Source organism: Quercus suber, unplaced genomic scaffold, assembly GCF_002906115.3.
Source record: "Quercus suber isolate HL8 unplaced genomic scaffold, Cork oak 2.0 scaffold_205, whole genome shotgun sequence".
NCBI lineage: Eukaryota > Viridiplantae > Streptophyta > Magnoliopsida > Fagales > Fagaceae > Quercus > Quercus suber.
This window is the reverse complement of record NW_027069663.1, coordinates 280,329-351,710: the sequence shown is the minus strand read 5'-3', so window position 1 is coordinate 351,710 and position 71,382 is coordinate 280,329. Positions and strand designations below refer to the sequence as shown.

Here is a 71,382-nt window from a genome sequence, read left to right as displayed (position 1 = left end):
CTGAAACTGTAAAGGAAGCATGGACCATCCTCCAGAAAACCTATGAGGGTACAAAGGCTGTCAAGAATTCAAAACTTCAAAAACTCACTACAAGCTTTGAAGAAATAAAGATGGAGGAGGATGAGTCATTCGATGAGTTCTATGCCAAGCTCAAGGACATAGTGAACTCAGCCTTCAATCTTGGGGTAACCATTCCTGAACCTAAGATTGTGAGGAAGGTGCTCAGATCTCCACCCGAGAGATTTCATGCCAAGATTACAGTGATAGAAGAATCAAAGGATATTGATAAGATTCCTTTGACTGAACTGGTTGGAAACTTGCAGACCTACAAACTAGGACTTTCTAGGATTGGCAAGTCGGGTAAAGGCAAGAGCATGGCCTTGAAGGCAAAGAGCAGTGACACAGATGATTCTTCCAATGATGAAGATTCCAAGATGAAGTCCTACATTACAAGGCAGTTCAAGAAATTTCTGAAGAATGCCAATGGGAGAAATTTCGACAAGGACCGCAGACAATCCAGTTCTTCTTAGTCTAAGGGTCAACACAAAGAGAAGAAGGATGCAAAGGATGGCGGTCAGTACACTGTTCCCACAGAACCTAAGTGCTTTGGGTGTCATGGCTTCAATCACATGAAGCAAGAATGCCCCATATATCTCATGAGCATTGGGAAGAGTAAAGCACTTGTTTCTACCTTAAGTGACACTGAGCCTGAGGATGATTCCGGCGATGAAGATAATGGAATCTTGAATGCCTTCACTGCCACAGTCAATCCTACTGAAGGGATTGTTGAAGACGTGGAAGAAGAAGAAGAAGAATTGGTGGATTCTAAGTGTGAGAAGATGGATGATCAAGATGATATCCATTCAGCCTATGAGAAACTGTACAAGCTATCTGAGAAGTATGAAAAACTGTATAGGCTGGTCACCAAGAAGCTCAATGATATGGAACTTGATCGTAAAGAGTTATCCACAAAGTTTGATGAGGCAAATTAGACTATTAGAGCGTTGAGGTTTGAGAACAATTTATTGGCTGAAAAGAACAAGAAGCTTAAAGCGAAGCTGTTTCAAGTCAGAGCTCAATTGGAAAGGACTTTAAGTACAAAGCTTGATGAGATGCTTAACATTCAAAAATCTACTTCGGATCGAACAGGTTTAGGGTATGGTCTTTCTTCCTTTCATATTGCTTTTACTAGTGCTACTGTATTTGTTTCTCCTGCTAATAATGCTGAAATTGAGAAAACTAATGATAAAACTAAATTAGTTAGTGTGAACTAGACGTGGGTAAATCTATCTTAGGAGCACCCCTAAGCAGAATAAGAAAGATGTCAAAAACCCTAAGGCTAAGAAGGCTAACTCTCAAAAGACTAAACAGAAAAAGCAACATCTCTGTCATCATTATGAAGCTGCCGGTCATACACGACCAAATTGCTATAAGTGGTTAGCCACTCAACAGAGCAACAGCATGATAGTATTTGGAAGCCAAAATCAGCTCCAATCCTCTCTTGCTCCTCTTGGAGATCTTCTGAAAACCCTCATATTCCTTTCGAACTTGAACGGTTTCAATTCTTCCCCCTCACCGCCAGTTCAAGGGTTCAATCAAAGGAAATGTTCTTCCAGGGTGTGGAAGAAAAATGACTCTAAGTGATTTTATCACTTTCTTCTTCTTTTTTCTTGTTTTTGTTTGTTGCATTACTTATGCGTTTTGCTTTTATTCTGAGTCAGTCTAGTTTTATTCTTTGCTTTGATTAACATGTTTTTGTTTGTTTGTTTTCTGTTTTGTTTGTTTTGTTTTTAAAATAAAAATAAATTAAAAAATTAGAAAAATACAAAAACAGTGTGTGTTTTGTGTACTTTGGTACTTGTGTACCTTGGATGGCCATTGAAACAAAATTTCTAAACTTTGTATCTTGTGTAGCTTAGATGAGCATCTTTATGCACAACTAAGAAAGTAAGCTTTGTGGCTCTTGTTTGTGATGAGTAAGATTAAGTCATCTCTTGAACTTAACACTCGTACCACTCTTTTTGACGGGTAGGACTAGAAAATCCTAAAAGAAAGGCATAAATAACCATCTCACCACTGTTGCCTGCCAATCATAATATGACAACTGTATGCTTCGGCACAGTAAAAGTGCAGTGTCAAAGACATTCGTACGCTTCGGCATAGCAAAAGTGCAATGTCTATGCTTAATATGTTGGATATTTCTTTTCTCTCTTTTATATGCTCATGCATGATATGCTAAATAAAAGAAAATATGCAAAGAAAATCAAAAAACAAAAAGATCAAAAATGTTTTAAATATGATTGCAAGCGTGTTTTTTAGGAGATGTGGGAGTTATAGGATGTACCTCGAAAGTGATAATCTCCATCAAACAGTTATGATTGTGTGTGAGTTCAAGTAATTTTCTCATAACTCAAATTATCATAACATGTACACATTTATGCAATCTTGCAATGTTTTTCATACACAACACGCAATATTCTTTATTACTCTTGATACACGTGCAGGTACAATGTGATTTGGTCATCACAAAGTTTTACATGTGCTAATGTATGCTCACTAAACTGTCTTGACTTGTTTTTAAAATATAAAATTGGTTAGACTTATTGTGTGTGTGTGTGTGTGTGTGTGTGTGTTTCTAAGGATCCATGTGCTTAAAATTTTTGTTGAGAGATAATTTTGAGAGCTTTATATGTTGATTGGATCATTGATTGAGTTGTATGTCTGATTGCATTTATGTCTGATTGCACTCATGTCTATGTTTTTCTCTTCTTGAAAAACTGTTTTTAAAAGCAAGCTCGACACCTCCTAGATACCTAGCTATCTGTCAAGCTTCTTAAGCTTTTTCCTTATCGCATTCTCGATACCTCCTTGACACCTGGTGGATCGATCGATAAAGTTTCTGTCTCCTCGATACCTTCTCGACACCAAGTGGATCGATCGAGCTTCTGTTCTTGGTTTGTGGTTTATTCCTTGACACCTCTTCGACACCTGCATCTGTCGACGACCATTTCCTCAACACCTTTCTCGATAGCTGGCTCGACACCTCTCGATACCTCATCTGTCGAGATTTACTGAGGATGCTATATATACCCTTTGCGTGATCCGGTTCTCATTTTCTCGATCTGTCCGCGCCTGTTCACCTCCCAAACTCCTTTTTCTTACTCAAAACCTTCAACCCGCATGATTTTCGGACCTTCCTTGCTTCAAATCACTTGGTATGATCTCTTTTCCCTTCATTCTTCATGCATTTCATGATTTTGAAACTTAGGTTTTGAGGTTTTTGAAAAATTTTGGGGTTTTTCAAAATTGATGAGTTTTTCTTGAAATTTTGGATTAGGTTTTCTTTTAAAGGTGTTCAAAATCTCATGCATTGCATCACATTTGCATTATAATGGTATTTTCATGCATTTAGATGTGTGTAATATGTTTGTGTGCTGGTAGGTTTGGATTGGGCTGAGCCCATGATGAAATTTCTTTTGCATGTCACATGTTCATGCATTCCCCATGCATACGTACTCTCTATTCAATATATTTGATATATTTGAATTACTTTGGGACTTTTCTGATTGTCTCTTTCTCTCTCTCTTTCATTCTGTTTACGTTAGTAGTGTCTATGGCAGCTAAGCGTAAATCTATTCCAGCTAGAACCTTCTTTGTTCTGGAGCTTCCTCCTCTTCTAATTCTGCTCTTCTTAATCTTCGGTTTCGTGATGATGATGCCCACAAGGCATTCTTAGAGAACTTCTCTAAACGGGGTGTTCATTCGAAACGCCAAGTCATTTTGGCAGGCTTCGCTGACACTGACCTTCCCTTTGTCATTCACAGTAGGGGATGGGAGTCACTGTGTGACATCCCGATCACATGTCCTCTCACGCTCATTCAGGAGTTTTACTCCAACATGCACAGGATTGATCGTTCAGTACCTCTTTTCTTTACTCGCGTTTGAGGTACGCGCATCCTTGTCACACTGCTGTTTGTTGCGGATGTGCTTCGAGTCCCTAGGATAGAGTTTCCTGACTATCCTTCTTGTGAGTGTCTACGGACTGTGTCCAAGGATGAGCTCATATCTGCTTTCTGTGAGCACCCTTCAGAGTAGGGTGAGCGTTAGTTTACATCATGTCGGCTTTTTGCTAAAGATCTTAGATTCTTAAACATGGTGATGACTTTTGTACTTCATCCGCTTTCTCACTACAACTCCATCATAGAGCCTCGTGCTCGATTTTTGTTATCCCTTCTTGAGTATCTTACCATAGATTTTCCTTCTCATTTCATTTTATCTCTTATAGATGTTCATTTGGATGCAGCAACCCATGATAAGCTCATCTTTCCTTCTGCTATCGCGAGAATTCTACACCATTTTTCCATCCCTTTTCCTGTGTCCGACCATTTCACTTTCATGTGTGCCATAAATGCCACTACCATAAAACATATTAAGGCTCAGTTTAGGTCGCGACAACCGGATTCCACTTCTCCATCCCATTCAACTCCATTCTGTTCTGCTCCATCTACATCCGCTCCTTTTTCCTTCATGAGCGATGTGTCCCTTGGAGACATCATGGCGTAGCTGCAACGCATGGATGCTCGCCTTGATACACTCTCCACTGAGTTGTATCAGGTGAATGTTCGTGTTGGTCGTATTGCACGATGACAGGCGACCATGGGTGGTTTTGCTCTTAAGGCTACTCCTTCACCACCTCCTCCAGCAGTTTCTGATTCTGATGATGATGATGGTGATGACGATGACGCTTCAGATGATGATGGAGATGCTAGCTCTACTGATGAGATGTCTACTTGACACTCTACCCTTTGTCACTCATGACAGAAAGGGGGAGTAATTTTGGGATATGAGAGTAGTCATCTTAGGGGAAGAGTTAGTATAGGACATTTTTGTTAGGGGGAGTGTTAATACTTGAGGGATGTAGTGAGGATATGATGCATCTTTTTCTTTTCTACTTTTTAGATACATTGTTATTGTATATTAGGTCTTGTGACCAGTTTTTACATACATTGTACTTATTTTCTCTATATGTGGATATATGTTTCTTTCACCTATCTCTACATTTGTTGTTTCTTCTCTATCTTTATACACATGTTTCTTATACTTGTATGCAATCTATTATTTTGGTTTCACACAGGATGCTTTGATGTGTTTTGTTTAAAGTGTTTCAGAAATACAGGTTGTCAAAGTCTACTTGCCATAAACTCTTTTCTTACAAAGTTTTTCAAGGATTTGTGTTAGGATAGATTTTATTATATTCAACAAGTGAATATGAGTTTAGTGATTTATGACTTCTCTCATATCTCATTTGTTTGTTGTAGTTTTGTCACGGATTGCCAAAGGGGGAGATTGTTTGGACGTATGTGTTTCACTTGTTAAAAAACATGTCATTCTTTTATGTAATTGGTTAATCCTTTGACAAAACGCACTTTACTTGTAATTGGATAGATCTAGGATGTGTTGAAATACTTCAAGAAACTATGTTTCAAGATCAAGTGTGGAAGCCTTCAAGTCTGTCCAAGAAAAAAAGCTGAAAGTCCAAGATTACTAAAGCTTGACAGCTAATATGTGTCGAGGTTTAGAAAGCTGTTCCAGCCCGTAAGCTCGACACCTGCTCAACAGCTTCTCAACAGCTTCTATCTGTCGAGGTTTATAAAAATCAAAATTCTGATCTGATTTCTTGGAATCCGTAAATGTGTCTTTGGGCCTTCTTTTCTCCTAACCCTAGACATATAAAATGATTGTTTTAAGGGCCGTCAAATAGTACACAAGTTGCACAAGCATTGAGAAAACTTTGTTGAAGCAAATTGTGACCAGAGACGAAGTTCTTGCCCTAGTTCATATCTTCTGAAGAAGTTGCTGTGTATGCGCACCTTTGGGTTTTGTGACCAAGCATCTTCTTGATCTTCATCGTATAGGATGAACTGAAGAACTTTGCAGCCAACCTCTCGTTCAGTTGGTGTTGAAGTCGCGTACTGAAATCCGTGCATTGATTAGTCACGTACTTGGGAGCTGTGTATCAAAAGGGGGAACTGTCACTATAAAACAAATCCAATTGGGTATTGGGATAAGGGTTCAACTATAGGTTGGTAAGGAACTTGGGATTCCTTTACTTGTAACTGCTTGTTGTGATAATAGTGGAGTTTCGAGAGTGGTGACTTGAAAATCACCCGATGGGGTTTTTGCCATCAGGCTTTTCCCTATTCTTAAACAAATCACCGTTTCATTTATTTTCCATTGCATTATTAGTTTATTGGTGATTTATTTGTACTACCATACGTTTGCATGATAAATTTATTAATTAATAACTTGGTTAATTAATTAATTAATTTAATCACAAGGGGTCAATATGTTTTTGGTCTATCACATCTCATCACGATAGGTCCGAGACTAGATGGAAAGACTTTGCACATTAAGGCCTCGTCCTTAGAATGGACAGTCATTCTCTAGTTGAAATGGCTCGCATACTCAACAGAATCTGTTCGTACATTATAAATGGTGAATGTTGGCTGATAAAAACACCGGGGAAGTCTTGCCCCCTCAATCTTACACATGAAGGGAGACATGGAGATTTGGTTTAAGGCTCTGCTCATAACATCGTTCCCTACACCCCTATGTGGCAAGCTTCTAAATCGCCGCTTGTTATGGTGCTCCTCTTCATAGGAGAAGGATTCACTGGGCAGAGTTCGAGACCTCCGCCTGTAACTAGTGTCTCTTCCGTCATCAGAAGAAAGGTCACTGTCAGAGGAAGCTCACCTTCTTTTTGCATGGCATAATTCCCTCTTCAACTGGTCAATCTCTAACTGCATGCCCCTGTTGCTCTTTACATGGGAGATATGGCTTCCACCTTGAGGCTGACTCCTCTCAGTGTGTGTGGTGTGTATACTTCCTTCACGGTCACCTCTCCATTCGAGGTTAAGGAAAGGATCACCATGTTGGGATTCCCTCGACTCTGCTTGTTGTGGACTTGGTTCTACCATAACTAACCGTTGCCTTCACTATAACACAAGCTCCTTCCCACAGACAACACCAATTTTAGGGTTACAATTTGTAGCCCAAATCCAAAAGATATGGAAAGTAGGCCCAATGAGCCCAGTACAATAAATTTGTAAAGAGTGGGTGAAAGAACTAGGCCTTTTGTGAATTTGACAGCGGATAGTAAGGATTTAAAAGATGAACAAATAAGAAAGGCACGCAAAAACTGGATAAAATGCTAGGCCGAGGAGACTGATTATGAAACGAGCCAATAGAATTTAGTCCTAATATAGTTTTTTAGTGCTATAGATATTCTTTTCCGCTTTTTTCGATCCTCCTTTTATGGGACGTCTTTTACATTATATAGTTCCTTTCAAACCTTCCTGATCATACACTTGTTAATCATCTAAGCCTTCACTTGAGTGCATATCCCATCAGACATCTTCTTTGGCTCTCTGTGAATGGTGATAATTGAGACTGCACTATTAAGGGGTCCTCTCTACATAAATGCGGCTAGAAAAGTTACTACAGTGCATTTAATGCGGTGGTAGCAGCTTTTCTTTTAGATATTTCTAAGCCATTATCACCTTTGTACGTGCCTGAGGTTCATCCTTATTATTGGAACTCCCTGGAAGGTCACCTAAATTGCCTAAATACAGGTTTAACCGATATTCATCGTATTCGAGAAGAAGTTGCTCCTCAGACTATATTCCTCCATTCTTTCCTTATGTGATTCTCAACTTTGTGGCCTCTCCCAATCATTTACTCCTCCTCGGACATGTCCACATCCTCGAATAATGCCCAAGGCCCAATATATAAATTTGGACTCTTATTCCCACATATATATATATATATATATATAATTTTATAAAAATTTGGGCCTTTAACCAGGCCTTTTTTCTTAAGGGGAATTTTTTTTTTTTTTTTTGGTGAGGCCTTAGGCAAGTTAGGCCTAGGCCTTGGGCCGCCCTGGTTGTAATTAAAATATTTGGAATCCATTGCAACAAAAGTTTTTGTTACACAAAACTATTACCTCAAATTTTATTACAACACCCCATATCAACAATTGCAATAACTCTAATGTTATTGCAACAATTTTTTTCGTTGCAACAAACATTTTTTCTTGTAGTATTAGTTTAAGGCTCTCTGCTATATATAAAGGTATATATTAAATTTTAAGCAGCACATGAACACACACAACATTTTTCTGTGTCTACATTGTTGTTGTTTGTATTAACCGAGTATATATAATCAGCTTGTTTTACTAATAATTTAAGACTTCAAATTCTGAAAGTTGGTAGTTAATCAAAACTTTTAATATGAAATCTTTACTTTTTTTTTTCATCAGCAACAATATTATGGGAGTTCAATAACATTCAGATCAAGGGAAGAAGTGCTTAAAAATGCAAGCAACTCAGCCCAAGCTCTAGCAGATTATGCTGAAATCATCACACATGTAAAGGAAACACTGAATGCCAACAATTCTCTAGTAATCTGAATGCCAACAATTCTCTAGTAATTGTTATGGTTGGTGTAATAAAATTTTTGAGTGGTATGTATTCGGTTTCTACTGATAAATATTACTTACAATTTATTTTTCATTTATTGAAAATGAACATTGGATAGAAACTTACTAATGAGTAATGGCTCTTATTAAACTTTGCAAATATATTAATTATTAAAAAAAGTTACAAATGTATTTATATGGACTATTTTGTGTTGTATAATCTTGAGAGTTACAAATCATGTAAGGGTTTTATTTTGTTACTTGCACTTACAACTATATTTACTTAAAGGGTTTATTGTAAATAATAATAATAAAAAATAAAAAATAAAAAACCAAAAACAAAAAATTTGCAAAAAGCCTAATAACTTAGTTGGCAACCCCTAGTTTTTCCAATAAAGCATTGCGGGTTTCAAATAAAACTTTTTTTTAATACAAAGACACCATTTTAATGTTAAAAATTAAAAATTTAAAAAAATTAAAAAATTAAAAATTAAAAAAAAAAACACTAACTATACCTAGGGGTGTCAATGTTCGACCCAACCAGCAAACATGACACAAACCCGACACGAGTTTTTGCATGTTAGGGTTATGCTTTAATGGATTTGGGTTATAAATAGGTCGACCTAAAAGTGAGACGATAACAAACGTATCATAAGCAGCTCAACCCGCATAACTCGCAATAGACATGTTTGACTAGCTAATTTATTTGTGTCAATCCAAAATGACTGACTTAACACAACATATTTAATTCATATAACAAATAAATATTCATTTTATTTTAAAATTGTCAAATACCTTTTACATCCAGCATATATTTTAAATTTAAAAATAAAAGTGAATAATTACAAAAACTTACAAGGGATATAATTGGAAATTGAAACTTTACAAATCCTAGATCTCTAAACCTTACAAACCGTAAATCTCTAAACCTTCTTATAAATATCTAATTTTATTTTTTTATTTTAGCCATACTACTCACTCTACTATCTTATAGTCTCATGCCCAATTCTCAAACTCAAAGTTTCAAACCGGTTATTACTCTCTCTCTCTCTCTCTTTGGATGATGATCATAGTCATACTCAAGATTAGTCTACTATTTGCTCCAATTCTTTCAATATTGATACTTAGCATTTGGCAAGTTCCAAGATATTATATTTTTGTTGAACTATATTATTTTTGTTAAACTATTTTATTTTGAATTTGGGTTGAAGTGTTTGCACTTCTTTTGGAGTATAAAGAACTTATTTCTAGATAAATGTTATATTTTTGTTGAACTATATTATTTTGAATGCGGGTTGAAGACTTGAAGTGTATGCATTGCTTTTGGGATGTAAAAAAAACTTATTTTTAGATGGATGTTATATTAAATATTATGCAGGTTGAAATGGGTTGTATTACATTCGTGTCAAACCAACACGACTCGTTTATTAAGCGTGTTAAACAGGTTAGTGTTAGGATTAGTACCCTTAAATCCTATTGTATGATGCTATGTATGATATTAAGTGTGACATTATGTATGACATTATGTATAACTTAATATCGTGTTAAATAAAGTTGTTTTATTATTATCTGAAATAATTGTAACATGAATATTCGGACATTATCACATAGTCCATGAGATGCTTAGTATATGATTTATGTGATTTAGTCACAGAAGATATAAGTCACAAGTTCTTTGTAAACTTAGAACTATAGGTCGTAGTCGGTGATGAAATTAGGCATTTCATCTGCGAAGACTATAACGTATCAACTACGATAATTTGTCTTGATCATGGAAGTAGAGACTTCTAGTTGATGTGTTAATATATTTTAAGAATTAAAACATATTGAATTGGACCGCTGTGAGATTTATTATTCTCCTAAGAACTGTCAAATGAATAATAAATCTCACGACTTATATTTGCATGAACTCTTAATCCTAAGAGAATAATGACTTGATCATGAAATGTAGGTTGCTTTGATATATCATGAGTAAGATCTAAAGTAACGGTCAAAACCTCAGTATGTTGGGCAGCCACATTTAGTGTTGATGGAACATATATTCTCACGATGTAATTCATATTCTCTTAACGGAATATAAAATATTCCCTTGAGATAAGTTTAATGAGTTTGTTATTCAGAGAGTTAAGCCTAACCACTTTGGTAAGAAATTACTAAAGTGTATATTTATGAAATTGAATTTCATAAATATATGATAAATAACTTAAAAGGATTAAACCGAGTACTCAAGGATTAAGATGTAGTAATCTACAAAGTGGCAGTCCACATTTATGATTTTGTATTACTATGAATATTTTATGAAGGGGTTTGCATATACAATAAAGTATTGGGATATAATTTATAGATAAGGCCTAAAGTGCAACTATGTTTATATAGTGGTATTAAATATAGTTAATAGTAACTTTGGACTTGTCAAAAGTTGATAGAAAAGCTCAAGGCCCATTGGAGCTACTGTCTTATTGGTCCCTTTTGGTTCCATTCCAAGCCACACATTTAAGCCCAATTGGAAAGGCCCGAAAGGCTAGCCCAATTAGATAATTAGTTAGATACAAAAGGAAAAACGTACAGAATTTTTAGAGAGTGAAAAACATCATTGTAAAATGGTGTGTATGTGAGTATAAGTCACTCTTTAATTCTCCTTTTGTAACTGATTGAGAGTCCACACTTCTTGGGCGTTAGTGGAATTGAAGTGAAGATTAAAAGTATTCCCAAGTGCTTCAATCTTTGTTTTGAAATTCACCGCTTCAAGATACGCTCTCTTATACTCGAATTCTAAAATTTACGTAGTACATGTTATAGATTGAGAATGAAGTAGATCCGTTAATTTTTCACTGCGTACATGCTTATTTCCATCGGTTAGGTTAGGTCAACCCGCCTTATTAATAAGTCGGGTTAGGGTTAAAGGATCATGACACAATTATTAAATAGATCAGGTTAGGATTGAGCCATTTAGTCAAATACCCCTACCACGACACGACACAAACCCAACACGCTAACCTGAATTGATACCCCTAACTATACCCACTGAAAAGGCCAGCATTTTTCTTCTTTAAAAAAATAAATAAATAATTTAAAAAAAAAAAAAAAAAAACCAACATTTTAGTGTACAAAACTAACAAATGCTTATTCATTTCACTTATGTTTATTTTACACTAATAATAGAGGCAAAACTTACCATCCCAAGTTCTCAGTGGTTCCACCTTCTATGGTTTATGGGGACTATAAAACAAGAAAGTAAAACAACCACCACACAAGGAACAAAATTCAAGATAAGCATCCACACTAGGGTAGTTGATGCATTAGGTGAAAACTAAATTGAGATATTTTATATATCTAAACATGACTTTTAAAAAAATATATTAATTAAACTCTATTCTCTTGTTTTAAATGCAAAATTTCTAATTAACCATGTAGATTTTTTTTTTTTTTTTTTAAGAAAGCCTGTGACAGGGAAAAAAATGACAAAACTTTTCACACATGTGGCAGGTTGATCGTGGTAAAATAAAAATGTAATAATAGTGATGGACCTAAATGAGAACTAGTAGAAGTTTGTCATAGTAAAAGTTTCTCAACTCAACTATTGTGAAATTGTTTGTGTACTGCTTTCTTTCTTTCTTTTTTTTAGAAGTGCAACAGGCATAACATTTTCACAACAAAATTCTAGGTGTTAAGTTGTTAATAGCTCTAATTTAAACGCACCACTAAAATTACTTTTTTACCCACCAATTACAATTAGTTATAACCTGACACTTAGGATTTGTCGTGAAAAATATTGTAGATGTAGCACTTTTCTCTCTCTATATTTCTTTTTTTCATTTTGATAAAAATATATATAATTTTATTTATTGGCTAATATTTGGGTTTAATTAATACTAGTATAATGAAAGAAATAATCTTATTGGTTAAAATTTGGAGTTTTTTTTTTTATAACTTTGGGGCTTTAGATGATCATCTCATTCACCTAAACCATCAAGCTAACCGTGATTCACAGTTGGCAAGGAAGCCCCTTCACAACCCAAACCATGAAATGATGCTAAACCACACCTTGTAGGTTGTCGCCCTTGATCTCTAGCCATGGTAACTCTTTTAGCACTTTATATTGAGTGAAGCATTCATTCATATGATCATTGATAAATAATACACATTACCAAAGATGAGTTAACTTTTATGTAATAATAACAAATAACACGACAAACCACTAAGTGTGGCCCAGTGGCTTGTCCACCACTAGGTAAGGCTCTAGGGTTAGACTGGGTTTGCTCCCCAATTAGAGTCCTAGCAGCTGCAACACCTTGTAACCAGCAACAGGCTCCCACCGCAAGTGGGGAATACTCAAGGTGTGTGTAAGCTGGTCCGGACACCCCGTGGGAAACCAAAAATAAAAATAAAACTAATAACACAACAACAAGATTTTGATTTCCCAAGGCTAACAGAAAGTCTACCTGGCAAATAATCCCAATTATTTTAGTCCCCTTTTTGAATTAGTAAACACTAATCACCATCCGAACGACTATCTTTTGAAATCCTTCCATTGTCATCAGCTACAGTGGTTTCCTACATGCAACCAAAAAATAAAGTTTTTAATTGCTTTGTGCAAGCTTTAAGACTTTTTATTTTTTGGTTAAGTGTCATAATTTTTCATTCATCCTATTCGTTTATCCAATAATATTATTCATTGAATCCTAACTATATCAATAATTTGTAAATGCATAACATTATTGGAAAAAAGTGTAAATCAACATCAGATGACTTCCATTGTTATGCACTTGGCACTTCTCTCTCTTTACCCACATCTAAAACAATCTGAAGACATTTAACTTCTATTTTCTTTGATTTTATTTCAATTCCATGGTTTTATTTCACTTATCAAAAAAAAAAAAAAAAACACACATCACGGTTCCTAAAAATGATTTCTGGAATTGGTAATTTTTGTGTGTCTCCTACCTTGTTGTGAACTCAAGATTTGGACATAATTTGAGAAAATGTTGACTAATTTTATTATAATGGATTTCTTTGGAACCGATGTGCTTTTCCTTTTAAGTTGAAAAGGTTTTCCATGTAAATCTTTTTCATTTTTCTTTTTTGGTGTGGTTTATTTGCTTTGGGATTGAATTGTGTTCTTGGATTGAAAATTTTGGTGATTTTTTTTTTGTTCAGAAAAAAAAAAAAGAGATTGATTGAAATTATATGTTGGATGATTTTTTTCTTAATTCACATTAGACTAGATTGTGATCCAACAGAAATTTATAAGAAAAGAATTGAAACCAAAAGGCATCCAAGTGAAACTAGTACACACATTTAATATAGTTTGTTTTTTTTTTTTTTTTGAGAATTAGTTTAATACAGTTAAGGGACCTTGATTTTAAAAATTGATATTTTTTTTTTATAAAGATTTAATATATAGCGTACACTTCTGATGATTGTGTACTCTATTATCAGACCAAGAGATAAGAATTGAACTCTAAATTTCTTATTTCAAATTTTACCAGTTGAGCTAACTAGAACTCGCTTGATACAATTTAAACCTATATAAGGTGAAATTTAAAGAATGATATATGCATTGTAAAAAAAGAAAAAAAAAAGTATGATAAATGTATAGGATCAACGTTCTAGTTTAGCTTCATTTTATTTTTATTTTTCACCAAGAGATGCTGGCCCAAAAAGAAAGCAATATATATTAGACCAACCCATTATATAAAACATAGACCCAGTTTGTCAACACCTAACTAAGCCCACATCTCAGCTCCACAGTCACCCATATCTGAGAAGTGAGAACCAGCTTTCAGAGAAAGTCCGTACAATTCTTCTTCTTCCTAATCCTAGGGTTCTTCAGAGAGAGAAGCTTAGGCACTAATCAGATTGAAAAGATGCAGAGTTTGAAGCGATTGACACACCAAGCTTCTTCTTCGACCCGAGCTACTCTATTGGGTGCCCAGCTTTCAAGCCACCAAGACAAGCTCTTTCTTCATCCTACTCGTCAGCATTTAGCTCAAAGGTCTTCCATTCGCTTCCTCGACATTTACCAGGTACTTTTCATTTTCTTTTTTCATCTGGGTCTGTTTGGTTTCCGAGAAAACGTATAGGAATATGAGCAAAAATCAACCTTTTCTTTGTCTTTTATTTTCTTCTTGTTAACTAAGACATGTAGTCCAAATGTACTGTTTTGGGTTATTTGAAGTGGGATTTCTTCCATTTCGTTTTTGCTTTTGGTATAATTCGATTTTGTTGAGGTATATATGCTTATCAAATTTTACTGCATTTCTTATTGGTGCAATATGTATTGGATAAGCTAAATTTTGTTTTTGTTATTTGAAAACCTATTTGATTGCAGCTGGGAAACAAAACAGCAATCGAGAAAGAGCGTGCTCGACTGTGAGTCTTGTTTTTTTTTTTTTTTAGACTCTTTTATGGAGCATATTTTGAAATTCCATGGGTATTTATTGATGTGAGTTAGGGCAGTGCAGATGAGATGAACCGGGGATACTTTGCCGATATTTCAGAACTTAATCAACATGGTGGTAAGGTATTGGTGCAATTAAATACTGCCATATCTTCTACTGGGCTAATGTAAATTTTTGTTTTGGTGGAAAGGAATTTTTTGCATTGGTTTCCATGTGGTATATTAAGTGTATTGATACTGAGTTAGAATGGTTGAGATTTAGTTTACATCAATTTTGACAAAACTATAAAAACCACTTTCTGTATTGTAAAGGTAGGATTTTATTAAAAATAGTGTGCTGAGATGGTTAAATAGAGCTTACTTTTAACTTTTAGTTGTGATTTCTGTTACTTCAAACAAGCTGATGAGTTATAATCTTCTTGGAAATCTTACAACCTGTGCATCATATAGGAGTATAGGACTAGATGATAAAACAATTTGCAAGTGAATCATGTTCTTTATTTTATTCTTTAATGTGTAGGAATCGTTTTTTTCTTTTCTTTTTTTCTTTTTTGTGCAGATTGCAATGGCAAATAAAATTATAATTCCTGCAATGGCAGCTGTAAAGTTTCCTGCGTTAGAAGTGAACTACTCTGATGGTACAACAGTGAAGTTGCCAAAAACTTCCAATGGAGATATTGTTGATGTGGACAAATCAGCTATCCCTAAGGCATCTTTGCTATGTCTTTCATTCCGAGCAAACTCTCAGGTATTGAACAATAGTTATGCTTATTTGGATTGCTTATTCACTTAATATCTTGTACTGTACCCTGTATGTGCAATAAAGCATGTAATATGTGAAGTGATCTATGAACTACTTAACATGGTTTCATACACGATATTCATTTTTGGAAGTGAGGTCTAACTGATGTCCAGGAGCTGTTTGTGAGCTGGAATAAGGCAATTAAAATGGTAAAATACAATTCAAGAAAAGAATAATGAGTGGAGAGAGAGAGAGTGAAATCTTGGTAAGCAATTCATTCTTTTTTTTTCTTTTTTCTTTTTTTTTTGGGGGGGGGGGGGGGGGGGGAGGAGAAGAAAACTTGATGCACTTAGTAAAATCAAAAATGAAATCTATCATACTGGTTCAATTATCTCCCTCACTTGATTACATAACGTAATTCCCTTAATTAAGTTGTCTGAATATCAACAAATGTTAATATTTTCCCTCTTCTTTTTTTCTTTTAAGAAAGCCAAAGCTGAGACTTTCGTGGATCCTATATCTTTGAAAAATTAACTTGGTTGGTTGTTTGGGAATTTATTCTTTTCTTCTCTAATAAAAATTTATTACTTATCCAATACACACACACATATTATATATCAGTTGGTTGGCATCTTTTATTTCTTTATCTTGCTGTTGCTGGTACAATATGGTGTTATTTTTCCTTGACAGGCAATGATTGATTCTTGGAGTGGGCCTTTTATTGATGCTTTTAGTAATTCAAAAGACGTTCAGCTATATGAGGTACTGCAAATTTGTTATATATGATTGGTTCAATTTTTAAATTCTGGACCTAGATCAGTATGTGAAGAATTATACAAATATAGCTCAGATGATTTGTCTAACATATGTTCGTGAAGTTGCATAGCTGTGTACATAGAGTTTCAATGACTGAGCAGAGACTTGTTCTCTCTTTAACTTTACAATTTATGGCACTGTGCTAAACTGTATAAGTTGCCTATCCTCCTTCACCATCTGGTCAAGCATATTGAAAACTGAAGCCCATCTGATGACTACCATGTTTCGTGATAGATTGTTAGACTAGGCCTCTTCCAAATTTCCAGTATGCAACCATTAACAAATTCTTATGTTGGTTTTCTTTCCTGTATAAAACACCGGTAGCAAGGGTTTTAAGCAGCAATGTGATTCTAAAATGGTTTAAACAACCAAAACCAAACGCCATTACAGAGGGTTAAGTTTTCTGTCACGCAGACATTCAGAATCAGAAACCCTTTCTTTAAAGACATCTTATCACATAAACTATTATAATGCAACAGATATTATCTTTTTCTTGGAAAATATTATTAGAAAGTCATGGAGCAAAATCAAATATTTTTGGTAATTTGTGCTTCAATAGTTATCAAGAGCTCTAGCTCAAATTTTCTTCCTTCCCTTGCAAGAGCAAGGTTGATGATGAGGTCTTTGGTTCAGACCTCACTAGGTGTGTGCCTTACATTCCAGTTAAAAATTGTGTTTATGCTTCATGGTTAGCTCATTCCAGATACAATGCCAAGGTGCATTATTAAGGATTTAAAATGTGTCCAAGTTACATTTTTTTCATTAGTAAACATTCAGATGATACTAAGGTGCATGTGTCTATTATCTTTTCAGTGCGCCTTAATAATTTATTGCTAATAATTATCTTTCAATTATTACAATTTAAATTATCAATAACATATTTAGGTTGTTCCAGGTATCATTTATAGACTCTTGGTTCTTACGTTTGAACCCTATTAAGCAGCTGCTTCTTCGGATAATGAAAAAATCTAATGGAGGGAAGGATGCTCTTCAGAAGCAGATTGTGTATTCATTCGGTGACCATTATTACTTCAGAAAAGAACTAAAAGTTCTGAACCTTCTCACTGGGTACAAATTTTCCATTGCCTAAATTATTTCATGGAAAACCAGATAAAGTTGGTGTAAAAACCTTTTATTGGCATTTTCAGGTATATTTTTCTACTTGACAAATTTGGTAGAATAAGATGGCAAGGCTTTGGATTGGCAACGCAAGAGGAGTTGTCATCCCTTCTTTCTTGCGCATCGCTTCTTTTGGAAGAGAAATGAGGTAGCCAAAGCATTTTCTAAGCTTGTTTTACTTTATCTTAAACTGCATGGCTAATGATATTATAATAAGAAAAAATAGAATTGCACTAGTATTGTTGGGCCTCAACTTAAGTATGTCAGATATACCATAGTATTATGATGATTATATTTTGATGCAAATTTCCTCTTCTTCTTTTTCATAAAAAGTTAGGTGGTTTGTCATTTCCTCCTGTTTTCATTTTCCTTATCATTATGCATTGTTATTTCTATTTCTGTTTTTTTTTTTTTTTTTTTTTGTGGGAGTTTATTAGGGTACCCTTTCTTTTGCAGAATGAAAATTTTGACTCCCTTCCTTATTGGTCTGAAATCACCCTTGGTTATTTGCAGTGATGTTGGCTTGTGAAAAGGAGTGGGAAGAAAGAGTTGTCATGGTGGCATTTGTAATAAGCCTCTTGGCCCAATGGATCTGGGGATTCAGATCTGTAAGGGGCCTCTGTTTTGTAGCTGTGAGACCTGCAAATTAGCTTTTGAAAAAGCAACTGATGTAGAATAACTTTCATCTTTATGAAATTTGAGGGGAAAAACATCTACAAAATTTACGATGAGCAGGAATGATATAGTTCTTTATTCTTGGTCTTCTAAACTTTATTTCTTTTATTCCACCAGTGTCTTTCATTTTATGTAAAGTTGCATTTAAAATTTTCTATTACAGAACATATGTTACCACGTTGAAGTCTTCCCGTTGCATAATGGAAAAGAGCTTCTTGTGGTGGTGACACTCTTGCTCCGGACTCCAGGCTCCAGCAGTATGAATAGATGGAGTGCAAAATTTATTTAATAGTGCAAACTTAAAAGTTTCTGTCTGGCAAGGATGCTTTGATGAGATCTACAAGAGAGAGAGAGAGATTCTCTTCTAAAAGAATATGTATTTTCAAAGATGCTTTTGAGTCCAAACTCTAGAGATAGAGAATATGTTCTGAGATATGTAATGTCATAATATGTGTCTTTCCTTTTTGCCACATCCGTTGTACAAATATGGGTGTTAACGGAAACAGATTAATGAAAATTCGCCTATGTTGTGGATGAAGAGTCACAATGAGTAGTATTAGTTGGGGGATTGTTACAGGGAGGGATTTATTTTTTCTTACAATGATTCACTGAGAACTTCTTTAAGCATCAATTAGCTTTAGCATGATTTGGTCATAGCAAACACTGCATTATGAGAAGGTGCGCGATAAAGATCAATTTGCTGAGAGCTCCTGACTGTTCCTTAAAGCTGCATCAAGCAAAATCCATATGTATAATTCTAGGAAACACGCAAGGGCTAGTAGGGCATATTGCCAAATATTTCCCTAGAACAAATTCTAGGAAACTGAACTGTTTTAGCTAATAAGTGGATAGATATGTGAGCATTATAAGCATGATGAAAACAAATTGCATTGGAAAATTTTCACCTTTATTGACTTGCATGATTGAAGTAACATTAGCATTAGTTATGTTGTTAAATTCTGCATTATATTATTCATGATTTTTCCTTATGCTGGAACAACACTATCAATGAAATGCTTGAAGATGCCTCAAACAATGAGCCCATATAAAGGCTACATCAGCAAGCACACACCATTTAAGATTGTTGTTTAACATGATGAGTCTGCATCGTAAGAAGAATTTCTTGTATAAGTTTGCCTATAGTGGCGTTTTGTAACTCGATTTATATAAAATTGAGTTATAAGTAAAAAAAATTGCCTATAACTTGATTTAATGAAAGTCGAGTTACAAAATGTCACTATATGCCCTAAAAACGTCACTATAGACTCCTTAAAAACGCTGCTATAGGGCCTAACTTGATTTTGAGAAAATCGATTTTCAAAAAAATGTCATTTCCCTAATTAATTTGAAAAATATGGCAAAATGCTGCTCGGTTTGCCCAAAAGGGGCATTTAGCAATTTTGTCCAAGAAAGATTCCAAGCAAATATAAGCAAAATGTATGAAGACCATTAATAAAACTAAACAACGTAACCTATCAAAAAAGAAAACATAATGCTGCAATGGAATTTTCTTTCTTTTTCGAAAGAGTTTTAGTGACTTATTATTACATTGATATCATAATCAATTATCATGTTTTTCTTTATAGGTGTATTAGAGTTATCATTGAAGCAATAACAAAGATTGGTTTGTTTCCAGTGAAAGATGTCACAAGTCACATATCCCCCATCACAATAAAAACCTATCCAACCACAAATCTTACATTGAAAAGTATTTCTGAGTCTTGATCAAAGAGGTTCATCACTAGGAGTCTTAGAAGCTGAATAAATTTGGACTCCTACAACTTCTAAAGCTTGCATTCTCGAATTTGCTACCCAATGGGACCATGAATTTTCCTTGTTGAAACTAGCTTAAACTTTGGGCAATAGACACCAAGGCATCTCCTTGGGCAACTAATCCAGTATGAAACATCAACAATCCTCCAAAACCTCAAGCATGTCTCATAAAATTAGAGCCAATTCCTTCTAGGCTAAAGATGCATTATAATACCTCACTTGCCCCTCTTAAACCTTCATTACCTAAAGGGCCGAAAAGAACTAGTCAAATTGTTTCATAATTTTTTCATAAACCATGCTAAAAAGCCCAATGAGTAAGCATATGAAACAAGTAAAACCCATTAGGATTAACTTTTTATACCTTTACCAATGACTAAATGTGATACAACTCATACAAGAGCAACTAAATCACCCGTGTATGTGTGTTCCAATTATCTTAATTAATAAAATGTCTGATGGTAGAATAAGAGATCTGGAATTCAATCCTTGTCTACATCAAAAATCAATCAGTATCTTGATTTGATGATAAAGAGTTATCATTAAAAGCAAATATTAAATGTTAAAACTTTCTCAAAAAAAATAAAAAGATCACCCGTGTACAATTTGACGGGGGGGAAAAAAATCTTATGCATTTGTTCAATAAGACCTCATTCACTAACACACCAAAAAAAAAATAATAATAATAATAATTCCCAATTGTGCCACATGGTCCACATCTATAATTATATATACAACAAAAAGGTATATTATTCATAAACTGAAAAATAATTCACTCCATTTTTTCTAATTCATTAGAACCACGAAATTCAGTATCTTTCACTAAACGAATTTAGGCAAAAATAAAAATAAACATCGTAACATTTTCAACATGTTAAAATGTTGCATACTTCACCACTATTGATTTTGAATACACTAATGCTCTGTTTGGCTGCACAAAAAAATTCTTGACTCGATCTTGTTTCTTTCTTTTTCTCACTTTTTTTGTTCTCTGTGAGCTGCGGGTAAGCTCAAAATAGCTCAATTAAATATAAACACCAGAATTATGAATGTGTTTTTTCCTATATCACGTCCTCTATTTTTCACCGCAACCAAAGTTTGGTTACCAATCAGACTTCAATGAAGTGATTAAAACAAAACGAAGCCTAGCATGTGAAAGAAATAAGGCTATTAAGTAAGAAAGGCAGGTAACCTAACTTTCTTTCACAAAAATGACAAAAGGGATACTTACTGCCAATAACAGGTGCAGAAAAAGCAAACTACGTCGTTTCCTTTTGGATACTCACTGAGTCACACACATAAAGAGACCCCTAGCATGGGTAAGATTTTTTTCAATTTTTACTCGTCTAAATTTACCTATTTTTTAAAGATCTTGTTAATGTGTATCCTAAGAACACATTAACAAATTCATTTTTAAAAAAAATTTATTAAAAATTAAAAAAATATCAAAACTTTTTCAATTTTAGATAAATTTTTTTTAAAAATTGATTTGCTATTGTGTCCCTTATGCCACAATAGTAAAATCCATTTTTTAAACCCACTATTTTGTAAAATAAAGTTGAACAAAAAAGTAATCACGTATCGCATTAACTTGTCTTATCAAAATTATTACAAAATTTGTGCCTATATATTTTATTATTACAATTAATTACCTAACCGAACTATTTACACCAAGTACTATCAACTAAAAGTCCAAAACTGTAGAGAGAGACAAAATAGAATCCGACTAATTTTTTTTTTTTGGCAATAAATAGAGTGATTGTTTATTATTTTTTCTATCTCTCACAAAATTGATAAAAAAGTTTTTCTTTTGGAAAATTTTGAAAAACACTCCAAGAAGTATCTCTCTTTCAATCAAATCAAAGACGCCCCCGTTACTTTGACAGATTGATTTGACAAATCAATTTCAACAAGGAGCCAGAATTGACTCATTACTCAAACCACCGGGACAGGCGAAAGCACTTTAAAGTAAAACTCTATGACCATAACAAAAGCCACAATTTTTGCCACTCGATTAAAGTGATGATTTTTTTTTTGAGAAACATTAAAGTGATGATTTTGTGACTCTGTCTGGATTTTAACTGGTTTCGGTTTGAATAAAATATTTAGAGTCTAATTTTTATTTACATTAAAAATTAATAAATATTTTTATTTAATAATAAAGAATTATTATTAAAAGTGAACATCGAATATTAAAATTTTTTGTAAAAAAAAAAAAAAAAAAAGATAAATCATAACAAAGTTATGAGTTCTTCTAGCGGAATAGTATTTCTAATCAAAAGTTGGCACTACAAAGTTTATTGCTAAATATAACTAATTAAAGAAACAACTTATCAGCCATTATTTTTTTTTAAAGATGTAAAATTTTATGACACTTAAATTTATTGTTTGTTTTGGGGCATTCATGGAAGACTTGATTGCCTTTAAATTTTATAGAGATAATTATATGTTACTCACATGTGATTCAAGTTATATTTTATATGCATGAATTATCTTCTTATAAAAATAAAAATAAGAATAAAAAGTTAGATATATGTACTTTACTACCTGTGATTTGAAAATATCATTTTTTTCTCTACTTAAAATTAACTCTTTCGAACTCCGTAGTCCATTTCTAGAGAATGTTAGGGATTTTTTTTTTTTTAGTTTGTCACACATTTAATATAAAAATTACAAATATATATATATATATATATTTTATATATATATATATATTTAAATAAACAATATGCAAATAAATTACCAAAAATTACAAGTAGTCGAATGTGGACATCTAATTAGTAGTAATCACCTTTTAACTTTAAAAATAAGGATAAAAAATGTATTTGTTGGATTTTTGTTTGTTGGTTTTGGTCTCCCTGCCACCGCAACAAATTGGGAAAAAAAGTGATAAAAGCTTATTGTGTCGGTACTTGTAGGATTGTTTTTTTATGAAAGCAAAACCAGTTTATCAAAAAAAAAAAAAAAAAAAATGAAAGCAAAGCCAACTCCTTGCCAATATGTTGATGCATATGGGAGTGGGATATGCAGGCAGAACGTACAATTTGCTTGCCTCTCTCTTTTAAGTACTATGAGCATTTGAGCAAAAATATAAACCAGGTTGTAGGCCTTTTCGTTATGTAAACCACCGAGACAGGCAGAGCCGCAGAGCACAAAAGCTGGTTCGACCACGACAAATTTTATAATTTTTGTCATGATTTTTGTTTTTGTTTTTTGCCTTTTGTCTTGTAATTTATTATTTTTTTTTAAATAAGCTAGCTTTTAATCTTTTTGTCACACATTTAACATAAAAATCACAAGACAAATTAGCTACCGAAAATTGATACCCAAATGGACACCTAGTCAGCCTTCACCTTTAAAAATAAGGATAACAAAATGTATTTGTAGGGTTTTTGTTTGTTTGTTTAGCCACACCCTGCCACCCCAACAAATTGGGAAAAAATAGCTTGGATGGCACGTGCAAGGCAAGTGCTACCCCTTTGAGTGAGAAAATTAAGCTAGAATTTATATTTGAAGAATAATGAAACTATGTATTTAAACTTAGAGTAACTATTTTAATATACGAGTATTTATTAGCCATGATAGTTTCTTAGAACCTATTTGCTAAAGGCAGTATCCATTTACTAAAAACTTCTATGAGTGATAATGATTATTATCTTCTTCAAATAATAAACAGTTAAGTTTTGCTAAGACATTGTCGCAATATATAAATCTTCACAATGAATGATGTCATATTCTACGATTGAACGTCTTCATCAAATAGTTGCAATTATTCATAATAAATATTTTGTTATTCATACTTCTTTTTTTACTATCTTACATTCTATGAGTCTAGCCATGATATTTAGCTTACTTAGTTTTTAATGAACACCCTTTTAAGTAAGAAGAGGGGAAAAAAAAAAGATAACAAAAGACATGTATCATTGAAGTTTCCATTAGATAAAATTTTAAATCTAGAATATTTAAACCTAGGAAAATCAATTTCTTTAGGTAACAAATAAAACACCACATATCACAATTCCAACTTTCTAAGTATGACTACCACATAAAACTCAAAATACACTGAAAATTTTTTTTTGAAACATTAAAATTTAGTAAGAGTATTTTAGACATTCTATAATAGAACATTTTATGAATCATAAGTGTGGGGCCAGAAAAACAGGTGGCCTTGGCCCACTCCAAGCCAGGCCCAATGGCCCACGCCGAGGATGCATGAAGGGTCCGAGGATGAAAACGCGAGGACCAACCCCCGAGGAACATATCCAAGGATGACCCCGTCCTCGGGCATCCGAGACCTCGAAAGAACACGAGCACCAACCCACCAAAGGAGACTCCTTGAATATCCGAGGAGGAGAGGGCCCAGTGCCACGCGTCGGCGACGAGAGCACGGCGAAGGAGCAAGCCTTAGGCGAGCTATCACCTCTGCATTGAATGCGCTCACCTAACCCCCCTGGCCGCATTAATGGGGATGTAACCCCTTGATAGGGCAACATCGATCATGGTGAGCCACTTGAGTACGGATAAGACCTGTGATGGGACGGACGGTCAGAGGGAAGGCCAATGGATGATCAACAGAAGGAAGAAGGGGATAGGAGGAAGAGAACTATATAAGAAAGGCGAGCAAAGCAATTAAAAGAGGGGATTTTTTGGATCATTGAAGGGAATGACAGAGAAGGAGTTAGAGGTCGTGTTAGTTTCAGGGAGAGGGGTCTCCTCGGATGAGTGCCGATGAGCTACCCTTAGTTGTAAACTGGGCTCACTCCCCTTCAATGGAAGAAGGCGGACTTATATTCCGTTGCTAGTTTGTTAGGGCTTAAACCTTCGATCCACTCTCTAAAAATGTATTGTTGGGGAACCTTTCTAAACTGAGTTCCTACAATAAGATTTCAAAATATTTGCCACTTAGAGAGTAACAGTTAGGGGTATTTCCTCGGTTCAACTAAGAGAGTAATATTTACCATTTTTTTTTTGCAAATATGTATAATATTTGCTACTTTTTGTGTGTCTACATTCTATGCTGCAAGTTTACATTGAAAAAGTACAAAGTAAACATATAAAAATCATTAAAAAAAATAAAATAAAACAAACAACAAAAACAAGCTCAAACCAAACTAGCCATACTAAAAAAAATAATAATAATAATAATAAAAACAAGAAGAAGAAGAGAGCTCACCAATTAATTCTCCTTATGTTAAGGCTTTTAGCTAACAATATTAAATATTAAGTGTTATGTCTACAATATTCTTACAACAAATTTTAGCAGTATGTTATTAATGATTCTAATTTGAACCTACCACTAAAATTATTTTTTCCTCACCAATAATAGTTAATAATAACTTGTTACTTAAAATTTATTGTGAAAATATCATAGACATAATATTTTTTTAATATTAAAAATTTTCCTTTCTCACCTAAGCTTAACTTTTTTGCTTGTAGTGGGTTCCAGTTAGCTCAACTAGTAAAGTCTCTAATGGTTGTATAAAAGATCTGGGGTTCAATCATCGCCTACGCCAAAAACTGATTGGTGTCTTGGTCTAATAATAAAGAACTATTATCAGGTGCGGACGTCATAAGTTGAAACTCTCTCTCAAAAAAAAAAAAAAAAACACTTTTTGGCTTGTTAAAAAAGAAACAAAAGTTGAATAAAACAAAGAAAACAAAAGTTGAATAAACCAATGAGTACTGTAACCCGAGCCAATGGCTCTTTTTATATGGTTATTAGTAGAAGGTGATGAAGGCGATTTTGTTGGTAGGTCCAGTTAGGATTATTGTTTTATGAAAGCAAAACCAACCCAATGCCAACACGTGTTCGTGCACATGGAACATGCAAAGAACGTACAATTTGCTTACCTCTCTTGTTAAGTAATCCACGAGCATCTGAGCAAAAATACAATCCAGGTTGTAGGCCTTACCTTTATGTAAACCACATAGACAAGTTAAGTACCAAAAATGTCATCAACTCAACAAAAGTCGTAATTTTTGCTCTAATTTGTTCGCGTAGCAAATTATGAATGGTAAATATATGTGAGTTTACAACTCTACCACTCATAGCTTGCTATATAACCAAGTTGAGATAAAGTTGTGAATTTTGTTATGATTCTAACAATGACGGATTCAAGATTTTGAGCCAACGGGGCCGAAGTATAAAGAAAAAAAAAATCAAATAAGCATATATAGCATTAAAAAATTATAAATACATAAAATTATTGTTTCTAAATATATTAAAAAGCATTCATCTACCAATAAAAACAAAAACAAAATATATATATATTTTTAATACTAGGCTGGTTATGATTTTTTTTTTTTTTTGAAGTTAGAACATTCATAGTGGTGGTGCTAAAAGTTTTAGTTTTTAACACCTCAAAAAACTATTTTATCTATTTTATCACCCCACTTTACAATACACCAAATATTAAATATTCTATTTATTTTATCACTTCATTTAAAATAATATAAACAACTCATTAAAATAATAAACGAAGAAATCAAGAGAGTTTGAGCTTTTTAATTGAATGAAGAAATATAATCTTAATAAAATATTGTATTTTATTTTTAACAACTTGATAGTCAATTAGTATTTATACCAGTTTACTGTAGTTGAAAAAAAATTTAGCTTTAGTTTCTCCAATAACACATGATTTTTTGGTTCTTTGGTGGCAAAATAGTTTTTTTTTTTTTTTTTTGCTAAAATACAATCACTATTGTAAATATTTTTATTGTTTTTGTAAATTTTTTGGGTTGAATAATTGCTATTTGGGTTAAACCAATTGGACTAACTGGGGAGAAAAGGGGCCTAAGGTTTTGGAATTGGTCAAACTACAAAAATGAAATATATAATAACTAAAATAAAAAATAAAAAAAAAATAAAAAAATTGGACCTGGGCCCTTGAGCCCCCACTTAGGTCCATCCCTGGATTCTAGCATTATTGGACAAAGCACTGCTAACCAAAATTTGGCACTAACTAATTAAAGAAACAACTGATCAACCATTATTTTTAAAGGAAAATTGAAAATTTTTATGACACCAATGGTGTATTTGGTAGAGTGGATTTTAGGGAGAATGGAAAAAGTGAAGAATGAAAACTTTTTGGAGAGTGTTTGGTTGAGAGAGAGAAGGGGGAAAATGATGGTGGAATCCAGGTGTTTTTTCCTCGGGTATATCAAAAAGCTTTCTCTCCAAAATGGAAAGAAAAATGGATGAGGGGAAATTTAATGGTAAATGACAAAAATGCCCATGTGCACTTTGCACATGCACATGGGCTACATCCAGTACTTTTTTTTTTTTTTGAATCTTTTTCTTTCCTGGTTAGGGATGGCAATTTTTTTTCGCCCCGCTTAACTCGCCCCTCCCTGCTTCACCCCGTGCGGGTTTTCCCTACCTCGCAAAGGTGGTGGGATGGGGATGGGGCAAGATTTTAACCCCGCACCAAAGGGCGGGCCTGGGATGGGTTTAAACTTTTTAGACCCACCCCGCCCCGCGTTGCTAATGGTTATAATTGTAAAATTTTCATACCCTAAAACCCTACTATTTTAACAAACATATCAATATTATCTTATTTTACTATACCCAATGTGGTTCTCTGCCTTTATTTTGTTATATGTTATACTATGAGTTTTTTTTTTTTTTTTTTTAATGATTGTCTTGTTAAACACTTAGATATATTATTCTTTAAAAAGTTACATAAGGATAACAAAATGTATTTGTAGGATTTTTGTTTGTTTACTCACACTGTCACACCCTGCCACTACAACAAATTGGGAAAAAAAGTGAAGTTTGTGTTGGTAGGACTAGGTATTGTTTTATTAAAGCAAAACCAACCCAATGCCAAGATGTTCTGCACATAAAAATGCAAGAACGTACAATTTGCTTACCTCTCTTTGTAAGAATACGCAGGCATCTGAGCAAAATAACTACACCAGGTTGTAGCCTTCTTATGTAAAAAACCCAATGCCACGCGTTCTCCTAGCGTCACATTCCCTTTTCGACCATGATCTGACTCACACAACTCTCGTTTTCATTGACTGAAAGCAACATGTCTAGGTCAGCCCAAAACCAATGAAGAGTAAGAAGAGGGTTAAAAAATTATGGCAGTGTGGGCCCACCACTGTTTTTGGATTATACTCCTTAGTCCTTTTACTCCTTCTCAGTTCCCACCTCTTCGTCTCCATTGCAATACATGACAAGATCTTAAGAAGATTATCCTAATCAACGTCTTTGACCAAGACATCAACCCCTAAATATAAACGTCATAATTGTAAGGGGAAAAAGGCATTTAATCATTTATGTTTGGGATTGTTGGTAATTCATCTTTTATTTTTTAAACTAATTAATCTATCTATTTATATTTAAAAAATGAGCAAACATCTCAATTTATTACATTTTCAGTTAAATTTAATGAAATGTTTTGAAGAAATTATTAGTTGTAAACCAAGGGAGAGAAAATTAAAGTTAGAGATTGTACTGTTATTTTCTTAAATTGTATTTGTAATCATTTTAAATTCATTGGATTTAATTGAAAAATAATGGATTGAAGGTATTTGCTCATTTTTCAAATATAGACAAAAAATTTGTTGGTTTTAAGATAAAAANCTTTGATATATTATTCAATTTTAAAAAAAAAATTGATTTGATTTGATGGGATAAATTTAGTTGTAATTTCAAGTATATTTTTTAATGAAATAGGTTCATTATAAAAAGTGTACTAGTTGTAGGGAAAAATAAAAAAGTAGAGTTTTACAGGATGAGGCGGGGCCCCAAGGGGTGGGAATGGGGTGAGAAAGTTTTCCCTATTATGCGAGGTGGGGTAGGGATGGGGCAAGACAAAACTATGTGGGGCAAGGACGAAGACCCCATCCTTCGGTCGCCCTACCCTATTGCCGTCCCTATTCCTAGTTGCCACATCTTTCTCTTCCTCTTCTTCTTCTTTTCCCTTCTTTTGCTTTCCTGGATATTGCCTCTTCTTTTTTCCTTTTTTTTTCTTTTGATTCCTTGGGATGAGGGCGTGACAATGCTTTTGTTTTTTTAGAAGTGATTTTTTTCCTATACATTATTATTATTTATTAAATTTGCGTGATTGCTTTTTCTTTTTTAGTTGTTTGTCATTTTTTTTTAATTTTAATTGGGTATCATTTTTTAACAAGGCTATACGAGTAAATTTATACAAAACTCATCCTCTCTATTTTCAATCTAACAAAAATAAGAAAAATTAAAATCTTTTATATTCTCCCACTTTTTCATCCCCAATCAAACATACCTTAAATTTATTGTTTGTTTAGGTGCATACATGGAAGACTGGCTTGCCTTTCAATTTTTTAGGCATAATTATTTGTTACCCACATGTAATTCGGTTTTCTTTTTACATTATTGTAATGAACTTATTGGGGGGGGGGGGGGGAGGAATTGTGAACTATTCCAAACATAGAGAGGATGAATGTATTTTTTCCCCTAATTGTAATTGTAATGTACCTGTTTTTTTAATCAACACTATAAGTTTTTGTTGAAGTATTTTAATATTAATTAATTCAAATGAATAAATATTACAACATAAATGTAAAAATGTGAGATTGGATATGGAAAATGAGGAGTTAGTGAAATTGTTTAACCCTACATTAAAAATAAGAGAAACTATTTTATTCTTTTTAATTGTGTTGATTAATGGATTAATATGAATTAACTCAGATATTGGGTTAGATACATGCACAAGGAAGAGGTGAAGGGTGGAGGTGTCAAAAATGGAAATGAATTAGCAATTAATTTTGTAACACTCACTACATCAAAATAATTGACCTAATTAATTAGATTCAGTTTCTCTTTATGTTATTTTCATTATTATTGTGTTTACTCTAATAGTTTTATTCAAGAACAAAACAAAGCAGAGCAAAATTCAAGTTTAAGGCATAGAATAAACAATAAATTAAGAAGAGTAAAGTAACCAAAAAAAAAAGGCAAAGAAGGATTCTAGATAAGCATTGGGGAAAAAAATGATTAGGTGGGTCTTACTCTTACATGGAAGTAAATTTGATGAACTTCAAATCCTTCTAGATAAGCATTGGGGAAAAAAATGATTAGGTGGGTCTTACTCTTACTTGGAAGTAAATTTGATGAACTTCAAATCCAAGTGCTAATCTAGTATTAAGTCACCATATCTGTTACTAAATTTTGTGGAAATTTGGGGTATTATTTATAGGTTGCTCCTTTGTTTTTGGGGTGGGGGTTTTATAATTGAGGTATTATGTTTATTAGTTTTTTTTTTTTTTTTGATAAGTTCATGTTTATTAGTTTATGCAAAAGAAAAAGATCGCATTTCCATACCCAATTAACGCAATCGACAACAAAGGCGAATTCTAATATAAAGCATAGACATGAAACAAAGCATATAACATGAAAAGAAGGAAAGCAACTTTGAATCATTTCTTCCTAGTAAGGAGGGAAAAGAATCCAATAGGCAAATTCTTTATAAAACATACCTTGCAAGTAATTTTGTATAGCTATTCTAAGAGCTTTTGGTGTGTGTTATACTTTGATATTTGGGGAGGAAGATTTTAACATTAGACGTATTTTGTTAGAAATACCAAAAGAAAAAAAAAGTACCAATTTATACCTTCACAACATGAACAACAAAACTAAAGAGATCATAGCTAAGGATGGAAAAATGCTCTATTTTTCTTGATCCATCCTGCCTAGCATGGATTTTCTTCACTTGAAAATGGGATGGGACAAGGACATGGCACAAGATTAAACCCTTGAATCCAAAAAAAATTCATGAATAAAGTGTTCATATAGCAATTGCAAATGATCCCAAGCCAATGAACTGGCCTTACAGCGAGGAGTGGATTTGGAAAATTACAGCCCTTCCTAAAATAAAGTTTTTTCTTTGACAATGCAGTCATGATAACACCGCAATTCGTGTACTTCTTGCTAATAGAGGTATGAACATTTCCCCACGGTGTCAGGCTTGTAATTCTGGCCCTGAAACAATTATCCATGCATTAAGAGATTGTCCTAAGGCTCAATCATTATGGAATTCCTTCTCTCCCCCGTGCTCTACTGCTTTCTTTTATGATACCCAACTTATGGTGTGGCTAAGAATTAATTGCAAATCGATGCAGCAATGTAATGCTACTGAGTTAGATTGGGCTATTATATTTCCCATTGCTGTCTGGGTTCTCTAGTTACATAGGAATAATCTAGTGTTTGAGAAGTCAACCACACAAAAAGATTTAAAGGCTAAGACATTGGGCAAAGCTGCTGAAATGGCGTATTTGGGGATCACTGAGAAGCATGTCAAAACTAAAACAAAAATCCAGGTGAGGTGGCTGCCACCCTCATTCAGTTGGATGAAGTTGAATTCAGGTGGATCATCCATGGGAAACCCTGGCCTGGTCGGAAGAGGTGGATTGATTCATAATGAAAATGGTGAGTGGGTGAAAGGATACGTAAGAGCCATTGGCTGTGCTACCAGTGTTGCAGTGGAGCTTTGGGCATTAAGAGATGGTATTCGGCTTTACATATCTCTTAAAGTTCCAGCGGTTGTGTTTGAACTTGATGCAAAACTCATTGACCACTTGAAGAAAGATGTGGAGAACCCAAATGGTGTTGGCATTTTGGTAGCTGATTGCAGAGAAGGGATGATGAAGATTCCTTTGGTGCGTATTCAACATTGCTACTGAGAAGCGAACAAGTGTGCTGTTGTGTTGGCATGTAGGGGAGCATCTCTAATACAGGATTTTACCATTTTCATGGAACCCCCATTTGATGTAGCGTTCCTTCTTAATTTAGATTCTACTGGTATTGTGTATTTTCGTGATGTAGCCTTTGTTGTGGATAACAATTAGTTTTTGTTAATGCATTATCCTTTTCACCAAAAAAAAAAAAAAAAAGTGTTCGTTTGACAAAGATTATTTTTGTCATTTTATTTTACTATTCAGTTTATTTTTTCTACTATTCATGGGTCTTGCTGTACTTTTTGATACTATTTATGAGTCTCATTATACTATTTCAGTTAACTTTTATTTTTATCTATAATACTTTCAGTAAAAAAATTGTAATTCAACAAAATAAATAGTTTTCAATCGGGCCTAAATTTATTTCCTTTGGAGAATTTTGAAATCCACCCAGGAACAAGACAAAACATTTTTTTCATATCTGTGGATTATTTCAGAGTTAAAAGAGTCCTCCAATGCAGTCCTAGTCGCTATTCAAAAAAGTGAAAATCATTTTACCAACCAATAAAATCAAAATATTCTCTTAAAAAAATTTTAGGTCCCTTTAGATACCATTTATTTGTGGAGAATTAAAAATTTATTATTAAAAATACTATAGTAAAATATTAATTAAAATGAAAAATACTGTTCAATTGCTACTGTTTACGCGTTTTTTGTGTTTTGACTAGTTCAAGAATAATGCCATGGGACCAGCTAAAAAATACAAATGCAGCAATAACACAGATGCATTGCTAAACAAATGTACACTTAATAAGCAGCTTAGGAAAAATGTGCAAATAAAAATTTGAATACATCAATCATTTCAAATGAAGCATTTTTTTTTCTACTTTAGATAAATATGAACAAGCCATTGAATGATATTCCTTTCCCACAAAAAAAAAAAAAAAAAAATTTGATTCCAAGTTTCCTACGCTTCACTGACAAACAAAAAAGTATCGAAGATAATTTAGATACATATGAAGTCTTCTAAAGTATAGGATATGCCCACAAATATGAAATGATAGGAGGAATTGAGTACTTAATAAAAAGGAATAGATAGACTTTAAAACAATTTAACTTAGTGAAAAAGATTTGGGATACGTAACGACGAAGAATATGAAAAAAAAAAAATTTGTATTGTGCTCTGACTCTCTCTATCTCTCAGCCCTCATTTTGCCAATAGTCAAGAGTTTTTTTTTTTTTTTGAATTCCCAATAGTCAAGAGTTCCTTCCACGCTAAGCCTAATACATAATACAAGTTTATACTAAATGCTTTACTGGTAATATAAGTTCGTTAAATCAAAGCGTGGCCTGAAAGCTTCGAACATGTCTAAAGTCATACTTTTTCAATAGCATTTTCTTCAACTATATCAAGGTGGTCCAAAAGGTGGGGGCTTATATAGTACGGATAGAATAAAAAAATCAATATTTTAAAACATTTTATTCTGTTTTCAATTTTCCGACCTTTTTCTCTTTGTTCCTTCTTACGTGTTAAGCCTAAAACTAAAAGGAAATGAATCGTCCAACCACAATACGCAAGGGATTGTACGGATTTTTTAATTAACAATTGGTGGGGTCCACGGTGACTCCACCAACGACCTAGGAAGTCCTATTTCCCAAACCACGTCACGATTTTCTGTGTACAACATCGCCGCCTAAAAATTTGTATGTCGTGGGTGATGGCTAGCTAGGAATTAGGAATTAGATAATTTACTGGTTGTCTTCTTGGGTAAATCGTATGGTAGTATCGTATGGTACTCACTATATATCCAATAAGATTTCTTCTCTGCTCCCTATAAACCTCCCTTTGACTATTTTACCCCTTGGGTTTTGTCTTAAAATTGACACCAGAGCAATCAATGCCAACACCTCCTCTCCATGTTTTAATGGAAATGTTAATCAGCACGAGGGAAAATTCATTTGTCCTCGTGACTACTTGAACATGTCACTTATTTATTATTTTAGTAAAAAAAAATTATACATTTAAAATTGTTGACTAGAAATCAGTTTTTTTATTTATTTATTTATTATAAATTGTCTCAACAATGTTAATTAGATGTGACTCTTGTAATAAAACCATGAATAAGTATCGGGCTTTATTATGAAAACCATATAATTTTTTCCTGCATATGGTGTTTTAAGGACAAGGGATTGTGAGGTTCTGCTAATAAAAAAATTACATTAATTAATAAAGGGGCTAAAAATACGGTTAGAGTAAACTAATTTTTTTTTTTTTTTACTCTACTAACTCTACTGTCTAGACTCAATAAACCAAAAATCTGACATAAAACCATTTTGAAAACCAATAATTAAATGCACCCACTTTTCAAGGGTGCTGAACTGAAAATTCTCTAATTAAAGATGTTTAATAATTGTTCGGTTCGTCATCCAAAACGACATGTTAACACGACTACTCATCTTCCCCACTCGCGGCATTTTCAATGGTTTTAACGGTTTTCAAAAAAATTTTAAAATTGGATTGGTTGAAAAGGTAATTTAAACTCACGATAGGATTGAATTGGGGAAATAGGATAAGAATTGGAGGGTAAAATTGTCAGAAAAGAAATTAACCCCGCCGTCGCCCAAAAATTAATATTTTGATTTTCCACACGTCTTTCGATTTTCTTCTCTGTATATATTTCTACACAACCTACTCTCTGCTTCTCTGCCTCTTCTACTCTTACTTTTCACGCTCTCTCTCTCTATCTCGCTCTCTCATTGTCATTGGAAGTCTCACACACGTCACTGTGTTTTCTCTCTCTCGCGCACACAATGTCACGACGTGGCGGCGGTAGACAACCGGACTATCGTCGCGATCAACCGTCACCGGCGTCTCAACAAGGCGGTGGAAGAGGCAGAGGCGCTGGTGGCGGACGAGGCGACGGCGGTGGTCGTGGCGGACGAGGCGACGCTGGTGGACGAGGCGCCGGAGGTAGAGGTGCCGGTGGAGGAGGAGGAAGAGGCCGCGGTCCTGTTCCCTCTAGTTTAACTCCGGTGCCTGCTCCGGTTGTTTCACAACCATCATCGTTCGCTTCAGCTTCAACTTCGGCTCCTCCTCCGCCTCAGCCTCAGCCTCAGCCTCAGCCATCGTCGTCCACGGTGGCTGACCTGGCCAGAGGTGTCGAAAGGACAATCACATTGCAGGATCGACCCGCTCCGCCTTCGTCTTCGAAAGCCTTGGTTGTTCCGAAAAGGCCTGGCTACGGAAGCGTCGGAAAGAAAATCAAAGTCCGAGCAAATCATTTTCTCGTTCAAGTCGCCGATAGAGATCTCCACCACTACGATGTGAGTATCTCATACACAAACTTCGTCTCCTTTTTTTTTTATATACATTTTGTCCTTTTATGCCTTTGTTTTCAATGCTCCAAAATTATTTCTCATCATCCTGTTTCATATATTTTATTTTACTCTTATTTTTTAAATCTTCATTGATTACAATTTTTTTTTTCTTTATTTCTTGTATTTGACCTTCTGGTTTATTTCAAATTTTTTTTTTAAAATGTGTGAAGTTGATGTAACAATCTGTCCAAAAATGGAGTTTTGTTTCTTCTTTTTTTGTGTTTATTTATCTATTATTTATTTACTGTCGAAGAATCGCATTTCAGCAAGACTGAGAGCACAATGTTGATTTTTAGTCATTTAAAAAAAAAATCTGTTGATTATTTTTTTTTCTTCATATTTTGTGTGTTCTTTGACCTTTTGGTTTCAAAATTTCAAATTTTTTTATAAAGTGTGTGAAGTTGATGCATGTGTGAGAATCAGTGAATGTAAAAATGGAACCATTAATGGAGATTTGTTTTTCTTTTTGACTCTCATTTCAGGACTAATGGCTTTCTGTTGGTAGTATTTTTTTTTTTGGGTATTTATCTGAGGACTCAATATGTATAGAATGTAATGCATGTGTATATTTTGTGCTGGTTTAGTTGACTATAGCGCCTGAGATAACTTTAAAGAAAGTGAATCGGAGTAGATGTTTGTGTTAATGTAACAATCGGTCCATAAACGGAGTTTTGTTTCTTCTTCTTTTTTTGTGTTTATCTATTATTTATTTCCTGTCTAAAATTCTCATTTCAGCAAGACTGATAATTTTTAAGTCGATTAATTTTTTTTTTTTTCATATTTATGTGTTCTTTGACCTTTTGGTTTTCAATTTTTTATTATTATTATAAAGTGTGTGAAGTTGATGCATGTGTGAATGTAAAAATGGGTCCATAAATGGAGATTTGATTCAGGACTAACGGCTTTCTGTTGATGGTAATTTTTGTTTTTGGATATTTATTTGAGGATTTAATATGTATTGAATGTAATGCATGTGTATATTGTGTTGGTTTAGGTGACTATAACACCTGAGATAACATCAAAGAAAGTGAATCGGAGTGTAATGACTCAGCTAGACACAATGTACCGAGAGTCGCATTTTGGTAACAGAAGGGCTGCTTATGATGGTAGAAAGAGCCTTTATACTGCAGGAGCATTGCCGTTTACATCCAAAGAGTTCATTGTCAAGTTACAAAATGAGGACCATCCCGCATCTTCATCTTCCGGTTCTGCGAGGTATTGTTCTTTCATTTTCTCTTGTTGGGTATTTTCAATTTTGTGGCGGTTTAAATTTTGTCTGATATGAGTTGCCATTGCTCTGTTTGAGCTGCAGAAAAGAACGCCAATTCAAAGTGGCAATTAAGTTTGTTGCTATGCATGACTTACAGCACCTGAAAGAGTTTTTAATCAGTAGGCAGTCAGATGTTCCGCAAGAAACAATTCAAGTTCTTGATGTGGTACTCAGAGCAGAACCATCATTGAAGTAATTTATATATCTACATTTTTCTTGTATTGATATGGATTTTAAAAAAAAAAAAAATTAAAACTGTATTAACCTGGTGAAAATTTGACTATATAGTTATACTGTTGTGGGGAGGTCATTTTTTCATCCTAGCTTGGGTACTCAAGGTGAATTGGGTGATGGTATTGATTATTGGAGAGGCTACTACCAATCTCTCAGGCCAACACAGATGGGGCTTTCTCTAAATATAGGTATTCCTTATTCTTATCTATGCTTATTCGGTATGTTTCATTCAAAGTTGCACTTGTATTATATTGCTTCTAACATGTGATTGATTTTGTTGCAGATGTGTCAGCCAGAGCATTCTACGAACCACTTCTTGTGACTGACTTTCTTGCAAAACATTTCCGTTTTAATCTGTCAAGGCCTCTATCTGATCAGGACCGTCTTAAGGTTATTTTCCACGCTTTATGACGTGATTGTTGATGAATAAATGTGACCTTTGAATGGAATGTAGATGATGATTAAAGTTAGCTTCCATTGTACCCAAAAAAAAATTGAAAAACATTAAGAGTGTTTAATATGCCAACAGTGTAAACATGTACAACCCCATATGCTATCTTCAGATATTCTGTTGGCTGTTACCTGAGTTTTTACTCTCAATGGCTTGTTGATAATGTACTTATATAAAAAAAAAATGGTTTGTTGATGCATAAATTAGCTCCAACGAAGTAATTCTGTTTTGTTTGTGAATTTCAGATTAAAAAGGCTTTGAGAGGAATAAAGGTTGAGCTTACTCATACAGAGTATGCAAAAAGTTACAAAGTCACTGGTGTTTCAACACAATCAGTTAGCCAGTTAATGTGAGTAACTAGGCTTTTGTATTTGTTCTCTTCCCCTCTTTTGCATCCCTCTTTTATTGGTGTATTTAGTATGTAACCATAACGTTGTATGTAGTGAATATAAATACCAATTTAGCTAGGTAGACTGTTTGCATTGCTCTGTTGTGGTTTTTTTTTTTTTTTTTTTTGAGTTAAATACAAAAATTGAAAAATAAATAGGATTTTATTTAATGAAAATGCCATGGTTTCTTGAAAAATTTTAAGTAACTGCCTCCCTCCCCCTTTTTGCCTCTTTTTCTAAATGATATCTTTTATGACGTTTTTTGTTTTGTTCTGTTCATTTGGAAATGCTCTTAGAAACTACCCTTTCTCATGGATTTAAGTTTGCTTATGCTGCAAATTGTTTTCTAGTTGTATTAAGTTGGCAATTTAGGTAAAAAAAAAAAACCTTTTGATAAGAATTTGCCTTACTAGTGACTTGTTTATTTGTTGGCTGTGTTTCAATTATTATTTTTATTATTATTTTTTTTTTTGTAATTTGAAATTGTCTTCTTCAACTTATGTGCGTTTTTTTAATAATTTTTTTAGCTAATTATTGTTCATTTTCCATCAGGTTTACCCTTGATGATAAGAAAACAAGGACATCAGTTCTTCAATATTTTCGTGAGAAATATAACATTTTTCTCCAATATGGGTCTTTGGTTGCCCTTCAAGCTGGTAGTGATTCGAATCCAGTTTACTTACCAATGGAGGTTTGTAAGATTGTTGCTGGACAGAGATACACTAAGAGATTAAATGAAAAACAAGTAACTAACCTACTAAGAGCGACGTGTCAACGGCCTCATGATAGGGAACGGAGTATCACAGGGGTGTGTTAATGTTGTAAATTGGCGATAATTTTTTCGTATCTCTTTTGAATGAGCTTGTATGATTTCCAATATGGATTTGTTGTTGGTAATTTGGTGATGTATGGTTCTCTTTTATTACAGATGGTAAAGCATAATGATTTTAGTAGAGTTAAGCTTGTACGTGAGGAATTTGGAATTGACGTACGAGAAGGACTTACAACGGTTGATGCCCGAGTATTGCCGTCTCCTATGGTAATTTTGTGGTGGTTTGTATGTTTGAGCTATTTAGTCTATATAATACAGTAAAATTTAATGTCATTTCCATTTTTGCAGCTTAATTATCATGAATCTGGGAGAGAATCAAGGGAACATCCTAGGATGGGGCAATGGAATATGATAAACAAGGTCAGATGGTGGTTATTTGGTTGTGTAGCTGGTTACTTGATTCCAGTGTATTATGATTGCTCCATTCCTCTGACATTATTTAGCTTGAAAATTCTGTAAAACTGGGTTTAAGTTGGCTTTAGAGCACCACCCAATGAATAATGGTAGCCCAAAATAAGTGGCAGGTAAATGATTAGTCTGGGTGTTTCTCAAGTATCAAAGGCTGTCTGCCTGTATATTGTGAATGGCTTTTATTATTCGTAAATGTTATTTTAGTTTGATTAACCTTTATAATTTTGATTTTGTAGAAAATGGTCAACGGTGGTAGAGTGTCATATTGGACGTGTGTGAATTTCTCTACTCGAGTGAACAGAGATTTTCCATTCCAATTCTGTTATGAATTGGTCAACATGTGCAACAGCAAAGGAATTGTATGAGTCATATCACCTGGTGTTCCATGATGACTTTATTGTATAATGTGTAGATCCTTACTCAATTTAGATAATTGACTCTAGACATTTTTGCTCATTTCACCAGGATTTTAACTTAGACCCTTTGATACCAGTACATTCAGCTCATCCTAGTCAAATTGATAGAGCTCTCATGGATATTCATAAGCAGTGTGCAGCCAAACTTAAAGAAATTGAGCCTGGAAAACAGCTTCAGCTGTTGATAATTATTTTGCCCGATGTCACTGGGTCATATGGTGAGCAACTCAATCAGTATTCAGATTTTATAATTAGAATTGGGTTCTTTTGCTTAAAATAATTTTTGTTGCTTTTAGGGAAGATTAAACGTATATGTGAAACGGAGCTAGGAATTGTTTCTCAGTGCTGTCAGCCCAAGCAAGCATCAAAGCTTAGTAAGCAGTACCTTGAAAATTTGGCTCTCAAGATCAATGTGAAGGTTAGTTCTATATGATTTCTGATTGACTAATCCTGTTGAATTCATTGGTGGATTCAAATTTCTAAACTGACAATTGAAAACCTTCATAGGCTGGGGGACGTAACAATGTGTTAACTGATGCTATTCAAAAAAGAATTCCTCTTGTATCTGATCGCCCTACAATTATATTTGGTGCGGATGTGACACATCCACAACCGGGAGAGGACTCTAGCCCTTCGATAGCTGCGGTACGTCATGTAGTTTTTTAACCCCTCTATGACTTTATCATGTTAAATGGTTAATTGATTGATACAGGTAGTGGCTTCTATGGATTGGCCGGAGGTAACCAAGTACAGAGGACTCGTCTCTGCTCAGGATCACCGTGAAGAAATTATCCAGGATCTCTATAAATCAGTGCAGGATCCTCAAAGGGGTTTGGTTCATGGAGGCATGATCAGGTAAGGTCATGCATGATTCTTTATTACCTTAGTGGAAGGAAATATTATTTTATTTTCTCATTTTTCCTTTAATTGTGTGTCACTCTTTTTTCAGAGAACAACTTATTGCCTTCAGAAGAGCAACTGGGTATAGACCCCACAGGATTATTTTCTACAGGTATAATTTTTTTATCGTGCAAAATTGGATTTGTTCATTATATCTATCTGATGTTGTTCTATTTTACTCACAGAGATGGTGTTAGTGAAGGTCAATTTAGTCAAGTACTGCTTTATGAGATGGATGCAATAAGAAAGGTATTATAGCTCAGGAGTCATTGTACCGGGGTGCCATTATGTATCAGATAGGCATTTGTCAGGAGTACAAGGATGAAAAAGATTTGAAATCAAGATGACTAGATTGTTGAATATTAGTTTTTTGTTGTCTTTATGTTGACACCTTGGTCTCTAATTTTATAACTGTTTCTTTCAGGCCTGTCTCTCACTAGAGGCAAATTATCTGCCGCCAGTTACTTTTGTTGTTGTTCAAAAAAGACATCATACACGCCTTTTTCCTACAGATAATCAAACGGACAGGAGTGGCAATATCCAACCAGGTTCCCATTTTGTCACCCTATGGTCAATTACAGTTTGTTGATTTTACAACAACTGACTGTGTATCTCTATGTGTAGGTACTGTTGTCGATACGCAGATTTGCCATCCAACTGAATTTGACTTCTATCTTAACAGCCATGCTGGTATACAGGTAAAACTTTGGTTCATTGTAGAATTAACTTAGAGAACAGTTGGCTTTATTTATGGATGGGATTTTGATTTCTGAATAGACATACCTTCCTTGTAGAGGAATGATTTGAATTCATTTGTATTGTACTTGCAGGGGACCAGCCGGCCTACGCACTATCATGTGTTGTATGATGAGAACAATTTTAGTGCAGATGTCTTACAAATGCTAACCAATAATTTGTGTTACACGTAATTTGCTTCCGATCCCTGGTTTTTTTGAATTCCTTCTTTGGATCATAAAAACATTTCTGTTGTGTTATTTTGTAACTTAGATCAACTTCCTTTTCAGGTATGCAAGGTGCACTAGATCAGTTTCCATAGGTTTGATATCTTTTGTTTCCTTTTATTTATTTATTTCATTTAAATTACAATTAGATTGTGCATATGCATGTTTCTCTACTGAATTGATAACTCCTATTGCAGTTCCTCCTGCATATTATGCCCATTTAGCAGCCTTTCGAGCACGCTATTACATTGAGGGTGAAACATCAGATGGTGGTTCTACTGGCGGTGAGAACAGAACAGTCCGGCCCCTTCCTCTGATCAAGGATAACGTGAAAGAAGTCATGTTTTATTGCTGAGATAGGTCTTTTCTGGGGTTTCTTTTGGATGATAATGCTCATAGTTCCCTCTTTTGTTTCTCTACTGAGATTAGTTAGGCCTTTTGTGGGGTTTCTTTTGGAGGACGCTCATAGTTCCCCCTCCTATGTTTCTATCTTTTGTTAATATGCTCTTGCAATTGGTGCTTTGGTATAGTTTCCATTGCCCAGAGGCTTTAGGCTTTAATTTTCTTTTGGGCATATTTATATGTTTGCGAAACTGCTTTCTTTGCCACGAGCCTTTGAACTGTGGTGAGAATGGTGTATAATTTCCATAGCAAAAAGAAAAAGTTTGATACTCAGTATATTGATGTTGGTGTTACAGTTGGCTTTTACTTGATGCAGTTGAACTGTGGTTGTAAGTAGTAACATTCTTGAAAAAGGTCATCGAGTTGCCCGAACTGGGAACTTGGGTCAAGTTTCTGGAAATGGCAATTGTGGTAATGCAATGGTTAAGTAATGTTCGCTTTTAGATCCAACTCAGGTCAATATGACCACTTTGCTCTAACATGGAGAGTTTAAGGGTTGTTGAGAAATGCCCCTAGGTAAATTTATTTAAGATAAAAATATGGTTGGGCTTACTGGCCAATATACATGCAATTGCAAGTATCATTTTTATTTTTCTTTATAAGATAGTATTTTAAACCAACGGAAAGTTATATAGGCATATGAATTTGGTATTTTAAATATAATGTGATATGAAGAAAAAAAGTCAATTCCCTTTTTTTGAATAAAAAAATTAAATGTAATTTCTATACCCTAATTTTGTGTGATATACTATTATGTAGGATAAGAAAAGGTAAGATAATATTGATTTGTTGTTATTCCAACAATCTAAATATTATAAAGTACTATCACAAATTATTAGTTTTGCATATAGCAAGGGAAGTGATTCTTGACAACGGCCTCAATCTATATAAGTCAGATTTTAGAATAATATGTATTCTAATCCATGGTGAAAGTCAATTTTTTTTTTTTGAAAGGAAAATCAACTTTCATTTAACTATTAAGAGACAGAGTCCACAGACAACGCTTCTAAAGCAGGCGGAGGAGAGTCCTCCAGCCAAATACATTCCTCATTAGTAAGTCTAGCAAAACGAGCAAGAGAATGGGCAACCCCACTAGCAGAACGTCTAATACATTGAAATTCCACGTCTCAACCTTCCAGCCAAGCAGCGAACATCATCATAGAGGTTTCCCAAAAGAGACCAATCCGGCAGAGAAGAGGCTAAAGACTGCATCACCTTTGAATTATCACCCTCCACAATTAAGTCAGAAAACCCAGTCTCAATCGCAAACTCCAAGGCTCGCCGGCAAGCCAACACCTCAGCCTCTTCACTGTTCGTGACTGCAAGACCCTTTGACGACAACGCAGCCATCACCTGACCGCTGCCGTTCCGAATTATCACGCCAATCCCTGAGGCTGAAATATCAGTGAACACAGTAGCATCAAAATTTAGTTTGTACATTGTTCCTGCAGGTGGCTGCCACTGCTATGTATGGCCATTCGACATAGGGATCGCAAGATGAGACCGAGCCCCCAAGAACTCCATAAGGAGACTACAAGCACACCCAATCAAAGTACCCGGCTCCTGCAGTATACCCCCATGTACAACACAGTTGCGACGATGCAAAAGAAGCCAGCAAAGAACCAAAAAAGACTCAAACAGATCCAACGACAATTTATGCAGCAAATCTTCAAATAATTGAATCAAGGAGACTTGGACAGTCAATCCCTTCTGCAACAAACGGTGTGAGCAACCAGCCCACACATCCTGAGCTGCAGGACACTCCCACAATGCATGTAGAATAGTTTCAAGGGTTCGTTTACAAATGGGACACAAGTCATCCTCTATTAACCGTCGCTGCCGAAGCTTTTCAAACGTTGGAAGAATATTATGATAAGCTCACCACACAAATACTTTGATCTTAGTTGGGATATGAAGCTTCCAAACTCTCTTCCAAACTTCACTGCTAGACCCCAGATTGGATCTATCACTCTCCTGGCTTGCCTCTCTCAACAGACACCTAGCAGTATAATACCCAGATCGTACCGAGTACCACCCATTTTTGTTATACAGCCAAAACATCACATCTAGTACACATCATCTGCTTAGAGGTGATAAATAGCCTCAGCATCATATCTACTAAAAACCATATCAATGATAGTACGGTCCCATTGGAAAGTATTCCAATCGATTAGCTCCGACACACGCCAATCTTCCTCTATATCATTCGGTGGAATCTGAATTTTATTTGTTGGATGGCGAGGCAGCCACTTGTTCGATAACACCCGAATAGAAGAACCCGAACCTACACGCCAGCAACATCCCTTCCTGAAAATAGGCTGAGCAGCAAGTAAGCTTTTCCAAACATATGAGCTTTTTGGATGATCAACCGCCTCCAAAAAAGTGCACCGGGGAAAGTATTTGGTCTGAAAACAATGATAGAGAAGAGAATCATGGTTGGTCAACATTCTCCACCCTTGCTTCACCAGCATAGCCAAATTGAAGCTTCGAATGTCTCTGAACCCCATACCTCTCTCATTCTTTGGTTGAGCAAGAGACTTCTTGCTCTTCCAATGAATCTTCTTATCATCCCCATTTTGACCCCACCAAAACCTAGCACACATTATATTTAATTCATTACAAAGTTTCACTGGGAGTTGGAACACTCCCATTGTATATGTAGGAATTGATTGGGCCACGGCTTTGATTAGGACTTCCTTCCCCGCTTTAGAAAGCAACTTCCTCTTCCACCCCTGAATTTTCTTCCAAACCCTCTCCTTAAGGAAAGAGAAGGCTTGATATTTTGACCGGCCAATCAATGTAGGTAAGCCCAAATTAAAAAAAGGATTCAAATTTTTCCACTTCCCTCACTCTAAGTGCATTCTTAATCCAATCCCTTTGCTCTCTTGATGTATTGCTGCTAAAGTAGACGGAAGATTTTTCAAAGTTAATACATTGACCGGAAGCCACAGCATACAATGCTAAAACATCCGAAATTACTTGCATTTCCTCCCGCTTAGCCTGACAAAACACGAGAGAATCATTAGCAAAAAGCAAATGAGAAATAGAAGGGGCATACCGACAAATGGACACACCATGAAGCCAGCCAAAAACCTCCTCCCTTGCCAGCAGAGATGTGAAAGCCTCAGCACAAATAAAAAATAAATAGAGGGAAAGTGGGTCGCCTTGGCGGAGCCCCCTAGTAGGCTTGAAATTTCCATATGTCTTGCCATCGATGCGAACAGAAAAGGAGGAAGTAGTGACACAACCCATAATCCGATCAATCCACCATTGTGGAAAACCCAACTTGATCATCATTCCTTCCAAAAAAGACCACTCAACCCTATCATACGCCTTACTTATGTCCAAATTCAGCGCAAACGCACCTTTTTTACCCTTTTTTTGGCTGTGCATAGCGTGCAGAGTCTCATAGGCCACAAGTACATTATTAATTATCAATCGGCCAGGCACAAAAACACTCTGAGAGGGGGAAATTAATTGGGGCAAAATCAACTTTAATCGGTTAGCCAGCACTTTTGAAATTAATTTATAAATAACATTACACAGGCTAATAAGTCTAAAATCAGACATTTTTTCAGGAAACTTCACCTTAGGGATAAGAACAATATAAGTATAATTTAATTCAGGCAACATAAAACCGGTGTTCAGAAAATCCAAAATAGCATTAGCTACATCATTACCCACTATATGCCAAAATTTTTGATAGAATAGAGCATTCGTACTGTCCAGTCCAGGAGCTTTAGTCGGTCCCATCTGGAATAGCGCCGTTTTCACCTCGTCAGCACTGAACTCTTCAGATAAAATATTTAGCATCTCAGGAGAGATCCTATGATCGACTGCATTAAGGCATTCCTCAACCCGATCATGTATCCCAAAAGAAAATAAATTCTCAAAATACTGGACCGCCACCTTAGCTACATCCTCAATCCTATCAACCCACACCCCTTCAGAATTTTTAATACCCTATATAAATTTTCTACGACACCGTTGCGATGCCTTTAAGTGGAAGATTTTTGTGTTTTTATCCCCCGACTTCAGCCACGACAACCGAGAATATTGTGCCCAATAAATTTCTTGCTTAAGCAGAAGATCATCAAGTTGTTTACTGGCTGTCACATATTCAGACCTGGTTGCCTCATTTTGATCACCTTTATGTAACCTTTCAAGTACTTTCTTTAACCTCTTAATTTCTGCCACCTCAGGCTTAGTCCTATTCAAACCCCATACATATAAAGCAACCCTACAATGGTTTATTTTATTTCTAATGTTGACTATTGGAGAAGCTTCACCACCCATCCGAACCCAAGCTTCTTCAACCACATTCCCACATTCCTCCTCTAATAACCATCATTCTTCAAATTTAAACCCCCTAGCTATTCTACTATGGAAACTGTTATCCATCCCGGTCTGTAAAATTAGTGGCATATGATCCAAAGCATGTGAGAATTTATGAAGCACAATGCTCGCAGAAAACATATCCAACCACTCCTTATTCGCAACTGCCCGATCAAGCCTTTCTCTGGTGTTTGCTGTACCAGGTCGCTTGTTGTTCCAAGTAAATTTATAACCACGAAAGCCCAAGTCAATCAATTGACAATCCTCCAAGGCAGCCCCAAAGTCTTCCATTTGTTTTACCAAAGGTGGATGGGCGCTTAGTTTTTCCGAAGCATGTAAAAAGGCGTTAAAGTCTCCAACACAACACCACGAACCATTTACAAATGAAGAAAGATGCCTCAAGAGAGCCTAGGACTTGTGTTTTTGATTCGCTTCCAGCCAACCATAAAACCCAGTAAAAAACCATTGAAAGCCATTATCCTCCACTACTTTTGCCAAGACATGATTATCAGTATAATTGATCACTTCCAACCTGACCTCTTCTTTCCAAACCAAAGCCAAACCGCCACCAGAGTTAAGTTTTTTAATAATCAATTTATTCAGATAAGCTAAATCACGACAATGGTGCTTAAAGCCTTCTTTATCAAGTCTAGTTTCCATAAGAAAACAGCCCATGGGAGCTTGATCCCTCACAATATCGTGAAGGCTTCCAACTGTCCAAGGGTTCCTAAGCCCTTGGCAGTTCCAACTTAATAGCCTCATTGTGTTTAGCAGGGGTGTTCCGACACCCCCGCCGCTTCTGTTGATTGTGACCCATCCCCTATTTTGACCTTCTTCCCCTCTTTCTCATCTAAATTGTCAAAACTTACCTGCTACTGTGCTTGGTTTATTCGTTTGCCCAGAACTGATTTTGCACCTTCCTTTAAGTTCTCCACAGGCCCAAAATCCATGTGGGCACGTCTAGTCCATGTACGTTGTTTATCCAATCCTTGAGGCCTGTTATTTCCACTTTCATTCGTAGGCCCATCCGATGTTCCAAGCCCAACCATGCTTGGCCCAAACATTTCATCCAACGTGCTCTTCTCCATCACATCCTTATCCGTACTCTGCGCTTCTTGACTCACGGGATTTGCCAGCGAGATTTCTGGAGCAAGACCTTTGTTTACGTTATCGTCATTAATGCACTTGTCGGCTCCACCTCTAGTGTCTGACTCACACCTACCTCCGCCGTGTGCCGTCTCTACCATTTCATCTTGTTGATGCAGCGTGGTCCTCCTTTCATCATTCCCATGGTCGTCCACCTCTCGAGCTTGATCTCTCCGGTTTGGTGAACGAACACGGCTCCCTGATGCCTTCATCCATTCCCCATACTGGCATACCATATTCCTATTACCCTTTGTTAACGCAAAATGCTGAGCACAATGTTTAAGATCGTGACCTAGCAACCCGCAGTGATGACAGAACAGAGCCAGCCTTTCGTACCGAAACGATACCCATGTCCTCTGTCCACTTGATCCTGCTAAAAAAGCCCATCGCCCAAGAGGTTTGGATATAGGTAGCGCCACCTTTACTCTCATAAAAAGACTTGGGATATCCTGTTTCAGCCTCTTCTCCACTTCCTCAACAACCCCCAAACGGCTACCTCTTCCTCTGCCACTTTTGGAGAGACCATATCAAACGGGGCCCCCCAAATTTGCACCCAAAAAGATGCTGAATCAAACTTGACATTGCGTGCAGTCGTCCCAGCTTGCCATCGGACAAATAGTAATACCTGATTATCAAATGTCCATGGCCCACCTTTCAAAACCCTCTCCAAATCAAATTCAATCTGGAACTTAAATTGAAAGAGGTTTGCCCCAACTTCCACTACCTGGACTTTATTCTCCAAACCCCACGCTCTCTTCAATGTGCTGTGAGCAGCCTTCTTATTAAACAGTTTGCCGGTGAGAAGCGTCCCAATCAAGCTCTGAGAGCAACTCTCAATCTCTTCCCACCTTCCCTCATCGGAAATAGAGATAACTTTTGCCTCTTCTGCAATTAGTTTCAAACCCTCCAAACTGTGCATCACATCTTCTGCCATACTCCAAAATAATCTAAGATTTAAGAAAAGTAAAGTCAAACCCTTAGTCTGAAACTAAGGGAGAAAGAGACTCGTGTACCAATGAGAAAGAGAAACTCCTACCCTAGAGGAGAGTCCGTTTGACTTCTCACTTTTGGTAAAAGTGAAATTTTAGAATAACTATTTGGAAACAACTTCCTTTTACCTTTTTTAGACATATATAATAGATTCAACCTATCTTTATGATAATTGTTTTTTTATCATCAATATAAAAGTCTTTAAATGTGAAAAGTCCAAGCATGTAGTAGTGGATTTTAATTCTAATAACAAACAAAACTATAAAATCCGCTTTCTGTATTGTAAAGATAGGATTTTATTGAAAATAGTATCAAGTACAACAGTAAAATTGCCAAAAACTTCCAAATGGAGATATTGTTGATGTGGACAAATTAGCTATCCCAAAGACATTTGCTATATCTTTCATTCCGAGCAAACTTGCAGGTATTGAACTATAGTTATGCTTATTTGGATTGCTTATTCACTTAATATCTTGTACTACAACCTTTATGTGCAATAAAGCATGTAACATGTTAAGTGCTCTATGAACTACTTAATTATACTGTTTCAACTATCTCCCTCACTTAATTACATATGTAATTCCCTTAATTAAGTTTTTTGAATATCAACAAATGTTAATATTTTCCCTCTTGGTTCAATGATAAAAAGTTATCATTAGAAGCGAACGTCATAAAAAGAAACTCTCTCAAACTAAAAATGAAATCTATTATACTAGTTCAACTATCTCCTTCACTTAATTACGTATGTAATTCCCTTAATTAAGTTTTTTAAATATCAACAAATGTTAATATTTTCTCTCTTGGTCTAATGATAAAAAATTACCATCAGGAGCGGACGTCATAGAATGAAACTCTCTTAAATTATAAGTTTATAGCTGATTGTTACATCAAAATTATTACAAAATTTGTGTCCGCATGTTTTATCATTACAATTACCTAACCTGACTATTTACACCAAGTAGTATCAAATATAATTGTAGAGAGAGACAAAATAGACTCCGACTAAACCTTCTTTTTTCTTATCTTTTTTTTTTTTTTTTTTTGTTGCAATAAATAATTTTGAGATAATTGGTTGTGAGGGATTGTTTATCATTTCTTCCATCTCACACAAAATTGTGGTAAAAAAGTTTGGCTTTTACTAATGTAAGCGTAGGCCTTTAAAGCGCACACACACACACACACACACACATATATATATATATATTTTTTTTTTTGAAAAGAAAAAATAGTAGACTTTATCTAGGAAAATTTATGTTTATAATGGAGAAGAGAAAGATGGGCATTCTTCTAACTAAACAAATAGCCTCCTTTTCCTCTTTTGCAGTATTAGATAAAGTTAAGGCAGCACGATTACATCGTAAAGGTATACGGTGAAAAAAAAAAAAAAACTATCCCTAATGACACCTTGCGAAAACTAATACTTAGAACAAAAAGCATAGCCAATCTCACTAAATCCCATGTCATCTAGTAATAAACAATCACCCACATCCCTTGTGAACTTAGCAATTTGATTACAAGCCAAGGGTAAGAGATAGATGCATGGAGTTGACACATAAATCCCAATATTCTCCTTTTCTTGATGTTTTGGGATGTTCATAAGAACCAGTAAAGTGCCAAACAACGCACTCTTGATTTATTATAGCATCAATGTGATATGAGGAAAAAATTAAGATATCCAAATCCACACTATCCACCCAAAGGAGGGCCAAGCCACCACCAAATCCAATTCTAGGGACCGCAAAAACCTACTGTCAATTCCAATTTAGTCTTTAATCTGCGAAAAAACCATCCATATCTAGATGAGTTTCAGATAGAAAAAGAATTTTGGGACATTTTTCTCTCATCAAATAGCAGAGTTCTTTTACTGCCTCTGGGATTCCAAGCCCTTGGCAGTTAAGGCTTAAAATCTTCATGTTGGAGAGGGGGGGGGGGGGTGGAAGATTATCCCCAACAAATGTTTGAGAAACATTCAAACTATCTGAACAAATAGCTTTTTTTTTTTTTTTTTTTTTTTTTTTTTTTTTTTTTTGTGAATTGAAGAGTTCAAAGAAGATGACGTTGATGAAGGTTGCTTACCCGTGTGTTGAAGCTTAGGCAAATTCTCAACAGAAGTTTGAAAATTGGAACTCTGAAAAATACGTTTCCATGATATTGGAGAAAGTTCTTTTTGGCCCAGCCAATCCTCAGTATAATTGGACATACTCTCCATCTCCATCTCCATATCCATATTTGAATTATCCTCATTTGAATTGTTGTTATCCATATCTGTCAACATTTTCCCCTCAATAAGCTTAGAGCTATCTAGCTTTATCATAACTGAGTCCCTCTTATTTGAAAAATCTGCAGCTGGGATCAGATCATGCTTATCTAAAATAACCACCAAAGGATCATTGGGAGAATCTAGGATATCTATGTGGGGATGTTCTCATTCTTTAGGAGTTAAATTTGGAGTGGGAAAAGAGTTATGGGGTATATTGAATTTTGAAGGAAGGGATACAGATTTTTTGAATTTGGCAGGAAGGGTTGCAGGCTCAACATTAGGGATTTCTTTTGATTAGGGGGATTTGAAATTATCTTGCTCAGTGGAATTTTTGGTGGGGCCAATCCAATTGTTGTATACTTGCCAGCTCATCAATTTTTCTAGCCACTAGAGTGTTTGTCAATTGGCAGAGAGGTGGGGAAAAAACTAGCTCAGATTCGTCATCTCTAGTGGCAAGAAGAATCATCAAAGTCATCATCTTTTGATCTGAATTGTTGAAAACCATTCTTCTTGTGATTAATCTTTGGAGCAGTGATGGACTGCTCTCGTGCTCTCTCTAGAGAGGAACAGGAGGAACTTTTGCGTAGTAAGAAAAAAAGTTAAAGATGTTAGTCATGCGGGATTCCAAGAAGGGCTGGGTTCAGATGCTTCTTCTCCGAGGAACAATGGAGGCGTTTGGAGTAGTACCACGTCTTTCAAAGACAAACTGGTCAGTGAAATCCCTAGTGCTTTCATGCAAGCTTTCAGTTTTGGAAATCTCATGGAAGACGATGCTGATTCTGATGAAGAGGTTGAAGGCCTGAGGGCAGGATTGGTGGCAGTGAAGTTTTCTAAGGAACTTAACTAGAAGATTCATAGCCCTTGGTATAAAGCACTCATTGTTAAGGTCTATGGGAGGTCCGTGGGGTTAAATTTTCTACAGAATAGACTGTTATCTATGTGGAGGCCGGCTGAAAGGCTGGACTGTGTGGATTTAAGCCATGGCTTCTTCCTTACAAGATTTTCTTTGAGAAGAGGACTATGAAGCTACGCTGAAAAGGGGACCTTGGTTTATTGGAGAACACGTTTTTTCATAGTTTTAAAAACCGAACTGGTTGGTCCGACTGGTTCAACCGGGAATCGGCCTTCAATCCAGTCCGGTTATGGTATAAAACCGAAAATGACCTAAAAACCGGTAAATAGTAAAAATTGGTCGGTTCAACCTGATAATCGAAGACCGACGCGGTCGAACTGGTTTTGCTCCTCTGATTTGGGATAAGATGAGATTTGGGGAGACACTTACTTTGGGAAAAATCTCATATTTGTTTGAGGAGGTGTGAGAAGCAATGTGAGAAAATGATTAGGAAATATCTCAGATCTGCTTGGTTGGGGCGAGGAGTGAGGATGAATTGCCAAACTGGGCTTGATGGAGAGAGCAATTTAAATCTGCCACTGCTGCTTCTTCGGAGAGAGAGATCTCTGAGCAATTTTCTAACTTTTCTAGATCAACTTTTGTTTAAGCCTTGAAGGAGGTCAGAGTCAAAGGAGAAGACTTTATGTTTGTTTAAAAGTTTAGCATCAATGTGGTTGGATGTTAATTGGCCACGTTGATGGTTAGGTGGGGAGATCACTTTGTGACCACGTTGATTTACTATTTTTTTTTTTTTGATAAGATTGATTTAGTATTCTTATTTGCACTTCGTAGATAACAGCAACAGTTGCTTGTTGCATTTTGCAAGACAAGCATAAAATATTTACATAATAAATACTAATATTTTGGGAGAAATATTTAGGTGTAAAATTATGTAAACATTGGTAAATATTTTTCTAAATAAATATTGGTTTTGTTAAAACTTAAAAGTAAGGAAAATTATATATGAATATAAAACCTTAAACCCGTTTTCATAAAACTTGAAAACCATAACCTTTTTTATTTGATAGTTTGTTTAGGTTAATTTCTTTTAATTTGAGTTAAATTTGACATAAAAATACTTCTAAAATATTATATATATATATATATATATAGTAAATATTGATAGCTAAATAATTATTATTTATTTTTTTATAATTATATATTTATTAATTAAATTATTTATTACATCATCGGTTCGACCCAGTCGGACCTAAAAACCGATAATCAGTCCCTTTTACGGTTCTTTAATCGGTTCGGTTTTTAAAACCATGCTTTTTATCCATAAGACCTTGGGAACCAGATTTATCACCGGCGACTGCAAATGTGTCATCAGTGGCAGCGTGGATAAGGTTGAATGAACTCCCAATAGAGTATTACTATGTGGAGGCCTTACTTCAAATAGGCAAAGCGATTGGGAACGTGTTGAGGGTGGACACGCGCATGGCCTCTGAGTTTAGAGGTAGATTTGCTTGGCTTTGCGTACAGGTCGATGTCGAGAAGTCGCTTGTTATGGCCATTTTGATTGGGAAACGTGAGCAGCCAGTGTGGTACGAAGGAATCCATAAGTTGTGCTTTGAGTGTGGAAGAATAGGACACCGTAAGGAGCAATGTCCGTATACCATCCGCCAGCCGTCATCGCCAAGGAAGCTAATCAACTGGATGGTGCGACTGAGGCGTTGACATGCAATTTGCATGAACCAATAAATGACAAGCAAAATGTGGGGCCTAGCTTGAACGTGCATGGTAGTGCATTAGAAGATGTACCCGAGAGTATGTACGGTCCGTGGATAATTGTAATACGCAAGAAACAAGGGACAAAACAACAGAGAGGTGTTGGGACCACAATGAATTTGGCCATGGACAGCCACGAGCAGGGAAGGAAACTCAATACTACATGACGATAGGAGCAGAAAATTTGAGCACTGGGTGAGTAGGGATACTAAGAGAAAGCTCTCACCCCAGAGAGCTATTGACGGGCTTCAAATGGCTAAGGCAGTCTAGCGTTTGGTAAAGGAGGGTCTGAAGCCAGTTAATGAACTTGATGAAGCAGGCCCAAGTGGGTTGAGTGTTGAAAAGGCTCACTCTAGGCCCGGGAAGGAGCTAAAATATTTTAAGCCCAATGATAGAGGTAGACAAGCTAATGCAGCTTTTAAACCTAACACGTATAACCCATTAGCTTCAGTTAAGGGCAAGAAGGGTATTGCTCGAAACAGGGAAGCTCTCTCTATTCGTGCTAGCACCGATGAGGGAGACAATATAGTTGGTTTGCTATTGCCACGAAATACACAAGGTAGAAACTTGATTGAAGAAGAGAATGGTAGTGGCAAAAGGCTTTCAGGTACTCATCCTCAGAATCAATTTTCTTTCAGGTTAAAAGCTTTTGTGGGCTACCAATTCAGAGGTGGGTCCGGTAGTGATCAAGGCACATGCATCATAGACCAAGGGCGAGGTCAACATGAAATCAAAGCCCGGTTGGAAGTTAAACCTCTTTCTAACGGAGAGGAGTGCGATGGAGGGCAGCTAGTCTCTCCTAGAGTCGGAGTTAGTGGCAGAGAGGATTCTTTGGTGGATTTGCATGGTGGACCTGTTGAAGGTGGTAGGGATGAGAGGTCCGATATGGGTTTTGCTACCTTGGATAACACCAATAGAGTGTCTAGCCATACGGTGGACTATGCTGACAAAGGAGAGGCAATCGATAGAGAAAGTGAGTTGGATTGTATGGAGCTTGAGGGTGGAGGTGAAGGCACTCTGCCTATTGTTGAAGTCCTTCCTTAAGGCATTCGTTCATCATGAATATAATAGTTTGGAATTGTAGGGGCGCTCTGAAGCCCTTTTTTCAAAGACATGTTAGGGAGTTGCTTCGGTGCCATAATCCAGCAATTTTGGTAGTGATGGAAACTAGAATTGGTGGTGAGAGGGCTAGGGAGATTACAAATAGGCTACCATTTGATGGTGCTATCCACACGGAGACCATTGGTTATGCGGGTGGTTTATGGTTGCTTTGGAATATTGACAGGGTGGAGATTACGACATTGCCAACACTGAACAGGAGATTCATACCGTGGTAAAGGTACGAAATTCTAACTTAGCTAGTTGTTTACTGCAATATATGCAAGTCCTAGAACTACTGAAAGACATGTCTTATGGGAAAATTTAATTAAAATTGCTGAGTTACATAATATGCCTTGGGTGTTAGCTGGTGATTTTAATGACCCCTTATGGAGGGTGATAAATTTGGGGGTAGGGCTATCAGTGTCAGTAGATCTTTAATTTTTAAGAAGTGTTTGGATAAATGTAGTATGATTGACATTGGGTTCTCTAGTCTGCTTTCACATGGACTAATAAAAGAAATGTTCAAGCTCTCATTCAAGAGAGGATTGACAAATTTTTTGTCAACCCTAGCTAGTGGCTTATGTTCCCTGAAGCAAAAGTAGTTCACTTGACTAGATGCCATTCAGACCATTGCCCAATGCTGCTGGATATGTAGCCGAGAGTTGCTGTTAATAGGAAGAAACCTTTCAAGTTCCAAACTTGTTGGTTGTCTAACCCAACCTTTCCCAACATAGTATCTCAAGCGTGGAGACAATACCCCATGCTTGCGGATGCTATAGATTCTTTCACTAAAGAGGCAGAGAAGTGGAATAGAATGCAATTTGGAAATATCTTTGCTAGAAAAAACAATATTATGGCTCGCTTAAATGGTATTCAGTGGGCTGTAGCGATCAAACCATCAAACTTCCTCCTTAATCTTGAGAGTGAGCTACTTAAAGAACTTATAATGTGTTGAGTCAGGAGGAAGAGATTTGGGCTTTAAAGTCTAGAGTTAACTGGATGATTCAAGGAGATAGAAATACGACCGTCTACCAGTGTCTACCTTGGTTAGGAGAAAAAGGAATCAGATTTTGGCAATTAAAAATCCAGCAGGGGAGTGGCTATATGAGGAAGAGGCAATTAAAAATGTCATTTGGAGTGGTTTCAATGAAGTGTACTCCTCTTCTCTCTCTAGTGCATCCTGGTCGATTTCATTTTCCACTATATGGCAAGGCAAATTGTCAAATGAGGAAATGGGGAGTATTAGTGGGGATGCTTCGGTGGAGGAGATCAAAAATGCCTTGTGGTCTCTTAAGGCTTTTAAGGCCCAGGGCCGGATGGTTTGCATGCGGGGTTTTTCCACAGATTTTGGTTGATTGTTGGAATTCTATGATCGATTTGGTGAAGAAAGTCTTTGCTGAGAGGAAAGTTCCAGAGTTCTTGAATAGGACTCACATCATCCTTATTCCAAAGATTCAAGGTCCAGAGATGTTGGGTAACTATAGGCCTATTAGTTTATGTAATATAGTATATAAAGTAATTACAAAGATTATTGTTGCTAGACTTGGGCCTTTTTTGGAGAAGCTTATTTCCCCTCTTCAAGCAGCCTTTGTACCAGGGAGGAAAGGCATTGACAATGCAATCATTGTGCAGGAAATTGTTCACACCCTTAGCAAAAAGAAGGGGAAAGTGGGGTATATGCCATTAAAGTGGATCTAGAGAAAACGTATGATAAGCTTGAGTGGAGCTTTATAGGAGGCATGCTTATTAGAGCCAATATGCCCATTGATTTGGTTGAGCTCATTAGAAGCTGGGTTTCTACAATTTTGACCTCAATTTTGGTGAATGGAGAAGCCTTGGATCTCACCTACCCATCGAGAGGGATTAGGCAAGGTGATCCGCTCTCCCCATACTTGTTTATACTATGTATAGATTTCCTTGGCCAACTTATTTAAGAAAAATGCCAAGCAAAAATGTGGCAGCCTGTTAAGGCTTCTCAAAGTGGGCCATTTTTTTCGCATTTATTTTTTGCGGATGATTTGGTTCTATTTGGGAAGGCAGATAGGAGGGGTGTGCTGTTATTAGAGATGTTCTTGATGAATTTTGTAGCTTGTCGGGGCAATCAGTGAGCATTACCAAATCAAGAGTGTATTTTTCTCCTAATGTGGATAGGGATACAAGAGAATCATTATGTGACGTTCTTGGTTTTGCTTCCACGACCTCTCTTGGCAAATACCTTGGATTTCCCATTAAGCATTTGGGTGCCACCACTCAAGAGTTTAATTATATCCTAGATAGAGTCAAGCAAAAAATTTCTGGGTGGAAAGCTAACATGCAGAGCTATTTTGATTCAAGCATCCTCGTCAACAATTCCTTCTTATGTCATGCAAGGTACTTACTTACTAGGAAGAATCTTGGATGGCATAGACTGGGTTAATAGAAATTTCCTGTGGGGTTCTTCGGAGACTACAAGGAAAACTCATTGGGTTGGTTGGCAGAAAGTAACAAAACCTAAAGAAGAAGGTGGGTTGGGTTTGCAAGAGGCGAAGAGTAGAAACACTGCACTCCTTGCCAAATTGAATTGGAGGTTTCATACGGAAGAAGATGCTTTGTGGGTGAGAGTGCTAAAAAGAAAATATTGCAGCAACATGAGATTAAATGTTGTTAATATGGATAGGCTGCCTTGCTTGCAGATTTGGAGAGCCATTAAGAAAGGTAGGGAAACATTTAACAAAGGTAGCGTGTGGCTGGTTCATANAACTAACAGTTTTGCTGCTGAATTGTGGGGCTGAAGGATGGTCTCTTGTTGTGTAGTAGCTTGAATATTTCTTATCTTATTGCTAAAATAGATGACAAAGTGATTGTGGATGCCATTAAGAATTCTAATTATGTAAATCAGATTATATCTCCCATTTTGGACGATTGCAGGCAGTTGCTGACTGGATTTCAGCAAGTTCAATTGAAGCATTGCTATTGTCAGGCTAACCGTTGTGCTAATCTGATGGCTAGATTAGGGGCTAACCAAGAACTAGAATACATTTTGTTTTCAAGTCCGCCTGTGGACTTAGCTAAGGCTTTGGAGGATGATTGTTTTGGTGTTTTCTTAATTTAACAGGCTTTGTATTGATCTAGATGTAATGTTTTGAGTTTTATGAAATCGTTTTTTACCTAAAAAAAAAAAAAAAAAATCTTTGGAGCTAAAGCACAAAGCCTGGGACCAAATTGAAATCCAACGTCATCCAAAGATAGACAACCTTTAGTAATTTTTTTACATTCATGATCCTGGTGACCGAGAATACCACAACGGTAACAAAATATAGGTAACTTTTCACATTTGAAAAAACCCAACCTTCTCCCACATCTTCAAAATGAACCATTTTCCCCCCCATCAATGGTTTTGTGATATCAATATCCACCTTATACGAAAGAAAGGACCCCAATCTAATCCACTCTTAGGAGTATCAATTAATAGAGAACTACCAATCTCCTTAGCTATACAGGCGCCAACATTACTATTCATACTTTTAATAGGAATGTTAAAAACCTGAATTCAAAAAGGAGAGTGTTGAAAAGAAACACTACTAGGACTAAGATCACAATTGAAGCGATTTAGTAAAATAAACCTTCTATCAAAAGATCAAGGGATTTTGTCTAACACTTCAATCATGTTCTCCTTTTTGGTAAATATAGCTATAAATAAATTGGTCCCTACTTCTTTAATAGTTACACCATGTGAACAGCACCAAAGTTGTTGAAGGGTGGATTTAAAGGCCTCCTTGTTGAACTCTTTGTTTGTTTGTAACTTGAAAAGAAGACTGAATTAAGCTTGTTATTCAGAAAAAAAACACTTCCTGAGCATTAAGAGCCAAAACCTCCTTTTCTTCCTCAAATAGGTGAAATTTTTTCCAAACTTCCTCCATTGAAGTATCCATGATTGAAAAGAATGAGATTGGGTGAAAGAAAGAAGATAGAGATGGTAGTATAGAAAAGAAAAAATTATGCTAAGAGGTTATGGGAAAGAAAATCTAGAAGGAAATCCTCTATGAGAATCTGAAAATTAGATCTGATAGGTTTGAATCTTACGTGACAAAGACGTAAGTTGGGTTCTTTTACTTTCCAAGACTACAGAGAGTAAGAGAGAGAAAAGTTTAGTTTATAAGCATCCATTAGTAAATCATTTAATGAAAGTTTTTATAAGAAAATGAAAAAAATAACTAATTTTTTTTGACAAAATTTTCAATTTTTCATAAAAATATTTTTAAAATCGACAATTAATGTATATTAGGTGAAGTTAACCAGACCCAAAAAGCTTTGTTCTAGAAAATTTTGAAAAACACTCCAATCTTGAAGTGTCTCTCTTTTAATCAAATCAAACACATCCCTATGACTTTGACAAATTGACTTGACAACTCAATTTCAGTAGGTTGTAAGCTTCGAGTTTCAACGGTGAAGTGATGACCTAAAAAAGAGAGAAAGAGACTATCGAAAGTAATCGGGGTAAACTAGCCAAGGACCCTCCGATGATTAAGTCAAATTTCTTTTAATGACTCAAGTATGGTGACTGAATGAATAGTAGCACGTATCTTAGTTTGGTGTGGTTAGGTCCTTTTTATAAAGAGTTTGGAGTTGGTCTACTTGTTAGGAGCTACTAACATCATGGGAGATGTATGAGCTTAGTGGGGAGAGTGGGGCAAGTTTTAGGGAATTCATGCCACGTCTCAGGATAGTGGATCGTGGTGTAGCCATTCTCGCTTTGAAGAAAATACCTAAAAATTTACTAAGTGTTTGTTGGTCGTCTATACCCTTTTGTGGTGTAAATGACTAAAATCTCTTTGGACGACCTCTTTTCAAATTTGTGGTATGTTGTTCTCGTTTTTCCTTTCTAAAGCCTGTCTTGGACATTTATTAAGTTTTGGACAACTCTTATGGACGAATAACGTTTTTAGGAATCCCTTTCAAATGTAATAACTAATAACTATCGGCTTAAATTATTGATTTTCAAAAATTATTTTACGTCAGATATTTTGTTTTATAGGGTGTAGACTGTGGGGAAATTATTGTGTACTTCCGGAGTACCATAAATGTGTACTCTCTCCTCTCACATGAATGGTGGGTCCCACTAATTAAATTTATGGTGGGACACACCATTTATGTGAGAGAGGAGTATGAATTTATGGTACTCCTGGAGTACCAAATAATTTTTCGTAGACTGTGGAGTCAATAGAGCCAACTTTTTAAGTTTCATTTATCACTTTAGCCATATTTTTAAGCCCTCTCATTAATTCATGCCACACTTTAGCCGTATTTTTAACCCTCTCATTAATTCATGCCAATTTTTTATTAGTTGGACCTCTTAATATCTCATCCTTAAAAAGTACCACGTGCAAGAAAAATTATACGGTTTTCATAATGGAGCCATAACACTTGTCCACCATTCCACTACAAAACTCATACCTATTTAACATTGCTGAGTCAATTTGTGATAAAAAAATTTAAATAGAAACTGACTTTCACTCAAAAATTTTAAATGCGTGGTGAGAGTTTTCTAGTAGAACGATGGACAAGTGAGTAGTCATGTGGTCATGAGGAGAATATAATTTTGGGTAAGGATTTGCTACAAACTAAGTTGTAATAACTCTTACAAAAATGCACATGTATCAATGCTTTAGATAAACATTTGTCTAGACTTGTATTTAAATGAAAACTTTCATGTCAAGATTGAATTTTTTTACCAACTGGCCATTTAACACATGTATTTTGCAAAAATTGCCTCTCTAATTTTGTAGTTCATGTTGTGAATAAATTGATACTTTTTTGTATTTCTAACTGTTGAGGGTAATTTTTAAGGAATCATAAAGAAGGAAAGAAGCCCAACAACACAAACCAAAAAGAAACTGATAGAAAGCAAGAACCATTAAGTCCAACAACAAGAATAATGGAGCACAGGTCCATAAAATAAATAAATGGGCCTTGAAAAAGCAAACGAGCTCAAAAGAGCATGGAAAGAGAGAAATAGTGAATAACAAACCCATGGGCAGTATACGATGTGAAAAAGTAAGAATGGGCCGCGGCAGGCCTAAAGTAATGTAAACAAAGAGAGTAGGGGATTAATGGCAAGCCCACAAACCCCAAAGATAAGAATGAGGTAATTGGGCCGGGGAATCCCAATGAAGTTAGTAAAAGCCAATGGGAACACAAAGTTAGGAAAAAGGGCCGAGGAAGTCTGAGACAAGCAAATGGGATAGGAATGCCCAAAGAAAAAAGGGATACAAGAGCCCATAAGTAAGAAAACCCATAGTCATGGGAAAGAACACACGGCAGACCTAAAAAGGGGCCTGCAGGATCAAGGCAATACAGCAGGAATGACAAAGTAATATGGTAGGACATGATGGCAATCAAGAAGTAGGTTGGAAGAAACGTGAAGCCCAGTATCAAATGAAGCCCAGCCTCTAAGGGGAACAGCGAATTATAAAACGGCCCACATAAAAGGACGAAGAAGAGCGGCAGATTGTGCAAACAAAGCTCTAGACCGCGGCAAACGCATGAGCAGCAGGCAGATTTTGGTCATACATGAAAGGGAAGCACGCGCAAGGCCCAGGCACCACCAGCCTATACCCAGTCAATATGAGACATGGTGGGATCATGAGTCAGAGGTAAGAGGTAAGGGGGGTATGGTTTGGTGGTGGGGAGAGGGGAAAAGACCTATTCTGCGACTCCTACTCAAGCCCTTTTGAGGGGTACGTCCTGCTAGGAGAACATATCACCCAAAAGAGGCAAGGTTGAGGGGGGAACCGTTAGGTGCATGCCATGAGGGAAAGAGAGAGAAAACATTTAGGGTGCCACAGCGAACTAACAAATGAAACAAACCTACCTTTGTCTGGCAAGGGTAAGTGGCACACAGACGAACTCTTTGGTAGTTGGCAAGTACGCCCAAACCAGATAAAGGCGGTTAAGGGGCAAAGTAGTAAAATCTAGTCACGGCAGGCACTATAAAAAGACCCTTGCCATGCCCTGAAAAGGGGATCGAAAAAAACAAAGGGTATCACGAAGTAAAAGAAAACAAAAGAAAAACAAGGGAAAGAAAAAAGATAAGAAAGAAAATAGAAAACAAAGAGAGATAACATAATAGGCATGCACCAGTAGGTCAATTTCCTTCTCTCTCTCGAAATCCTACTCTCTTTGAGATAAGTAAACAAAAGAGATTCATTTGGGTACTAACCATTTAGGTCTAGTTCCCTCAAAGTTATTAATCCCCATGACAGGATCTTTTCTTGGGAGATTAGTTGCATTGAGAGGAGGCGTTCTTCCTCTTTGGTCTCTGCCTCTACGGACCTAAACTTGACTTGATATTTATTTTCGATTATCTCATATTATCACTTAATTCTTTAATTCTTTTGTAAAAGCCATTGTTATCACTGAGATTGTCATAAATAGGGATTACTTGGCCATTTTCCATTAAGAAAAGGTCACTGTATTATGTTTTTCCTATTGTTATTATATCTGTCTGCCGTAACTCATTTAAAACAGCTTTACTTGCCATAAGTACGCCCCTGGCAGACGAGACCTAGTTTGTACACAAGCCGGCCCAAGTTGAGTTACAGTTGGACCGGTCTCAACTCTCTTACTCAGAAGACTTGGGCCCATTACTGCAGGAAGCAGCCCAACGCATAGTATGCAAAAAAGGCCTCTACACTAACGAATACTGCTAAGTGCTAATGTTTAAATCTTCCTCCATGGATGTCAAAGTATTACACACACAAAGGCGCTTAGATAGCTATATAAAATAACTTACAAGGTACAATTTATAAAGAGTTTACCCATTGGATTCTTTTCCCTCCTTACCCGGAAGAAATGATTCAAAGTTACTTTCCTTCTTTTCATGTTATATGCTTTGTTCTATGTCTATGCTTTATATTAGAATTAGCCTTTAGCTGTCGATTGGATTAATTGAGTATGGTAAAGCGATCTTTTCTTTTGCATAAACTAATAAACATAAAACCTCAATTATGAAACCTCCACCCCAAAAAAAGGAGCAGCTTGTAAATAATACGCCAAATTTCCACAAAATTTAGTAAGACCCACCTAATCATTTTTTCCCCAATACTTATCTAGAATGCTTCTTTGCTTTTTTAAAACTTTACTCTTCCTAATTTATCTTTTACTCTAGTCCTTAAACTTGTATTGAACTCTGCTTTGTTTTGTTCTTGAATAAAACTTACAGTGATGATTAAAAAAAAAAAGTACATTACAATTAAAGGAAAAAATACATTCATCCTTTCTATGTTTGGAGTAATTCACAATTATCCCATTATCTTTGAAATCAATCAATTCTCCCTTGAAAAATGAGTAAATACATTTAATTCATTATTTTTTCAGTTAAATCCAATAAAATTACAATAATTACATATACAATATAACAAAACAATAGTAAATATTTTTTTTCATATAATTATCATGTTTATTATATTTAAGAGTTATGGTGTGATTTTGTGTTAAAACTCTTTCACTTTCCCATTGTGTGTTTATTTTTCAAAAATTGGGGTGAGCCACACTTCTTTTAATTTTTTAACACTCTCTCTGGGGTGGATCCTCTTCTTTAATTTTCTTTGGTTTTGGGCTGACCCAGACATGTTGCTTTCAGTCAATGAAAACGAGAGTTGTGTGAGTGAGATCATGGTCGCAATGGGAATGTGACGCCAGAAAGACGCGTGGCATTGGGTTTTACATAACGAGTAGAGCATCTTGAGGAGCATAGCTATCCGGGTATATTAGTTATAATTTGGAGAAGTTATGCACTGTGGATGCTCTAGCGGCTTCTCCATGCTTAATTTTTTTTTTTGGCTTATGAATAGTAGTCCATCAAGTCTGATAGGTTACTGTTCATTTTTTAAATATATATTTTCTATTATAATAATGATGTGTTGTATAAAAAAATATTGGAAGATGAGTTGTTAAAAAATAAATAAATAATGAATGAAAAAATAATATTTAAATGAGATAGAGAATAGGCTAGAGAATCTGTTGAAAGTGTATTTGAAAAAGCGAGTAGGCAAAAACTAAATATCACTGTTCATTAACCAAACAGTACAAAAATTTGACTAATCTGCTGGAGATGCTTGGGCTACAACCATTGAGTATATTTTTGCTCAGATGTTCGCGCATTGCTTAGGTAAGCAAATTGTACGTTCTCTCAGCATATTTCACGTGCATGAACGTACGTATTGGGCATTGGGTTGGTTTTGCTTTCATAAAACAATAATCCTACCAACACAATAAATTTCATCACTCTTTTTCCCAATTTTTTTGTGGTGGCAAGGGTGAGACTATTAAATAAACAAACAAACAAAAATCCTACAAATACATTTTTATCCATATTTTTGAAGGTGAAGGGTGATTAGGTGTATCTAAGATTGAAAAAAAAAATCCCAAACATCCTCTAAATGGATTATGGAAGTTAACAGAATTAATTTTAGGTTGATAAAATGATATTTTCAAATCATAGGTAAATAAAATACATATAAGTAACTTTTTTTAGAAGAAGATAGTCTATGCTCCATACATATAACATCATAACTTGAATCACACGTGACGTGAGTAACATATAATTATGCCTGAAAAATTGAAAGGCAAGCAAAGTCTTCCATGAATGCACCTAAACAAACAATAAATTTAGTGTCATAAATTTTTTCATTTTTCCTTCAAAATTAATGGTTGATTAGTTATATCTTTAATTAGTTATATTCAGCAGGAAACTTTGCGGTGCCAAATTTTGATTAGCCGTGCTCCATCCAATAATGCTAGAATCACAATAGAACTCACAATTTTGTCATAACTTGTCTATATAGCAAAAAAAAAAAAAAAAAAAGAATCACATGTGAATAACATATAATTATGCCTACAAAACTGAAAGGCAAGCAAGTCTTCAATGAATGCCCCTAAACAAACAATAAATTTAGTGTCATAAATTTTTTCAATTTCTTTAAAATTAATGGTTGATCAGTTGTTTCTTTAATTAGTTATACTTAGCAGTAAACTTTGTAGTGCCAACTTTTGATTAGCAGTACTCCGCCCAATTATGCTAACTATAATAAACTCACAACTTTGCCATAATTTATTTAATCGTAAACGGTGAAGTTGTAGATCTATGCAGAGTCGTCACTTTCTTCACATGGAAAAAATTGTGGCTTTTGTTATAATTATAAAATTTTTGGCTCCGTTTAGTAACAGTTTTTAAACAATAAAAACTGTTATTTAAACACCACAGTACATATTTCTACATACTTTTTTACCCAAGCGGATCTCCACAAAACTTAAATAACGTTACTAAAAATGTTTTACTAAACAGGCCCTTTACTTTTTAGTACTTTCGCCCATTCCAGTGATTTAAGTCATTTTTTGTTGGAGATTTTTTGTATTGTTATTTAAAATAATATGAAAATTATGGCTTAAAAAGTATTGACAACATGTGTTTTCAGTATTTATAATGTAACAAATACGTTTAGTACCGTATTTCAATTAAAAATATAATTGTGTGTTTCATAGGGGACTGTTTTTATTTTAAAAAATTGACAAATACAGTAAATTTACTCTCTCTTTTTTTTCTTTTTCTTTTTCTTTTTTGTTTGAGGAGAGAGAAACTCCTTCTCTCTTTTCTTTTCTCCCCCGATCCTTCTCTCTCCACATAGTCTTCGTGTAAAACAAAACTCACTGCTGGGACAGAAAAATTCTAGCTCAAATGATCCTTCTCTCTTCACTTAGTCTTCGTGTAAAACGAAACCCACTGCTGGGACAGAAAAATTCTAACTCAAACAATCACATTGATATGGTCTGGAGAGTACTGCTCACAGGTATGGATCAGAAAAGGGAGAAATTGATTATTGGTGAAAAGAAAGAAAGTGAGAACTTTATACACCATTTCCACACGTCGTCTTTTGCTTTTCTTCTGTATATGTTTCTACACGACCTACTCTTCCTTCTCTGCCTCCCCCACTCCCATTCTCTCTCTCTCTCTCATTGAAAGTCTCACACACTCCACGGAGTTTTTTTTTTTTTTTTTTTTTCTCTCGCACACAATGCCACGACGTGGCGGCGGTAGACGAGGCGGTGGAAGAGGCAGAGGCGCTGGAGGAGGAGGAGGAGGAAGAGGAGGCGGTACTGCTCCTTCTAGTTTCTCTCCGGTGCCTTCTCAGGCTGTTTCACAACCATCATCTGTCGCTTCACCGTCGAGTTCTGCTCCTCCTCCGCCTCAGCCATCGTCATCCTCGGTGGCTGAACTGACCAGTGGTGTCAAAGAGAGACTCACATTGCAGGATCGAGCTGCTCAGCCTTCGTCCTCGAAAACCTTGGTCATTCCGAGAAGGCCTGGCTACGGAAGCGTCGGGAAGAAAATCGAAGTCCGAGCAAATCATTTTCTCGTCGAAGTCGCCGATAGAGATCTCCACCACTACGATGTGAGTATATCGTACACAAACTTCTTCTCCTTTTTTTTTTTATTTACATTTTTTTCCTTTTTGCCTTTGTTTTTATTGCTCCAAAATTATTGCTCATCATCCTGTTTCATATATTTTATTTTACTCTTATTTTTAAATCTTCGTTGATTACAATTTTTTTTCCTTTATTATGTGCTCTTTGACTTTTTGGTTTATTTCAATGTTTTTTTAAAAATGTTTGAAGTTGATGATTGTGTTAATGTAACAATCGGTCCAGAAATGGAGTTTTGTTTCTTATTTATTTATTTATTTTTGTTTATTTATTAGTTATTTACTATCGAAGAATCTCATTTAAGCAAGACTGATAACACAATGTTGATTTTTAGTCATTTTATAAAAAATAAAATAAAATCTGTCGATTAAATTTTTTTTTTTTTCATATTTTATGTGTTCTTTGACCTTTTGGTTTTCAAATTTTTTTTTTTTTTTTATAAAGTGTGTGAAGTAAAAATGGGTCCATAAATGGAGATTTGTTTCTCATTTCGGGACTAATGGCTTTCTGTTGATAGTAATTTTTGTTTTTGGGTATTTATCTGAGGATTTAATATGTATTGAATGTAATGCATGTGTATATTTTGTGTTGGTTTAGGTGACTATAACACCTAAGATAACATCAAAGAAAGTGAATGGGAGTGTAATGACTCAGCTAGACACAATGTACCGAGAGTCACATTTTGGTAACAGAAGGGCTGCTTATGATGGCAGAAAGAGCCTTTATACTGCAGGAGCTTTGCCGTTTACATCCAAAGAGTTCATTGTCAAGTTACAAAATGAGGACCATCCCGCATCTTCATCTTCTGGTTCTTCGAGGTATTGTTCTTTCATTTTCTCTTGTTGGGTATTTTCAATTTTGTGGTGGTTTAAATTTTGTCTGATATGAGTTGCCATTGCTCTGTTTGATGTGCAGAAAAGAACGCCAATTCAAAGTGGCAATTAAGTTGGTTGCTAAGCATGACTTACAGCACCTGAAAGAGTTTTTAATCAGTAGGCAGTCAGATGTTCCACAAGAAACAATTCAAGTTCTTGATGTGGTACTCAGAGCGGACCCATCATTGAAGTAATTTATATATCTACATTTTTCTTGTATAGATATGGTTTTTTTTTTAAAAAAAAAAAAATTTAAAACTGCATTAACTTGGTGAAAATTTGACTATATAGTTATACTGTTGTGGGGAGGTCATTTTTTCATCCTAGCTTGGGTATTCAAGGTGAATTGGGTGATGGTATTGATTATTGGAGAGGCTGCTACCAATCTATCAGGTCAACACAGATGGGGCTTTCTCTAAATATAGGTATTCCTCATTAGTATCTATGCTTATTCGGTATGTTTTATTCAAAGTTGCACTTGTATTATATTGCTTCTAACATGTGATTGATTTTGTTGCAGATGTGTCAGCCAAAGCATTCTACGAACCACTTCTTGTGACTGACTTTCTTGCAAAACATTTCCGTTTTAATCTGTCAAGGCATATGTCTGATGAGGACCGTCTTAAGGTTATTTTCTACTCCTTATAATGTGTTTGTTGATGAATAATTGTGACTTTTGAATGAAATGTAGATGATGATTAAAGTTAACTTCCATTGTACCCAAAAAAAAAAAATTTGAAAAACATTAAGAGTGTTTATACTCATGTAAAAAAAAAAAATTCATATCCTTACGAGAATTTTGAAATCCACCGAAAAAGGAATAAGAGAGAACATTTTTTTTTTTTTAATTATTATTTTTCAATTGTCTTTTAAGGGGCCATATTCACTAAATTATAGTAAAGAAGTCATGTATGCCTTTTCAGGTTGTACTAAATTGAAAAATTCTAGTGCCACACCTAAAACCACAATTTTACCCACAATTTGCCCATGTGACGAGTTGTGATTGGTGGAAGGGTGTGGTGGATCCAAGTGGGGACACCCCTCCACCAATCACAACTCGCCACATGAGCAAGTTGTGGGCAATGTTGTGGTTTTGGATGTGGCACTAGAATTTCTCTACTAAATTAATACATTATATGCCCTCCACCCACTAAATTAATACATTACCATTCCCAAGGGCACATGGTAGGTTTCATGCACCTATGATTCGGTCCCATCCCACTTAATTGTCATCTCTAATCATAGCTTCTTAATTATAAAGACACATTAATATGGCCTGTTATTATAATAAGTACTTTTTTTTTTGGAGAAGATATTATGATAGAATTGGTTTAAGTAGTGAATCCATATAAAAATAATTTATTTCAATTACAATTTTTTATTATTTAATAAAAATTACATTTTATTTTCTACGCTGTTTGATGTGATTGTTGATGAATAAATGTGACTTTTGAATGAAATGTAGATGATGATTAAAGTTAGCTTCCATTGTACCCAAAAAAAAAAAAAAATGAAAAACATTAGAAGTGTTTAATATGCCAACCGTGTAAACATTTACAATCACATATGCTATCTTCAGATGTTCTGTTGGCTATTACTTGAAGTTTTACTTTCAATGGCTTGTTGATGATGTAGTTATTAAAAAAAAAAAAAAAAAATTGGTTTGTTGATGCACAAATTAGCTCCAATGAAGTAATTCTGTTTTGTTTGTGAATTTCAGATTAAAAAGGCTTTGAGAGGAATAAAGGTTGAGCTTACTCATACGGAGTATGCAAAAAGTTACAAAGTCACTGGTGTTTCAACACAACCAGTTGGCCAGTTAATGTGAGTTACCAGACTTTTGTATTTGTCCTCTTCCACTCTCCCCCTCTTTGCATCTCTCTTTTATTGGTGTATTTAGTATGTAACCATAACGTTGTATGTAGTGAATATAAATACCAATTCAGCTAGGTAGACTGTTTGCATTGCTCTGCTGTTGTTTTTGTTGTTGTTGTTGTTGTTGTTGTTGTTGTTGTTTTTTTTTTTTTTTTTTTTTTTTTTTTTTTTTTATTTTAAAATACAAAAATTGAAAAATAAATAGGATTTTATTTAATGAAAATTCCATGGTTTCTTGAAAAATCTCAAGTAACTGCCTCCCTCCCCCTTTTTGTCTCTTTTTCTAAATGATATCTTTTATGACGTTTATTGTTTTGTTCTGTTAATTTGCAAATGCTCTTAGAAACTACCCTTTCTCAAGGATTTAAGTTTGCTTATACTGCAAATTGTTTTCTAGTTGTATTAAGTTAGCAATTTAGGTAAAAAAAACTTATGTGATAAGAATTTGTCTTACTAGTGACTTGTTTATTTGTTGGCTGCATTTTTTTTTTTTTTTTTTTTTTTGTGTGTTCGAAATTGTCTTCTTCAACTTATGTGCTTTTTTTTTTTAATAATTTTTTTGGGTTAATTATGTTCATTTTCCATCAGGTTGACCCTTGATGACTAGAAAACAAAGACATCAGTTCTTCAATATTTTCGTGAGAAATATAACATTGTTCTCCAGTATGCGTCTCTGCCTGCCTTCAAGCTGATAGTGATTGGAATCCAGTTTACTTACCGATGGAGGTTTGTAAGATTGCTGCTGGACAGAGATACACTAAGAGATTAAATGGAAGACAGGTAACTAACCTGCTAAGAGCAACGTGTCAACGGCCTATTGAAAGGGAACGGAATATCACAGGGGTATGTTAATGGTGTAAATTGGCGATAATTTGTTCACATCTCTTTTGAATGAGCTTGTATGATTTCCAATATGGATTTGTTGTTGGTAATTTGGTGATGTATGGTTCTCTTTTATTACAGATGGTAAAGCATAATGATTTTAGTAGAGTTAAGCTTGTACGTGAGGAATTTGGAATTGACGTACGAGAAGGACTTACAACGGTTGATGCCCGAGTATTGCCGTCTCCAATGGTAATTTTGTGGTGGTTTGTATGTTTGAGCTATTTAGTCTATATAATACAGTAAAATTTAATGTCATTTCCATTTTTGCAGCTTAATTATCATGAAACTGGGAGAGAATCAAGGGAACATCCTAGGATGGGGCAATGGAATATCATAAACAAGGTCAGATGGTGGTTATTTGGTTGTGTAGCTGGTTACTTGATTCCAGTGTATTATGATTGCTCCATTCCTCTGACATTATTTAGCTTGAAAATTCTGTAAAATTGGGTTTATGTTGGCTTTAGAGCATCACCCAATGAAAAATGGTAGCCCAAAATAAGTGGCAGGTAAATGATTAATCTGGGTGTTTCTCAAGTATCAAAGGCTGTCTGCCTGTATATTGTGAATGCCTTTTATTATTCGTAAATGTTATTTTAGGTTGATTAACCTTTATAATTTTGATTTTGTAGAAAATGGTCAACGGTGGTAGAGTTTCATATTGGACATGTGTGAATTTCTCTACTCGAGTCAACAAAGATTTTCCGTTCCAATTCTGTGATAAATTGGTCAACATGTGCAACAGAAAAGGACTTGTATGAGTCATATTACCTGGTGTTCCATGTTTACTTTATTGTATAATGTGTAGATCCTTACAGAATTTAGATAATTGACTCTAGACATTTTTGCACATTTCCCCAGGATTTTAACCTAGACCCTTTGATACCAATACATTCAGCTCATCCTGGTCAAATTGATATGGCTCTCATGGATATTCACAAGCAGTGTGCAGCCAAACTTAAAGAAATTGAGCCAGGAAAACAGCTTCAGCTGTTGATAATTATTTTGCCTGATGTCACTGGGTCATATGGTGAGCAACTCAATCAGTATTCAGATTTTATAATTAGAATTGGGTTCTTTTGCTTAAAATAATTTTTGTTGTTTTTAGGGCAGATTAAACGTATATGTGAAACGGAGCTAGGAATTGTTTCTCAGTGCTGTCAGCCCAAGCAAGCTTCAAAGCTTAGTATGCAGTACCTTGAAAATTTGGCTCTCAAGATCAATGTGAAGGTTTGTTCTATATGACTTCTGATTGACTATTCCTGTTGAATTCATTGGTGGATTTAAATTTCTAAACTGATAATTGAAAACCCTTTTAGGCTGGGGGACGTAACAACGTGTTATCTGATGCTATTCAAAAAAGAATTCCTCTTGTATCTGATCGTCCTACAATTATACTTGGTGCGGGTGTGACACATCCACAACCGGGAGAGGTCTCTAGCCCTTCGATAGCTGCGGTACGTCATGTAGTTTTTTAATCCCTTTATGAGTTTATCATGTTAAATGGTTTAATTGATTGATACAGGTAGTGGCTTCTATGGATTGGCCGGAGGTAACCAAATACAGAGGACTCGTTGCTGCTCAGGATCACTGTGAAGAATTTATCCAGGATCTCTATAAATCAGTGCAGGATCCTCAAAGGGGTTTGGTTCATGGAGGCATGATCAGGTAAGGTCATGCATGATTCTTTATTACCTTAGTGGAAGGAAGTATTATTTTATTTTCTCATTTTTCCTTTAATTGTGTGTCACTCTTTTTTCAGAGAACAACTTATTGCCTTCAGAAGAGCAACTGGGCATAGACCCCACAGGATTATTTTCTACAGGTATAGTTTTTTTTATCGTGCAAAATTGGATTTGTTCATAATATCTATCTGATGTTGTTCTATTTTACTCACAGAGATGGTGTTAGTGAAGGTCAATTTAGTCAAGTACTGCTTTATGAGATGGATGCAATAAGAAAGGTATTATAGCTATTGTTGTGAACTCAGGAGTCATTGTACCGGGGTGCCCTTATGTATCAGATAGGCATTTGTCAGGAGTACAAGGATGAAAAAGATTCGAAATCAACAGGACTTGATTGATGAATATTTGTTTTTTGTTGTCTTTATGTTGACACCTTGGTCTCTAATTTTATAACTGTTTCTTTCAGGCCTGCCTCTCACTAGAGGCAAATTATCTGCCGCCAGTTACTTTTGTTGTTGTTCAAAAAAGACATCATACACGCCTTTTTCCTACAGATAATCAAACGGATAGGAGTGGCAATATCCAACCAGGTTCCCATTTTGTCACCCTAGGGTCAATTACAGTTTGTTGATTTTACAACAGCTGACTGTGTATCTCTATGTGTAGGTACTGTTGTCGATAGGCAGATTTGCCATCCAACTGAATTTGACTTCTACCTTAACAGCCATGCTGGTATACAGGTAAAACTTTGGTTCATTGTAGAATTAACTTTGAGAACAGTTGGCTTTATTTATGGATGGGATTTTGATTTATAAATAGACATACCTTCCTTGTAGAGGA

General features: G+C 35.4%; 5 protein-coding genes across 9 annotated transcripts in view; 3 read left to right on the top strand and 2 right to left on the bottom strand.

The window, feature by feature from the left end:
* The first annotated feature begins 14,188 nt into the window (after positions 1–14,188).
* On the top strand, positions 14,189–18,769 carry LOC112035489 (mitochondrial ATPase complex subunit ATP10). 5 transcript variants are annotated; one of them, XM_065779332.1, is made up of 8 exons: positions 14,189–14,505; positions 14,811–14,851; positions 14,939–14,997; positions 15,479–15,627; positions 16,312–16,383; positions 17,333–17,505; positions 17,586–17,704; positions 18,070–18,769. In XM_065779332.1, the coding sequence occupies exons 1-7, from the start codon at positions 14,347–14,349 to the stop codon at positions 17,701–17,703; spliced, it is 771 nt and encodes a 256-aa protein (XP_065635404.1). In that variant the 5' UTR covers positions 14,189–14,346; the 3' UTR covers position 17,704; positions 18,070–18,769. The 5 variants fall into 5 exon arrangements, with proteins under 5 accessions (XP_065635404.1, XP_065635405.1, XP_023924083.1 ...); XM_065779333.1 differs by having other exon boundaries at positions 14,939–15,002; positions 15,439–15,627; positions 17,381–17,505; XM_024068315.2 differs by having other exon boundaries at positions 14,939–15,002; positions 15,439–15,627; positions 18,395–18,769.
* A 15,583-nt stretch (positions 18,770–34,352) lies between these two features.
* Positions 34,353–41,586, top strand: LOC112035484 (protein argonaute 5). Its single transcript, XM_024068306.2, has 21 exons — positions 34,353–34,989; positions 36,038–36,258; positions 36,356–36,505; positions 36,602–36,735; positions 36,831–36,937; positions 37,244–37,347; positions 37,940–38,195; positions 38,316–38,426; positions 38,508–38,579; positions 38,867–38,989; positions 39,096–39,264; positions 39,343–39,464; positions 39,554–39,691; positions 39,759–39,901; positions 39,996–40,058; positions 40,132–40,195; positions 40,371–40,494; positions 40,571–40,644; positions 40,777–40,871; positions 40,972–41,003; positions 41,106–41,586. Exons 1-21 carry the CDS (start codon positions 34,477–34,479, stop codon positions 41,261–41,263), a joined length of 2,973 nt encoding a protein of 990 aa, XP_023924074.2. The 5' UTR covers positions 34,353–34,476; the 3' UTR covers positions 41,264–41,586.
* Positions 41,587–42,414: 828 nt separating this feature from the next.
* On the bottom strand, positions 42,415–42,750 carry LOC112035479 (uncharacterized). Its single transcript, XM_024068302.2, has one exon. The coding sequence runs from the start codon at positions 42,748–42,750 to the stop codon at positions 42,415–42,417; it is 336 nt and encodes a 111-aa protein (XP_023924070.1).
* A 644-nt stretch (positions 42,751–43,394) lies between these two features.
* LOC112035481 (uncharacterized mitochondrial protein AtMg00310-like) lies at positions 43,395–43,961 on the bottom strand. The gene has a single exon (XM_024068304.2). It carries the CDS (start codon positions 43,959–43,961, stop codon positions 43,395–43,397), a length of 567 nt encoding a protein of 188 aa, XP_023924072.1.
* Positions 43,962–64,378: 20,417 nt separating this feature from the next.
* Positions 64,379–71,382, top strand: part of LOC112035483 (protein argonaute 5-like) — a 7,843-nt gene continuing 839 nt past the window's right edge. The window contains 19 exon segments of the mRNA XM_065779330.1: positions 64,379–65,194; positions 65,823–66,043; positions 66,141–66,290; positions 66,392–66,525; positions 66,621–66,727; positions 67,821–67,924; positions 68,564–68,655; positions 68,658–68,818; positions 68,939–69,049; positions 69,131–69,202; positions 69,490–69,612; positions 69,719–69,887; positions 69,966–70,087; positions 70,177–70,314; positions 70,383–70,525; positions 70,620–70,682; positions 70,757–70,820; positions 71,009–71,132; positions 71,209–71,282. Of these exon segments, the coding sequence (XP_065635402.1) occupies positions 64,817–65,194; positions 65,823–66,043; positions 66,141–66,290; positions 66,392–66,525; positions 66,621–66,727; positions 67,821–67,924; positions 68,564–68,655; positions 68,658–68,818; positions 68,939–69,049; positions 69,131–69,202; positions 69,490–69,612; positions 69,719–69,887; positions 69,966–70,087; positions 70,177–70,314; positions 70,383–70,525; positions 70,620–70,682; positions 70,757–70,820; positions 71,009–71,132; positions 71,209–71,282 (2,550 nt within the window). The 5' untranslated portion in view covers positions 64,379–64,816.

Coding starts and splice junctions, on each gene's coding strand:
- LOC112035479 (XM_024068302.2), bottom strand. CDS start 42,750: ATGTACAAACTAAATTTTGATGCTACTGTGTTCACTGATATTTCAGCC.
- LOC112035481 (XM_024068304.2), bottom strand. CDS start 43,961: ATGGGAGTGTTCCAACTCCCAGTGAAACTTTGTAATGAATTAAATATA.
- LOC112035489 (XM_024068315.2), top strand. CDS start 14,347: ATGCAGAGTTTGAAGCGATTGACACACCAAGCTTCTTCTTCGACCCGA. Junction 14,506..14,810: donor GCTTCCTCGACATTTACCAG/GTACTTTTCATT, acceptor ATTTGATTGCAG/CTGGGAAACAAAACAGCAAT. Junction 15,628..16,311: donor CATTCCGAGCAAACTCTCAG/GTATTGAACAAT, acceptor TTTCCTTGACAG/GCAATGATTGATTCTTGGAG.
- LOC112035484 (XM_024068306.2), top strand. CDS start 34,477: ATGTCACGACGTGGCGGCGGTAGACAACCGGACTATCGTCGCGATCAA. Junction 34,990..36,037: donor GAGATCTCCACCACTACGAT/GTGAGTATCTCA, acceptor GTGTTGGTTTAG/GTGACTATAACACCTGAGAT. Junction 41,004..41,105: donor CACTAGATCAGTTTCCATAG/GTTTGATATCTT, acceptor CTCCTATTGCAG/TTCCTCCTGCATATTATGCC.